Source organism: Aulonocara sp. 'chitande type north' Nkhata Bay, linkage group LG3 (genome assembly GCF_057382095.1).
Source record: "Aulonocara sp. 'chitande type north' Nkhata Bay isolate Kocher_YH1m ecotype deep benthic linkage group LG3, A_spYH_male_GT1.1, whole genome shotgun sequence".
Taxonomy (NCBI): domain Eukaryota; kingdom Metazoa; phylum Chordata; class Actinopteri; order Cichliformes; family Cichlidae; genus Aulonocara; species Aulonocara sp. 'chitande type north' Nkhata Bay.
Window position 1 is genome coordinate 15879730 of NC_141346.1, and position 60948 is coordinate 15940677.

At 42.5% G+C, this 60948-nt stretch overlaps 4 protein-coding genes across 6 annotated transcripts; 1 reads left to right on the forward strand and 3 right to left on the reverse strand.

Annotated features, from left to right (window-relative positions):
• Positions 1 to 11968: 11968 nt before the first annotated feature.
• Positions 11969 to 14176, reverse strand: LOC147334166 (high affinity immunoglobulin gamma Fc receptor I-like). The gene is made up of 5 exons (XM_086285886.1): positions 14101 to 14176; positions 13572 to 13844; positions 13247 to 13492; positions 12993 to 13160; positions 11969 to 12030 (listed from the first exon to the last, which is right to left on the reverse strand). The coding sequence occupies exons 1-5, from the start codon at positions 14174 to 14176 to the stop codon at positions 11969 to 11971; spliced, it is 825 nt and encodes a 274-aa protein (XP_086142012.1).
• A 3462-nt stretch (positions 14177 to 17638) lies between these two features.
• On the forward strand, positions 17639 to 18768 carry LOC147334167 (uncharacterized). Its single transcript, XM_086285888.1, is given in 3 exon segments — positions 17639 to 18098; positions 18168 to 18695; positions 18698 to 18768. Coding segments are annotated over 3 exon segments (1059 nt in total).
• A 15872-nt stretch (positions 18769 to 34640) lies between these two features.
• LOC147334168 (butyrophilin-like protein 2) lies at positions 34641 to 47331 on the reverse strand. Of its 3 annotated transcripts, none has more exons than XM_086286735.1 (4): positions 47258 to 47331; positions 40023 to 40113; positions 35632 to 35991; positions 34641 to 35393 (listed from the first exon to the last, which is right to left on the reverse strand). In XM_086286735.1, exons 2-4 carry the CDS (start codon positions 40033 to 40035, stop codon positions 35209 to 35211), a joined length of 558 nt encoding a protein of 185 aa, XP_086142861.1. In that variant the 5' UTR covers positions 40036 to 40113; positions 47258 to 47331; the 3' UTR covers positions 34641 to 35208. The 3 variants fall into 3 exon arrangements, with proteins under 3 accessions (XP_086142861.1, XP_086142860.1, XP_086142859.1); XM_086286734.1 differs by lacking the exon at positions 47258 to 47331 and adding an exon at positions 42580 to 42732; XM_086286733.1 differs by lacking the exons at positions 40023 to 40113; positions 47258 to 47331 and adding an exon at positions 39170 to 39470.
• A 3329-nt stretch (positions 47332 to 50660) lies between these two features.
• LOC147334169 (uncharacterized) lies at positions 50661 to 57978 on the reverse strand. The gene is made up of 5 exons (XM_086286779.1): positions 57738 to 57978; positions 57448 to 57651; positions 57205 to 57295; positions 51235 to 51319; positions 50661 to 50904 (listed from the first exon to the last, which is right to left on the reverse strand). Exons 1-4 carry the CDS (start codon positions 57943 to 57945, stop codon positions 51280 to 51282), a joined length of 543 nt encoding a protein of 180 aa, XP_086142905.1. The 5' UTR covers positions 57946 to 57978; the 3' UTR covers positions 50661 to 50904; positions 51235 to 51279.
• Between the last annotated feature and the right edge of the window lie 2970 nt (positions 57979 to 60948).

The following is a 60948-nucleotide window of genomic DNA, read 5'->3' on the forward strand; positions in this document are numbered from 1 at the left end:
AACGGACTCTTTTATTTTTTTATTTTCAATGTTTAGCTGGGTCACGTTATCGGTGAGAGATTTGACCGACTCCCGTAGTGTGGCATTTTCAGCGGCAAGCGTTTCCACCTGCTGCTGGCTGAATTCCAGGGATTCTCTCAGAGATTTAAATTCCCGGTGTAAAATCTCCACCAGGGCCAGCCTCGCATCGAAACTGGACAATCGCTTGTCGATTGACTCCAGGATGTCTGCGATGTCTTTGCCGGCAGGCGATGTTGTACCGGGGGAGTCTGCCGTGCGACCTCTCTTCGATGACGGCGTCTCAATTTTGGTCGGGGAGGATGTACTCTGGGCCTTCTTCATTACTAAATCTTGAAAACAGCGGTCGATGTAATCTTGGAGAGCGTCTAAACTCTCCCCGTTGTCCTCCAGGGTGTTAGAGATGATAGAACAGATGTTGTTAGTTATATGACATTGTCCTCCAGGGTGTTAGAGATGATAGAACAGATGTTGTTAGTTATATGACAATCGATTAGTATATTTGGTAATACTGAAGCTTGAAAAACCTTTGTTAAACTCTATGCTACCATTTGCTCTTTTTTTTTTTAAATTCCGCCAAATCTCCGGCGTCTGACGTCACCTACAACATGGGTCGCTTACCTTACTCATCACTTCCGTCACTTACCGTCGTCCTTCTCACTTGAATTTGCTCGATTTTGAGGACTATATGAACTGCTGTACACAGACGGTTAGCCAGGATGTGGTTGCAGCCTCACAGCAGGGCATATTCTTACACTACATTATTATTATTATTATTATTATTATTATTATTATTATTATTATTATTATTATTATTATTATTTGTGAAGTTGCATCATGAAAAGTCTAATGGACAACTCTTTACGAAATCAGCACCTTTGTACCTTTTCTTTTTTTAACACCTCTGCTGAGAAACAGAGTGACCACAAAGAACTGAGCTTCCATGTTCTTTCAATGCAGACTGGCACATTTAACCACAGAGCACAAAGCAAACATGCTTTCACTACATGAACACTGTCATTAGCCAAGCCAGGACTCACTGCAGTGAGAAGACATTTTAGACTACAGTTAAACTAAAATCATAACTGTGATCTGGTCAGCATGGAGGATGTCATTCACTATCAAAATAATAAAACTGTAGAAGTGACAATCAGAATTTAAGGCACAGATACTGAGGTACATGAGATTTAAAATGCTGATGACATATAAAATAGTGAAAGGGTAAATTTAGGGGGGGAAGAGTAAATCTACTGTAAAAGGTTGAGTTTGGAGAAATGAGAAATGATTTTCCAAATGATGTCTTCACATTCCTTTCTGTGTTTAAAATGAACAGTCCTGTGTTGAAACACCTGCAGCTGAAGTGTTTCTTTCTATCAGAAACAGAATGCTGGACGACTGCAGAGCTGTTAGCTTCAACAACAGACCACAAACACACAGTCCATCTCACAGTGAACAACACTCAATAAGAACCAGTGTTGGGACTAACGCATTGTTAAGTAACATTAATCGTTACTGGGATTTAGATAGGCTCGTTATTCGTTACTTCGTGTGGTGGCTATCATGGAGCTTCCACAGATTCATTAACATTAGCAAGTGGTGGAGGCCAGCAGGTGGATGAGAGAAAGGTGAGGCAAGAGGAGGAGAGACCCGAAGCGGCCGCCGGTCCGAGTGTCAGGTGAACTGAACCTCAGGTAAGAAGTTATGACCTGCAGTCTGTCTGGGTCAGATATAAAGTAGGTGGAGTTTATTTTTGTTATGCTGAATTTTCCGTACTGTGTGCTAGCAAGCATGACCGAGTTTCCATACAGCTGGGCGGGTGCTATGATGTTACTGATGTTGAACTTTATTTTGTTCATAAGGTTAGTTATTAGAGTTGCCAGCCGTCCTGTAAAAAACAGAATCATCCCGTATTCAGAGAAAATATTACGGGTTTCGTATTGAGGTGAAAAGGAACATTTTGCCCGCCCTCTTCCTCTGAGCACCAGCTTTCTATTGGTTTAAAGAGAGCTGGGGCTGTTTTTTTCTCTTTCTTTAAAGATATGAATGATAGAATAATAGGTCCCTTTTTTAAACACTTTGATGTTACGCAAAACTGCCACAAAAACAGAATAACTATAACATGAGTGCATCTATTGTGTTTGTGTATTGTGAATAATAAGCAAAATAAAAGTAACCACTATTTGAATATAGTCTACTACGCACTCCTCCATTCAAAAAGATCATAAGAAAAATCTAATCTCCTCTGCTCTGTGATCTGTAGTTTGGTTGATAAACGAATTCATGTCCATGTAGTTACGTCCCCCTCAGTGAGAGAGGCAGATATGAGCTGAAACACAGGGATCAAACCAGGGACGCTGCTGTTATGGAGCTGAACTGGAACCATTCAGACACTGAGGCCCTCTGAACACATTTTAATTACAGCTGTGCAGAGACACACTGATGACTGACTGGAACACTATGATTCACATTTTACATTAACACCATCCTCACACATGGTTTATATATGGACACTAGAGGGAGATGTTGGACTTCAATCAACAATACTTCCTGGGTTTGTTGTAGAAAAAGAGAAAAGACAAAGCTGTATATGTGCAATTCCTGATACGCTGTTTTATATCTAACTTAATAAAGATTAATTTCATGTAAATACGTGGTCAGGATGGTGATGAAACAGACTGTGCAAACTGAGTTTTAGGGACTTTCTGATTAGGCTGTACTTCTTCTAATATAAACAAGAAATGCATCTGATCATTTGAATGTGGCTTGTTTTTCAATGCCCCATGTTTCTGCTTTTGGTTCCAATTAAATAATAAATAGAATAGAATCATCACAGCAACAAGAAAGACACATATACAAACAAACAGTACACATGACATAGAACAGAAACATTCAATTTTTTACATATTTACATCAAGAACAATGGTTACCAAAAACAGAGTACTGTACAGTTATTAAAATTAAATACAATAAAATACAGATAAGAGGCAACTCAGGTTATAGTGTGAATCGGTTGATGAAATAGTGCAAGTTACAGCGCAGATGTAAACATCTGTGTTTTTTGGGAGCAGTTCTGATTGTACAGTCTGACAGCTGCAGGGAGGAAGGACCTGCGGAAACGCTCCTTCATGCCTCGAAGATGCAGCAGTCTGTCACTGAAGGAGCTCTGCAGTTCAGCAACATTTACATGCATGGGGTGGGAGATTCTGTCCATAAGAGATGTTATTTTGGCCAGAGTCCTTCTGTCTCCCACCACCTGCACTGGGTCTAGGGTGCATCCCAGAACAGAGCTGGCCTTCCTGATGAGTTTATCCAACCTTTCTCTCAGCTGCTGATAAACTGCTGCTCCAACATACAACATTGTAAAAAATGACGGATACCAGCACAGAGTCATAGAAGGTCTTTAAAAGTGCTCCCTGGACTATAAAATATCATCACAACTGTGTCCTACACAAAACTTGTCCCTCATTCAGTGTTTGGGAGAAAACAAACTGAAAACAAGTTACTTTTTTATGAATTGAATTAAAATAAACAAAACCACTGTAAAAGGAGATATTGCGTATATCATTAAAAAAAACACCAGGTCTTCCTGGTTGTTTCTTTCATAAAACCACATACCTTTAAAGGGGAATTTCTTTCACCTTTGAAATACTGCTGGGTACAGCTAAAAGAGTGCCCCCCATGCTCTTGTTTACCTTTTGCATATCACAAATATATAATATCAGGACCACGGAGAGTTGACCTCAATGATACACTTAGATGCAATCCACAACATTATGAGATATTCTTTGGACATCTCATGTCCTCGCTCCCAAGTTCATGCAAACCTTTGCTATTTGTCTCGCCCCATGGCAAAAAGCGTTATTTGGATAGGCTTCTCAGTCTAATAACCAAAGGCAATACAGACTTAAGATGACTGACAATGGGTAAATTTAATCAAACGTATTGTATTTACATGGTTTTGCTCTTCACTATATAAATAAAATGGAATGCAATGATTCATGTTTAAGAAGCTGTGTTTCTTTTGTTCTGCCTAAAATTAAGAAAGAAAAAAAAGAAAGATATTATCTGCATTCAGAGTTTTTCCGTTATCATTTAGTTCCAGGTGACCAAAGAAAAAAAGGCATCAAACCTCTTCACACACACTCAGTACTGACACTCTTCTTGGCAGGTTACATTTACTGCTGTAGTTCTGGTTTAATGCCTATTCTTTGTTTTCTGCAGTGAAATGAGGCGTGTATCGGTTAGCCACAACCAAACCGAAAGAAGCTTCATTTTCCATCTTACAACGTGGTGAAACCCACAGAACCACACAAGGAAAACAAATGAGAACAAAAATTTATTCAGCTGATAGAAACCAGACACTACAAATAATGGCATCGTTACTATAGATTAAGATTAAGGCAATAGATTAAGTGCATTAATGTATTTTATCATTGTTTATTTTAAGTCAAAATTATAAACTCCTCTTAAAATAAGATATGTTTTTTTAAACACATGCCAATAGGGGAATTGGAAATAAATACTATATGTATACCATACTATTTACTACATATGTATATATATATATATATATATATATATATATATATATATATACACATGCCTCGCCTTCTGCGGCCGGTCTATCCTTCAAGCTCCTTCTCTGTGGCATATGGATGTCCTCTGGTCTGAGGTGCTAGGGGACGTCAGTGGTTGGACTGGTGGACTACTTCAGTGAAGAGTAGACGACGTCTGGCTCTGGTTTAAAGTCTGAACACAAACACACACAGTTCAAACAACAGGAAACATGATTACAAGCTTTGTAGTTCAATCAAGACCTTCTGTCTCCACCTCTGCATCACACAGTCCCAAATCAGACCAGAGTTTAGAGAGAACCACCTCATAGTTATATAGCTTGCATAGTTTCCACGGTTTAACTGCTTCATAACACACTGAAACAAATCAGAAAACCTAAATCTGAGACCCACTGATCTGTAGCAATTAGCTGATCATGTGCATTAAATTACATTAAAAGGCCACATTATTGCTGCTTTCAGTCTCTCTCTCTTTCTCGCTGCAGTATTCCCTGGGTGAGATAGAGGTGAGAGCTTCAGACAGTAATGGTCAGTAGTGGTGTAACAATGAAAGGAGACGTGGGTGTTTAAAGTTTGACCAAGTCACTTGTAAACAGAAAATCACAGAGGGCCTAAAATTGAACCCTGTGGTACACCACAGGTAACGTGAGCTAAAGATGGTAAGATATTATTTATGATGACCACAATAGTTCTTTGTAAGAGATGTGAATCGCAACAACCAACTGCAATGTTCCTGATTTCAACTAATTTTTTTTTTTAACAAATCAATAATCACACGACTAAAACAACATTGACAACATCTGCACAGACAGCATGTTGCCACGAAGCTGGTGAAGAACCAGAGAATCATGTTAAAGTGATGTTGAGTCTGGACAGACCCCAGCCCAGCAGCCAGAGCCTGATCTTTAACAGGTAATCAAGGCAGTAATGAGCTGGCAGGCTTGTAGGTTTATAGCCTCCATTTATATCTGTCACTTTGAAGTCTCTTTGTTGATTCTCAACTTGTGTTGTCAGTCTTGTGTTGATATGTATACACAAACAGAAAGATTACTTGTGTGTTCTGTAGGCTCAGATTTATGTAGGTAGATAGTAGTATTAGCTGACAAAGATGTGACAGTACAACTCATACTTATGTTACGGAGGAAGACTACAGTAATTTAAGAATTTTTGGTGTGATGGCTATTTCTCCATAACTGATGGTTTCTGTTCTCACTGCAACAGCTGGATCACTCCCTGCACAATTAAACACATAGAAATAATTGCATGTACAATGTTTAGAGTACTGTTTTATTTGTCTTAATGCATGCTCAATCATCCACGTAAGTAAATCCGAAAAGGTTGATTCTGTTCTGATATTTTGTATATTAATACACACGGGGTGATCGTGGCTCAAGAGTTGGGAGTTTGCCTTTTAATCAGAAGGTTGCCGGTTTGAGCCCCGGCTTGGTCGTTGTGTCCTTGGGCAAGACACTTCACTCGTTGCCTACTGGTGGTGGTGGTGGTCAGAGGGCCTGGTGGTGCCAGTGTTCTGTCAGTGGGCCCCAGGATGGCTGTGGCTACAATGTAGCTTGCCGTCACCAGTGTGTGAATGGGTGGATGACTGGATGTGTAAAGCGCTTTGGGCTCCTTAGGGACTAGTAAAGCGCTATAAAAATACAGGCCATTTAATTATCAAAGAACTGACCTCCCAGCTCATTGTTCATTCATTTGGCAAGCTTCAATCATTTTGCAAATGTACTGTTTATACGATTGAAACCTGCTGCTACGGCCCTTAGCCTAGGAGAAAGTGAGAAAGCCTTTTTCTCTTCGAGCAAATCTAAGAGTGCCAGGACTCACTGACAATTGGCTAGCTGGAGACCCGTGCCAGCCCTCCTGTATGCAGATTGAAATTTGTCAACCCACATAGATGGTTGGCTGCCTGGGGATCCTGTGGTCCTACGTGTAGCAATGAGTGGCTTATTGTGCTCACCTGTGGCTACAGAAGGCTGGAGATCCTTCACTCTGGGGGCTGCTGCTTAGGACTGAACATGCAGTTTGTCCCTTTTGCCTCTCTCTCTTTGAACTTTGCTCACCAAACTCTGTTCATAGTTTTCAAGTTTGCTTGTTAATCTCTGTCTATGGTTGAACTTAACTGGAGTAGAGTTACAGCATGTGAGGTTAGCTTTAGTTTTTCACTCACATGTGTGTTAGTTAATTGTGTGCTGATTATTTGCCAAGTGGTCGGCAGAACGTGGCCGTGTCGGTTTTCTGTTTGAATTTTTCAATAAAAGCTTTATTTCACTTAGTTTTATGTGTGAGGGCTTATGTATGTTATCCCTCCCTGTCCCCTAACAGAGGGGGTCATAACACCTCTGAGACAGAAGCTGAGACTGAAGAAGTCACTTGGATGAGGGAAGAAATGTTTCTCCCACTGAAAGCACTAAATCCAGAAAAAGAAAAAAACGTTTTGGTAGTATATTTTTTTATTGTTACACTATAGCTCTTGCAGGGCATTTTTATTTTGGTTTAATCAGATATTAAGCAGTAACCTTTATACACAGATGTGGGTTTTCAGTCTTTTTCCACTTCTTACCACCTCTGCTGAAAAACGTTTGACCTGAAAGAGCTGGTGGGTGTTTCTGTGAACATGGGAGGCAGACGACCACAAAGCTGCCATCTTCTTCTAATGCAGACTGAGACGCTTCACCACAGAGCACAACACATGTTGTTCTCACAACATGAACACTTCTGTTAGCCAAACCAGGACACACTGTGGTAAGAGGTCTCATCACCCTCAGTCTACAGTTAACTGGTATCAACAACAGGAAGTTGCTTTGGGGGTTTCATGTGCAGAAAGAAGTCAAAAAATTCATTGTATTAAAGTAGGTTAAGTTTGATTATTTTGTTTGCTTAGACATCTCCTAATCCCAACTAATTATTTCTGTTTACAACTTGTTTGCTAAATCCCAATAAACAATGCTGTGAGATTTAACACTCAGTTATGGCAATCATCAAAAATTACAACACATTTGGCAAGGCAAGGTGGACCTGAGGCTGAGACTACACAATTAGTTATGGCCAAATGTGGTCCACAGACCTGTAGATCTGCCAAATTTAAACCAGTCTGAGATATGCTGTTCCTCATAGAACATCACTGAAGGTTGAATTGATGGTAAATGGCCTGCATTTGTATAGCGCTTTTCTAGTCCATAGGACCCCAAAGCGCTTTACTCTACATTCAGTCATTCACCCATTCACACACACACACACATCGGCGATGGCAAGCTACATTGTAGCCACAGCTGCCCTGGGGCGCACTGACAGAGGCGAGGCTGCCGGACACTGGCGCCACCGGGCCCTCTGACCACCTCCAGTAGGCAAACATGGGGTTAGTATCTTGCCCAAGGATATTTGGCATGCAGCCAGGAGGCAGCCTGGGATCGAACCACTGACCTTCTGATTAGTGGCTGACCTGCTCTGCCACCTGAGCTACAGCCACCCAATTGGTGAACATGATCCTTCATGATCATTATGACATGCTGTAATCAGTTTGATCAATCGGCATCATTCTGGCACAAGCACTCAATACAGAATTTTGAAAAAGTAGAATCAATCAAACAAATCACTCACACACACACACACACACATGTGGACAGAGATCTCCGCTGTTGTTCCCGGGATCTGCTGGAGCCACTCGCCTAGCTTGGGAGTCACTGTACCTGGTGCTCTGATTACCACGGGGACCACCGTCACCTTCACCCTCCACATCCTCTCGAGCTCTTCTCTGAGCCCTTGGTATTTCTCCAGCTTCTCGTGTTCCTTCTTCCTGATATTGCTGTCATTCGGAACCGCTACATCGATCACTACGGCCGTCTTCTTCTGTTTGTCTACCACCACTATGTCCGGTTGGTTAGCCACCACCATTTTGTCCGTCTGTATCTGGAATCTGTATCACAGGATCTTAGCTCGGTCATTCTCCACCACCCTTGGGGGCATCTCCCATTTTGACCTCGGGACTTCCAGGTTATACTCGGCACAGATGTTCCTGTACACTATGCCGGCCACTTGGTTATGGCGTTCCATGTATGCCTTGCCTGCTAGCATCTTGCACCCCTGCTGTTATATGCTGGATTGTTCCAGTGGTGTCTTTACACAGCCTGCACCTGGGGTCTTGCCTGGTGTGATAGACCCCAGCCTCTATGGATCTTGTGCTACCATGATTAGTGCCTCTGTGCTGTCTTTCAGTCCAGTCACTGGTAGGATTTCTGGATATCAGCCACCTCCTCTATCTGCCGGTGGTACATAGCGTGCAGGGGCCTGTCCTTCCATGATGGTTCCTCGTCTCCCTCCTCTTTCTTGGGTTTCTGCTGCCTGAGGTATTCACTGAGCACGTGGTCAGTTGGGGCCATCTTCCTTTTCTGTTGTGCACCTTTCTCTTGTTTTGGTATATTTTTCTCTTAATTGTGTATATTTGTCCTGTTTATTATTTATTCCTGCTGTCTTAATTCTTATATTTTATTCCTGCACAGTTTTTGTGGCACACCAATAATTTTACTGTACATGTACAATAACCATCAAGGGATAATATTCTTCTTCTGTTTTAGTCTATAATTTCTCAAATTCTGATGACTTTTTAAAAGCAACCAGTGAACTCTAATTACCAATAGATATCATAGTATTCCCATCAGCCTCATGCTTATTGGGAAATGTCAGCATGCTACATACATAGTAAATATAATTAATAGACCTACTAACCCAGATGTTAGTACAATGAAAAGAATGTAGGAATTGTGAAAGGCGATGAAAATGACAAGCTGCACATCTCTGCAGAAGATGGTAGTAAAGACTGATAAGAACAGTTTTTTGTTTTGTTTATCTTGGCCCTCCATCCACACTGAGACAGCGTTTTCGGTCAAGGCATTTTGAAAATGCTCTCCAAGTGGATACATTTGAAAACACTATTTTCACGTCACAGTGTGGACAGTGTAACCACAGGCTTTCGTAAAAAAATGGCTCATTTTAGTCATATCATGCAGTCATGTGACCGATTAAACTGAGATATAGGAGGGCATTATACAGCAGTTGTTTTGTTTGCTCTCAATTTTGACAGCCCTGTTAAAGCTTAATATCAGTTTTAATATCCATTTCCAAATGTATCAGGATTAGTGTAGATGTAGCCTAAATGGGGTGGTGAAATCTTCATTCTGTCACCTCAGACGTCTGTCAAAGGTTAAACCTTTCCAGTCGGGACACTATCATCCATGCTTTGATAACCTCATGCTTGAATTAATGCAACTCTCTTTTAATAGGGCCTGGCCTCACTCTAGTCAGCTGAGCAGCTGTCACTGTCAGTGCCTAAATCTAAATGAAGAGTGAGCATTTTAAACTATAGCCGTGAAGCTTTGGAATGATCTTCCTCTTCACTTCAGGCAATCTACTTCAGTGGTGGTCGTTAAATCTAGGTTAAAAACATTTTTATTCACTGGCTTTTGAACCAATGGGTAACTGATACTGTTACTTTGTTGTTATTTTTTATTGTGTTTATTGTTCCTATTGTACTTCTTATATGTCTGCTGTACAGCAGTTTTGTTGACCTTGTATTGTTTTTAAAGTGCTATATAAATAAATTATGGTATGGCAGTTGTAAACAAAGGATCATGTCTGTAAAGAAAGGGCATTTTGGAAGAAAAGCAGCTTTACCTCTCATATTTGAACTTTTTTGCTTCGTTTTGATGATGATTTGTCCATAAGTGACATCTTCTGTTCTGACTGCTGAGTGGATTACAGCACTCTCTACAGAATAAAACAAATAAGGAAGACATCACTGTAGGTCATACAGTTGATAGCAGAGCTGATTGTAAAGACAGCTCTGTTGTTACAGAAATGTCTACACAAAAAGCATTTTGATCATTAGTAGCGGACAATAGCATTTACATAGAAAACATGACTACTTTTCACAATGATGCTTGCATTGGATCAACATATCAGAAACTCACAAACTATATAAAAGTTAAGTTTTTAAAAGTTGCATTTGGAATTTAAATAGAGACACTTAGATAAATAGAATTGAGTTTAACTGTGGTTTCACACCTGCAACTTTTTCAAAAATCTGAGACAGGATGTTGGACGACTGCAGAGCTGTTAGCTTCTGTTAACCACAGACCACAAACACAGTCGAACACACAATGAGCAACATTAAACACATGACAAAAAACTACACTGGATTAAGATGATAACGTTTACACATTCTGGACAAAAGAAGTAAAACAAAAAAAGTCTATTAAAAGTGAGAAGCATAAAGTTTAACCCTGAAAAATAAATAAATAGTACTGGCAGGAGGTGATAGTTTCCGATCTTATCCATGACCTTGTTTCAGTCTTTTCCTGTTCATGAGTATTTCTTCGCACTAACATGAGGGTTTATACTCATGTTAGTGCATGTTTGACCATTCTGATAGGTCAAAGAAGATGTACATTCTTCCATGTCGGTGGCCTATCTGTCTGGAAAACCTCATCTTACCTGCCAACTTCCTCAGAAGTTACCTTATAGCTTCACTGTCTGGCTCAAGAGTATTGAGCATCACAACGAGAGGCCTGATTCATAAAGCAAATACTCCAGTATCTCCCCATCAAATGTCTGATAAATCTATCTCATCATCAATCGTCATGAAAGCTAGCTCATGCAGCTGGCAATATCTCTGTGATGAGTTTGGTCCAGGGTCCAGCATGACACACGTTAGTTTGTCATGACAAAATACATCATATTTTGGCATGACAAGTGAGAAGTGAGTGTCTTGCTAAACTATAAAGACAGGAACTTGCAACAGGTCGTATCTCAAATGACCACTTAAAGATGCAAAGTCTTACTCTTTAATAGAACAGGACAATCTGGTTTCTAAAGCTGTAATGGAAATTATAACGTCGAGGCTGCTTCCTCCCATCTCATGGTACACAAGTGCACACAGAATCGTATCAGACCTAATAAGGATAAGATATTTTATCCACATACAAATGATTACATATTTCTAAGCATAAACAACAATATAAAAAAAAATATCAATCCTGACAGGCACGTGGGTGTATTTGGCTGAGTGCTTCTGCCTGAGAGAAGATCGCCTGCATATTGAAAAGCTTCTTCGGATTCTAGGAAAAGATACGACCTCCAGCTTGAAGGACTAATAATGTATAGTGGTAGCAGGAAGCACTGCATACAGGCTCACTCTTGTAAAATGAGTCTTCCTGGCAAGAATGTGATTGAACTCGGTAGTGATTGTCAATGGAACCCTCTGTTGATAAACTCCCCTTTTCATTAGCCAGTCATGCCTAATGTGATGCTTCTAAGCAGGCCTATGAGTCAGTTGTATCCCTAAAAACTGTCTATGGCCAAAATAAAGTCATCTATCCCTTGCCTGGAGCTTTGCACTGCTGTGACAGGGGCACAGCTAGATGAAGATCAAGACCTGACAGACCCATATGCATGGAGGTATGTTAATTCAGCCAGAAACAACAATGATGAAAGAACATTTATTGCTCACAAAGGAAAAGGGAGCTACAGAAAGCAATTACTGAGTGATCTGCCAGTTTGCAACAGATCCTTACCAAACAGAAGATTTACTTTAAATTTAACACACCTAGTGCCCCACACTTTGGTAGTTTGTGGGAAGGGAAAGTTACTCTATTAAGACAATGCTCTATGTAACTGTTGGTATCCAACCTGTGGCTGAAGATGTTCTTAGGAATCTGTTGATTGAACTGGAGGGCATGCTAAATTCAAAGCCATCAAGCTATGTATCCTCCAGCGTTTCTTATCTTGATCCAGGGACCCCCAGCCATTTGCTAATGGGGTAGCCAGGTGGATTACTGCCACAGGTTGTTAACCAGAGACTGAACTCAAACCTGAGAGCATTTCAAATATTCAAATGTACTTTATACATTTGAGGGCAGCTGTTAGAAAGTTTTCAAATTTTTATTTTGTTGTGTTTGGAATTTCATAGGATTCCTTATATGTGCTTTCAGTGATGAACCACCTGCTGGACTGGAAAGCAAATTAATACGCCTCACTGGCAGAATGGGTGGGGTAGTTGGAGTGTGGCAACCAAGCAAAAAGTCCAGTGCATCTGGTATTGTGCATTGTTTTACTACCAGTGAATAATTCCCAGTAGGGCCACGTATACACCTACATCTACCTGCTTACAAGCTTACAAGATGACCGACACTGAGGCAAGCATCAACCAGCAATCAGTGCAAAACACAGTTTATAAAACTACAAAAATATTTCCTCTGTTTGAAAGGCTGTTTTTCACTGTTAAATGTTGCTGTACATTTTTAACTCTACCATCAAAGACATGTAATCAAAATTAAAAGTGTAGATTACTCAGCAAACAAAAACCCCAATTGTAAATTTCAGAATTCCGAGTCTCACCTTCAGGTTTCCTGTGAACACATCGTTTCACCAGAAGAACCAGTAACACCAGTAGAACCACAACACAGACTGATCCAACACATGACAACACAGGGACAAGATAAGAACCAGGGTTAGAGGTTAGAGGTGGAGGTGTGGATGTAGGTGGAGGTGTGGTGGTGTGTTTGTCTAAAATAAAGCAAACACAGTCATTAAGTTGTCGTCACATTGTGAATGTTGAAAGCTGCAGAAACACAGACAGGTGAGTGTGTCACCTGTGACAGTGATCCAGCTGGATGGAGACTCTCCATGACCGCTGATGTCACACTTGTAGAGGCCTTCATCAGACCTGGAAACATGCTGGATGGTCATGTGACCTGTAGGCTGCTTCCTGATGAGGGAGCCATCTTTATAGAAAGCAGCTGGGAGGTTGGAGGGAGTGGTCTCTGTTTTACAGAGCAGAGTGACGTCATCTCCCTCCATCACAGGGAGGACAGGACTCTGCAGGATCACTGATCCACCTCAACACAGAGACAAACTACAGCATTTCATCCATTTACACACAGCTTCATCAACACTAACTCCACACACTCAGCTTACCAGTGACTGTCAGGTTAACCATGTTACTGATGGGACCCTCTCTGGACTCACACCAGTAAACTCCACTGTCAGATGTGAGAATGTAGCTGATACTACAAGAAGAATTAGCTGAATTTGTCGGTTTTCCCCATTCTGCTCCACACTGGGTCCTCTGCAGGTTGGTTGCATTTCTCCTCAGAGTCCATCCAGCAGAGCTGTCGTCCTCCTCACAGCTCAGAGACACAAAGTCTCCTTTAAAGAACTGAGAGCTGCTGGGACTCACAGTCAGACGAGCTGTGAGGGTTAAAATGAAAAATGATGATCTGTTAGACTTTTGTCCAACCAGTGATGTGATTTTTTTTTTTTTTTTTTTTTTTATTTCATCAGCTTTACATCTGATATTGATTCTGTAAACATGAAAGTGTTGAATCTGATTAAAACATTAGCAGGATGCACTTTTACATCTGAGATTCATTGTGAAACATGAACCCAATCAGGTCATATCAGTGAGCATTAATCATTTAAACTGTGACCGAAGAAGGTTACTGACCTTGGTTTGTTGAGCAGCTCAGCAGTGAGATCAGAACTAAAGAGAAATGACACTCAGGTTGATTTGAGGTGAACATAAAGAACAACTCCACACAAACAGCTGACAAACACACAAACTCATCTCTCTGATTTATCTGCTGATTCTCAATTTGATGCAACATGCTTCAATAAAAAATGGAAAAACAGTCTATATATTCTCCTAATCATTGAGCCATTAGGGAAAGAAGGGACCAGCTGGTGACTTGAAGTCTGAAGCATTTGAGTGGCCGGTAATATTACAAAAACACTAATCAGAAGTTAACCTAACCTAAGTCTTTGGACTGTGGGAGGAAACCTACACATACACTAACCACCACCTCTGTGTGTCAGGATGAGGTCGTGGACGAAAGAAGGAGGACCCAAACGCTGGACTCACAGGTAGGTGAAGATTGGCGTTTTATTGTCAACGGAGTGAACAAACAGAACAGAAGTAGGAAACGGCTGGCCGGCTGGACGACTGACTGAATGGATGAATGAAAGACTGACTGACAACTGACCGGCTGACCTGACGGAACTGAACAGAGGACAACCTAACGGCGGCGAGAACCACATCACAATAACATCAATGACAAGACATTGGACTGGTTGAACTGAGGGACATAAATACACAGGCTGAGTGATGAGAGATTAGAACCTGGTGAGTACACAGCTGAACATAATGACCTAATGATAAACGGGAAGAGGACGGAACATAATGCACATGGACCAAGGCTAACACAATAAAACAGGAGGTGAAGCAGACAGAATATAAACAGTGAACATGAACTAAGAATACTGGGTCAAAGACCCAGAAACCCTGACACTGTGACATTTCTGCTGTAGATATAAATTGTAAATGACTCTATTTTATATTTTTTAACACTTCTCACCACATCAACACTTTTCTGCAAAGACTGTACTGACGTTAAAGTGGCCACAAACTTTAGACTCTTCTTCACAAGTTTTATTTGAAATTGAGCTTCTAGAGTTATTTTAATGATTTACATCTATTTGCACTGACTACACTGTGATTATATAGAAATTTCCCACTGCATTCAATTAACCCAGTGAAGTCATGTGTCCACTGTGCAGCTGTGTTGATATAATGAGTGAATGATTTGATCTTTTCACTGCCTGCTGTGTTTCCTCGACTCCTGAGCAAAGATAAAGAGTCAGTTCAGACCTGCAGTTGGTCCTCGTGGTGTTTTGAACTTGAATTCAGCCTGATTTGTTTTTCATGTCTTCTCCTCCATCATCAGTTATCAGGAGAGCAGACAGTCAAAGTACAAGAATTCAAACAAACACAGAGATTCTACTTACAGAGCAGACACAGCACAGATGTTTCCTTCATCGTCCTTCTCACTCATTTGAGCTTTTTTTCATTTCTCTCACTGACACCAAGCAAAGCCCGCCCTCTTCCTCTGAGCACCAGCTTTCTATTGGTTCAAACACAGTGGGTAACTAAATTCTTATAAAAATGCAAGATATAAACACAAAGATGGAAAGAAATTTCAGAAACAAGTTCTATGTCCTCTCCTCTCAGTGATCTGTAGTTTGGTTGATGAACAAATCCATGTCCATGTAGTGGACGTCCCCCTCAGTGAGAGAGGCAGATATGAGCTGAAACACAGGAATCGAACCAGGGACGCTGCTGTTATGGAGCTGAACTGGAACCATTCAGACACTGAGGCCCTCTGAACACATTTTAATTACAGCTGTGCAGAGACACACTGATGACTGACTGGAACACTATGATTCACATTTTACATGAACACCATCCTCACACATGTTTATATGTGGCCACTAGAGGGAGATGTTGGACTTTAAACACTAACATGGATACAAGCAGATCATCAAATTGAGGTTTCAACACAACTGAGTTTGATGCTCTTTGATGTTTGCACAAGTACACGAGCCTTAATATACAAGGAAAAATGTCTTCTGAAACATCTGTTGGGTTTTCTTTGTCAAACTCTTCTAAACTCATATTAAAAACAAATATGTTGGACAGAATCAACCTTTTGGGATTTACTTATCTGGATGATTGAGCATGCACACACACTGCCATGTCTATGTTATGTTGTGTACTGGTAAAGGTAGCCTGACTCAATTTAGATCCAGTTGAACTTTGAAGTCATATTGTGAGCTGCAAACCTCCAGGTTTAACTTTAAAAGGCAACTTTTGGGGTATAAATATAGAAGAGTCTGAAAGAGGTGTGGCCACAGCTGAAAAGCCCAAACCATGGAGAAAGGAGGACTCTGTAAACTACTTGGTTTTTTGTATCATTTCTGATGACAATGTTAAAAAGGAGTTAAAAACGTTTTTGTTTTATGTTTTATGTTTTTGTTTTGGCTTTACATTATGATTTTTTGATTTGATTTATTTTTACTCAATCCTCACTGCGCACCATGACAGAACAGTTACCTGTTCTGTCATGGTGCGCAGTCCTCGCCAGTTGACTGACATGTCTATCCCTAAATGTTTTCTTTTGCATTTGATTTTTGTTGCATTTGATATTTGTTAAGCTGTATGTCTGGATTTTGTTCCTTTGCGCCTTCTGGTGGTGAACTGTGTAGGGTACAGCATTGCTGTTTGGGTCTCCACCCAGCCACTTTTCTTTTGCTAGCGCACATGGTGTCTGCATGCTGCAGCTCACAGGTAGCTCCACACATGGAGAAAATATCGTTTAAAGAGTGGAAATAATTGACAAAGAAGATGGAAGATAAGGCAATAAGGCAATAAAGGACTATTTAGCACCTCCTGGATGTCAGCTCATGAGGTTTGTGTATTTTAAATGTTTATTTTCTGTAATTAAGGATTTTTGATTGATTGACACTACGTACAAGAGCGCATTTTGATGTGATGTTTTTGTTTTATTGTTTTGTCCGTGAGCAGTTCTCACGGGTTGCCAAGACCAGAATAAACCCCGTTTTATAACTACATCGTGCGTACATCAATCCTTGAGGGTGCTACAGTGAGAACTCCGCTCTGCACGGGTAGATGAAGGACGCAGCCCCGCAGGAAAGTCAGGTGCCCCAAAAATAAGTGTTGCCTCAGTTAAAGGACTCAATATAAGTAACCATAAGAAAGAGAAATAAAAAGGAAAAGGACTGTAAAAATAATTAAGATAAGTTTCCTTTTATAAATGAACAAAGGACTGGAATATTTCTTCTTTTTTCTTTCTTTCTCATTGTTTACATTTCTGCTGTTTAAGTGACTGATATTCATACAGTGTTAAGTTAATGTTGTGATGAGTAACCTGTGCATTGTGCATATGGTGGGCTTCAGCAGTTGCTGTAAGAAACAGTATTACTGGCTTGGACAAGATATGTAATGTGACTTAAGTATACACGTTAAGTGATGTTTAAGGAGTAATAGTAATTACTGTGCTTTAAAGTTGTAACACTAAACGTAGATTAATATTAATTTGCTCCTCAACTACCAAATCAAATTTAAACTGCTGCTGCACCTTTACATTAAGGCTAAGTAAGATACACAAAAAACCCAAACCCCTCCAACAATGGCAGAGTTTGAGGCTAATCCAGAAGTCAGTGAAAAGGGTGATGTGGAACAACTTTCTGCAGATGAGCAACTACAAGCAGTTGAAGGCACAGCTGATGATGTTTCTACTACCTCACAAAGAGCACGACAGAGCCAACGAGTCCGTACATTGACGAAAAAGGGCAAAGAACTGTACGGTGAGCACATAAAGAGGGCTGCACATCGTTTCAGTGTGCGCTATGAGAAGTGGAAGGTTGTCATTAAGGATGCCAAAGGAGCTATAGATGGTCAGTGCTCAACGGATCTGCTACAAGAACATGTTTCCAAGGTTTTGAGTGATTCTAAGGATGTGAATGCAGCCTATGATGACTTGAGACGTATTGAATCTCCAGATAGTGACACAAGACGAAGGATGGATACGTGTGAAGCCATAGCAAAGGCAATTATCGAATCTGTAAGAAAGTGTCCAAGCCCAAGTAGTGCGGAGGTTCAAAGAGATGAAGAACTTTGGAAGGACACTGAGTCTTCATCTAAATCCGTGGCCTCAGATGTGAAAAGTCAAAGGGATGAAAAATGGAAGGAGACTGAGTCTATGCCTAAGTTAGAAGCCTCAGACAGGATGAGTGTTAAGTCACACCACACTAAGCTCTCTTCTCATGCGAGGGTTTCCTCTAGACACTCCAGCCGGCTCTCGGCTAAAAGACAAGATGCAGCTGCTGAAGTTGCAGCAAATGAGGCTGCTCTCCAAGTTCTGCTTGAACAAGAAATCCATATGAAGGAAATTGAAAGGCAAGAAGCAGAAATAGCACAAAGACAAAAGGCTCTAGAAGCTAAGCGCAGAGAAGTAGAGCGACTTGAGACTGTAAAAAAGCTGAATGCAGCAAAGGCTCGACAGCGGGTGTATGAACAAAGTGAATGTTCAGATGAAGAAATATACAACCTACTTCACCACATATCTGATAAGAAAAATGAAGTCAAGTCTGAAAACAATGACCAGCATATGAAACGGTGTTTCTCGCCACGAAATGTGACACCGCACCGAGAGGTGAACACAGAAGATCTGGTCAAAGCATTTGCAGTGTCTCTTAATGCAAGTCGTCTTCCGGTACCAGAGCCAACAATATTCAGTGGCGACCCTATCAGATATAATGATTGGAAAATTTCCTTTCAGACTCTGATTGACAGGAAAAATATACCAACTGAAGAGAAGACTTATTATCTGAGGAAATATGTAAGTGGACCTGCAAGGAAGGCAATAGAAGGCTACTTCCCGCTTGGCATAGAGTCTGCATACTATGCAGCATGGACAGTTCTCGAAGAGAGGTATGGCAATCCCTTCCTCGTAGCAAAGGCCTTCAGAGACAAACTTGACGCATGGCCTAAGATAAGCTCTAAAGGCAGTATGGAACTTCTTTTTTTTTTTTTTTTTCTTTTTTTTTGGAATGTATGGAACTTCAAGCATTTGCGGACTTCCTTTGCTGCTGTAAGACAGCCATGTCACAAATGAAGTGAAGTGCTTGAAGTGCTCAATGACTGCAATGAAAACCAAAAAATGCTCGCAAAACTTCTAGATTGGCTTACTTCAAGGTGGAACAGAAAGGTTACAGAAGTGCAAGAAGAGACTCACACCTTTCCAAGCTTCAGCCAATTTGTAGATTTCATCTCACGGGAAGCCAAAATTGCCTGTAATACCATACCATCTCTCTTTGCTCTGAAGCCAAGAGAAACTGAAGGGGCAAAAACAACAAGGAACAGAGGCAATGGAGCAAAGGTGCTAGCAACTAACTCAAATGAAAGGACTGTTAGTGCTAGTTGTGTGTACTGTGAAAGGTCGGGTCACAGCCTATGTTGCGGCTACTCCAACCAATGGCCGCGGCAGGCTAAACATGAGGACACCTGATGACGCGCAACAATTCTATAAATCAGCACATGGGATCAACTGTCAAACACACGCACAGAATATTAAATCATTCAAATTGCGGTATGTTGCGATATGTTGCGATAGGTTGCGATATGTTGCGATATGTTGCGATATGTTGCGATATGTTGCGATATGTTGCGGTCAACAGAAAGTTTTTGCCTCGTGCTCACCCTACCTTCTGCTCATCACATCAGGTGCTGTGTACAAGTGAGTGCAACCACATTTACCTTATACCACACCCATGAGACACGCCCCACACCCATGCACCAATACAGTGAGTCTATTTAAACTAACCCACTTAGTCAGACGGAAACAACTCATATGGCTCCTACATACCGGCCCCTAATTATTTTAGAGCAATAATTACATCATACTTACCATGTAGGAGACATACTGATAAACATAATCAATCTTTTATCAAACATTCCAAGATACAATTTCAATTCCAAATAAATAAATATACATTAATGCAAATAGATATTTGAAAAAAGTCAATTTTCATGACTCTTCTGTTTCCTGTAGAAGACACACTTTAGTGATTGGCCTGTCCAAACAACCAGTCTTTGTCTTAACACGAACCCGACGTACAAGTCCTTTACTGTCAGAAATTGCTTCCACAATCCTTCCAGTCATCCAAGAGTTACGAGGCGCAGAATCATCGACAACGATAACCACATCCCCCGGAATGAAGTTCCGTCCGATTCTCTGCCACTTCTGACGCTCTTGAAGCTGGGGCAGGTACTCCTTGACCCAGCGCTTCCAGAACAGGTCAGACATGTACTGTACTTGCCTCCATCGACGTCGTCCATACACGTCCCCCTTCTGAAACACTCCTGGTGGTATCAATGGCTTGGTCTTAAGCAACAACAGATGGTTAGGAGTCAAGGCCTCCAAATCATTAGGATCAGTAGAGGCTTTAGTTATTGGTCTACTGTTCACAATAGCCTCTGCCTCACAAAGAACTGTACAAAGGCCTTCTTCGTCCAAATTATGCACTTTCAAAATGGAATTTAACACCTTCCTAACAGACCTTATGAGACGTTCCCAAACACCGCCATGATGGGAACCAGCAGGAGGATTAAAAATCTATTTTATGCCCTTTTGCAGCAGCATCTCCTGAATCTGTGCCTGATTCCATCCTTCCACTGCCTCTTTCAACGTCACCCGGTTTGCTACAAACACTTTAAACCTTGAGGTTTCATTGCTGATATACCTTAACACCGAGGTACTATCAGTCCAGAATACTGACTCCTGCAAATGCATTTGCAGCTCTTTTTTCCACATCTTATCCATTCTACTCGCAACTAAGGCAGCTGTCAATTCCATGCGAGGAATGGAAGTTTGTTTCAATGGAGCCACTCTTGCTTTACCCATTATAAACGCACAATGCACTTGATTCTGGGTACTGCGCAACAGCAGATAAGTGACTGTGCCATAACCCTCCTCGCTTGCATCTGCGAAGTGATGTAACTGAGCAGAAGCAACGTCTGCAAAATCAGAAGGTTTAAGGCACCGGTCGACCTTAAAATCTGCAAGAAGGCAAAGATCATTTAGCCATACTGTCCATTCTTGTTCAACAGTAACTGGCAACACATTATCCCAACCCCAATGACTTCTGCACAGTTTCTGAAAGATCAACTTAGCAGGCAGCACCACAGGTGCCAAAAACCCTAATGGATCGTAGATCGAGCTCACAAGGGACAATATCCCTCTCCTTGTGGGAGGTTTGGTTTTCAGTGTGATCTTAAACTTAAATGCATCTGATTGGATACACCACTGTACACCCAGTACTCTCTCTACCGGTAACACATCACTATCCAAATCCAGATCCTTCATCTCCTTGGATCGCTCCTGCTGAGGTATGGCAGCAAGCACTGCTCTTCTGTTGCTAACCCACTTTGTGAGCTTAAAGCCTCCTTTAGCACAAAGAGCAACAAGTTCCTGATAGAGCCTCACTGCCTCCTCTTCAGAACCAACAGAGATAAGGCAATCATCCACATAGAAGCTATGTAAAACATTGTTGACAACCTCTAGTCTGAAATGATCTCTGTTGTCCTCTGCACATTTCCTCAAGGCAAAATTCGCACAACTTGGGGATGAAGTAGCTCCGAAGAGATGTACTTTCATTCTATATTCCACCAGATCCTGACTATGATCTCCGTCTGGCCACCACAGAAACCTTAACAGATCTAAGTCATCTCTTTGTACTCTGACCTAATAAAACATGGATTCAATATCTGCCATGAGCACCACATGTTCTTTTCGGAATCTGGTTATGACCCCAACTAGCAAGCTAGTGAGAACTGGGCCTTCCAGAAGTTGTCCATTCAGAGACACTCCCTGAAACGAAGCACCACAATCAAAGACAACTCGCAACTTCTTCTTCTGTGGGTGATACACCCCATGATGTGGAATATACCATAATCCTCCATCACAGCGATCGAACTCTTCAACAGGCACCTTCTCTGCATACCCTTTAGAAATGATTTCAGTCATAAAACTGGTGTATTCGTCATGAAATGAACCATTCCTAATAAACTTTCGTTTAAGGCTCAGAGCTCGCTGTTCTACAGCCTTCCTATTATTTGGCATGTTTACCTGATTGCATCTAAAAAGCAAACCAATGGTGTAATGACCATCAACCAACTTAGCAGAATCCATCACTGACTTCATAAACTGCTGGTCTTCTCTAGACAAAGCCAACTGCTCATCTTGAATACATTCTGGAAAGTCAGTCTTCATTTGACGTTCCCACAGTTCATCCAATCTTGCCACGGAAATCCTGTTAACACTCACATCAAAAATGTCAGTATTACAATCCTCTCTGAGAGGACCATTCACCGTCCAACCCAGCATAGTTTTTACTGCATAGGGACCTTCATCCTGACTTCTAACAACCTCCCATGGCTCTAAAGCCTTGGGCACATTGGTCCCGATCAACAGGTCTACCCCGGAATTTATCTCCAGTACATTAATATGGCGCAAATGTGGCCATTTGTCGAGATCTTCCTGTCGGGGAATATTACGTTGATGAACAGGCATGCTTTTCTGAGTAAATAAGTCAGGCAAGTCACAGTAGGGATCTAAATCCAAACCAGCTACTTCCAAATCTGAAACCACATAACTACTGACCATTTTCTCCTGACCCATTGTCCGCAAAAGAATGCCAGTTTTCCTTCCTGAAAGATTCAGCCTATTCATGAGTGCTTCCGTACAAAATGAAGCTGAACTCCAAGGATCTAGAAAGGCATAGGTTACCAATGACTGAGTACCTTTCTTAGACTTCACTCTAACTGGTATTACGGACAGAGCACTATTTTGCTCACCGGCCCCAGTAACACCACTGCTTTGCACAGCACAAGAAGGACCTTCATCTGATGGTTCTCTCCCTCCTATAGTTTGCACTGCGACACTTTCCCTCCGCTTGGAGTGAATATGTAAGAGTGTGGGGTGTTTCTGATTACAAACTTTACACAAGAGACGTTTCCTACAGTCTCTGCTTCTGTGCCCAATGCGCAGACAACCATAACACACGCCATTCTCTTTCAAAAAAGATAATCTTTCACAGTGTAACTTTCTTTCAAATGAAGGACACAACTCCAACATATGCCCTGCTCCACAAAACAAGCAGGCCTTGGTCACAACTGAACCATTTTCTCGCCTCAATGCTGGCTCAATCTTCCCTTCCACCTTGGCCACTGTAGTAGCAAAACGACTCCGCTTAGCCTTAGGGTAAAACTGAGGCTTACTATTCCTCGCATCTTTTCTGGTGGCTGTCGGAGGATCCTGTATATCTCCAAACAATGGATCACTTGCAATCTTAACTTGCCTTTCAACAAACTCAACAACATCGCAAAAAGACACTTTACGTTGAAATCTCTCCTGCAGATCGCAGGCAACATTTCTCCATTTATCCCTGAGCTTGTAAGGCAACTTTTTTATAACTGCTTGCGTATTAGCAGAGACATCCAACTCGTGCAAGGACTCAACGTCTCCCATTGCATTGCAACATTGCCTTAATAAAAACCCATATTCCTGCAAAGCCTTCACATCATCAGATTTTATAGATGGCCATTTACTGACCCTTTCAATGTAGGCAGCAGCAATTTTCAGCGAATTGCCAAAGTTCTCTTGGAGCAAAGATTTAGCTTTAGCATATCCATACTCAGCAGGCGTATACTGACAGCTTCTGACCATTTCTCTTGGATGGCCTCTAGTGTATTGCTCGAGAAAATATAAACAATCCTTAGCACTGTGAGCTTGACTCTCCACCATGTGCTCAAAAGCTCTCATAAATGTTTGATATTGCAAAGGATCGCCATCAAATAACTGTCTTGGTAACAAAAACAGAGACTGCTGCTCAGCTAATAAAGTTGTAATTTCATTTTGTTTCTTCAAAACTGTGACTAAATGATCATGACCCTCACCACCTTGCACTGTATGTGTGAGAGGTTTTGATTGTGCGTGAGACTGCGACATCATCTGAGTAGTTGAAACTGCACCTGGAAGTACTTGATGTAACTTCGTCTCTGACTTTTCCAATGAAACGACCTTGGGTTGAAAAGTATTTTTAACCTTGGGCCTTACATCCAATACCTGTGCTTGATGATCACTAGCATCCACACCCTGATATGGTTGTTCTGGTAACACAGGTTTGAACGTCGGAGCATTAGGATTTAAAACGGCTAAACGCCCCTGCTCTCGTTCTAAATACGAATTCATTCCATCAGATTTAACCTTAACAGCACTTGAGACTCGGGACATTTCAGAAGTTTTTAAAACATTCACCTTTGCTGTTGAGGCTGCTATTTCAGTTTCCAAGTCAAGCAGCTCCTTTCTTTTCTTAAGCTGTATTTCTTGTTCTTCCAAAGCATGCTTTTCTTTCAACAACCTCTGACGAACAAGAAGGGCAGCCATGTCAGCCTCTGCTGTTATGCGTGCTGACAAGGCAGATGAAACCATTGAGCCACTGAGTGATGATCTGCTTTTCCTACTTTTGTTTCCAACATTAGAGACGCTATCACTTGGATTAACATCATCTATCGCAGCACCTTTACTAACATTCCCGGCGATCTTAGAAGCACCAGAACCATTTCCAGCAGGTAATACATCAGAGGAATCAACACCAGGTGGATTTAAATGTGGCAAATCAAGCTCAGACACCTGATTTTTGCTCTGAGGGTTTCCCTTTGCATCATGAAGCCATTTCTTTATTTCTTCCATAAACTCAGTATTATGTGCTCGCACACTTATGAACCAAGCAGTTTGTTTTTCTTGCTCTTCTTGAGGAAGCAAAGGAAGCAAGGTTTCATGCAGATGAGTCACCTCATTAAGCAACACAGACAAATTCTCTAACTGAGCCTGAACAGTTGAAACATTATCCTCAGATTGCTTTAACTCTAATAATTTTTATGACCTTTTTAATTTTATTAATCTTAGTGTGACGTTCTGTTTGCAGCCTTTCAATCTGATTCTCCAAAGCCTTAGCAGTCGATTTCGGCTGTCTTTTCTTTCCATCCACATCACCACATTGTGTTAATTGGTGTGTCTCCATTTTTCTTTAAAATATTACAAAAAATCCAAACGCTGAACTGCACCTATGCCACCCAGCTTCATTCCAAAGCATCAACTTGATGACATTCACTTCATAAACCCTGGCCATACACAATTGACAGGAGCAATATCCCCCACTAACTGCCTATTAACCTAACTAACTTAACCTAGTCTTCCGTACATACTAGCGGTGGGTATTTATGTACCTCCATACCGTCAGCTGTGAGGAAGACAAACTGTCTTAAACACAAACTGCGGCGGTACTCCCAAGCCAATGGCTTCAGCCGCCTGATGCCCAAAAACTAGAAAGAAAATCAGTACAACGCCTTGTGCAGCTGTATTGCTAAAACCTAACAGGGGAACAAAACTCCTGAACAAAATGCGCTCGTGTAGCCAAAGGCTTAATCTAAAAGCGGGTGGTAAAAGGCAACAGCAAACTACAAAACTATCATCAATAAAACTCATCTATTTATAAATAATCCAATAAAACCTAAAAAGAGCCACTTTCTGTTGACAAGTTGTTGCGGCTACTCCAACCAATGGCCACGGCAGGCTAAACATGAGGACACCTGATGACGCGCAACAATTAACGCACAAAACACTTCTGTATCATTTGCTTCTTTATTTCCACATGCAAGTGTCCAAACTATAAATCAGCACATGGGATCAACTGTCAAACACATGCACAGAATATTAAATCATTCAAATTGCGGTATGTTGCGATATGTTGCGATATGTTGCGGTCAACAGAAAGTTTTTGCCTCGCGCTCACCCTACCTTCTGCTCATCACATCAGGTGCTGTGTACAAGTGAGTGCAACCACATTTACCTTATACCACACCCATGAGACACGCCCCACACCCATGCACCAATACAGTGAGTCTATTTAAACTAACCCACTTAGTCAGACGGAAACAACTCATGTGGCTCCTACAGCCTACTTAAGTGTAGAAGGTTCATAAATGAGAGACTAAAGTTTGTTCAAGACAAGAAGTTATGTTTTGGCTGTCTGAACTCTGGTCATCGCTCCAAGGATTGTGAAGGGAGAGAAACCTGTGACACATGTAATAAAAGACATCCAACATGTCTTCATGACAATCGCACGAAGGAAGACAGAACAAGGAGAAATCCACACAAGAACAGTGACAGGACGAGACAAACGAACTCAGATGTCTCACAAGACAACAGTGTCACACCAACAACAAGTGAAGCAACTTCTAACAGAGTCACGCAGAATGTTGACGACACTCACACATCTTCCATTATTCCAGTATGGGTGTCATCCAAAGGTGAGCCAGAGCATGAAATTCTTGTCTACGCGCTCCTTGATACACAGAGCGATACGACCTTTAATCTTGAAGAAACGGCACAAGCTCTGCATATCAAAGGTGAATCAACTCAGCTAAAGCTCACTACCATGTCTTCAAGAAACACAGTTGTGTCCTGTCGCAAGCTCTCAGGTCTACAAGTCAGAGGGTTCTACTCAAATAAGACCATTTCCCTACCAGTGACGTATGCCAGAGACTTTATTCCCGCAAACCGAGATCACATTCCATCGCCTGCAACAGCTAAGGCATGGTCTCATCTTGAATGCATTGCAAGTGAGATCGCTCCACTACAAAGCTGTGATGTTGGTCTGCTGATTGGGTACAACTGCCCCCAAGCACTTGTTCCTCGTGAGGTTGTGTCTGGAAAGGAAAATCAGCCGTTTGCGCAAAGAACTGATCTGGAATGGAGTATTCTGGGTTATGGCAATCCATGTCTCGATTATGGAGACGCCTTCGGAATAAGTCACCAAGTCATTGTGAAGGAAGTGGTGCCTGACATTAATCCCTCTTCAAATCTCACCAACAAGGTTCACTATGTCTACAGAACTCAAAAAAAGGAAATGATCTCTCCCACAGAGGTCCTAAAGATGTTGGAGTCTGACTTTGTTGAGAAAGCACCAGAAGACACAAAGGTCTCTCAAGAAGATCTCAAGTTTTTAACAAAGATGAAGGCCGGCATTAGGAACAAGGAGGATGGTCATTTTGAAATGCCACTCCCATTTAAGAGTGAAAGGCCGAACCTGCCAAACAACAAGGCATGTGCTATTCATCGCCTCAAATGTTTAGACGAAAGGCTCAAGAGTAACAAGCAGTACTACATGGACTATAAGAAATTCATGGATGAGATCCTAGCCCATGGAGATGCTGAAAAGGTCACAGAGCAAGACATTGAGAAGACACCAGTTTGGTACATCCCACACCATGGTGTGTATCATCCACAAAAACCCAGAAAGATTTGTGTTGTCTTTGATGCCTCTGCCAAGTTCCAAGGCGCTTCCTTAAATGGCCATCTCCTCACTGGTCCAGAGCTAACAAACACCTTGCTCGGAGTCTTGTGTCACTTCCGAAGAGGCCCAGTGGCTTTCATGTGTGACATCGAACTCATGTTCCACCAATTCCATGTGCATGCTTGTGACCAAGATTACCTACGGTTCTTATGGTGGGAGATCGGTGACCTTGAAACTCCATTCACTGTCTACCGGATGAAGGTACACCTATTTGGAGCAGCATCTTCTCCAGGTTGCGCCAACTATGCAACAGGGACATTGATGAGTACACAGACTCAGTCTGTGGATTTATCAGGAAATGCGTGGAAGATGTCGTCCCATCCAGAACAGTTAAATCCTTCCCAAATCAAAAACCCTGGATTAACGGAGATGTTCGCGCGGCACTGGCGGCACGGAACACCGCCTTTGCCTCCGCGAACACATCGGACTACAAACACGCACATTACCAACTCCGGAAGACGATCAAAGCAGCCAAACCTGAGTACAGGGACAGGGTGGAGCAACAGTTTGACAACCCTCGGAGTATGTGGCAGGGACTAAACACGATCGCAGACTTTAGAGGGAAACCCAGCACACCGCAGACCACGGCCTCTCTGTGTGAGGATCTAAACGTATTCTACGCTAGATTCGACACAGCGAACACCATGAGACCGGACAGTGTGCGCACCGCGGATGACGTCAGTGCACACACTGTGTCTGAGGAGGATGTGCGGAAGTGCTTCAGGAAGGTGAACGCGCGCAAAGCTACTGGTCCGGACGGGATTCCCGGCCGCGTCCTCAAGTCATGCGCGGCTCAGCTGGCTGGAGTGTTCACACACATCTTCAACCTTTCCCTCTCTCTGTCTGTAGTCCCAGCCTGCTTCAAAATGGCCACCATCGTCCCTGTACCCAAATCCTCCACCATCTCCTCATTGAACGACTGGCGACCTTGACCCCCATCCTGAGCAAATGCTTCGAGAAGCTGGTCAGGGACTTCATCCGCTCTGCACTACCAGACTCACTGGACCCTCTACAGTTCGCATACCGCCACAACAGGTCCACTGATGATGCCATAGCCCTGACATTACATACTGCCCTGTCACACCTGGAGAAGAGAGACACGTATGTGAGAATGCTGTTTGTAGATTACAGCTCAGCATTCAATACCATCGTTCCCTCGAAGCTGGACAGGAAACTGCAGGATCTAGGACTGAGCAGCTCCCTCTGCAGCTGGATCCTTAGCTTCCTGTCCGACAGACGCCAGGTGGTCAGACTGGGCAGCATCACCTCATCCCCCATCACACTGAACACTGGTGCTCCACAGGGGTGTGTACTGAGCCCTCTCCTGTACTCACTCTACACCTACGACTGCACAGCCACTAACAACTCCAACATCATTGTGAAGTTTGCGGATGACACTACAGTGGTGGGTCTTATCACCAACGGTGATGAGACGGCTTACAGGGAGGAGGTCAGCGCCCTGACCCACTGGTGTCAAGACAACCATCTCACCCTCAACGTCGCAAAGACAAAGGAGTTGATAGTGGACTTCCGGAGGTGCAGAGAAGTACACACCCCCATCACCATCAACGGCGCTGCTGTGGAGAGAGTGAGCAGCTTCCGTTTCCTTGGAGTACATCTGGCTGAGGATCTTACGTGGTCAGTACACATAAACAAAACAGTGAAGAAGGCGCAGCAGCGCCTCTTCTTTCTCAGGAGACTGAAAAGATTCGGCATGAGCCCCCGCATCCTCAGGACCTTCTATCACTGTGCCATTGAGAGCATCCTCACTGGATGCATCACCACCTGGTATGGCAACAGCACCGCCTACAACTGCAAAGCTCTCCAGCGAGTAGTGCGGTGCTCTGAACGGATAATTGGAGGTGAGCTTCCCTCCCTCCAAGACATCTACAGGAAGCGCTGCCTGAGGAAAGCGGGGAGGATCATCAAGTACTCCAGTCACCCCAGCCATAAACTGTTCAGACTGCTTCCATCAGGAAGGAGGTTCTGCAGCATCCGGTCCCGTACCAGCAGACTGAGAGACAGCTTCTTCCATCAGGCCATCAGACTGCTGAACATTTCATAGACACCTCAGCTTCACTACTAGAACTTCAACATTATGCACTACACACTGTATATAAATGCCACTTGTTTTGCACATATTCAACTCTGTATATTTTATATATTTTATTATTATTTTTTTTACTATTTAATTTGTAAAAATGTGTATACACACACACACACACACACACACACACACACACACACACACACACACACACACACGTAGGAAAATATTTAGTATACACATCCAGAAATGCATACACTATTATATATTGTACATATATTTATTAGTTTCAGATTAGCCATTCTTGTATTTTGCTCGTTTGTGTTGTTGTGTTTGCACATCTCTGTTGCTTGTGGGGCTCGCACACAAGAATTTCACTCGCATGTGCTGTGCCAGTGTGCCTGCACATGTGATGTGACAATAAAAAGTGATTTGATTTGATTTGATTTAATGTTTCTCCTAAGCTTTCAGACTTAACTAAATTAAATCACATCCCACTTCTAAAGAAAGTAGAAGGCGATCTGACTAGATGGAAATCTTTACCCATATCACTCATGGGAAGGGTCGCCACTATAAAAATGATGATCTTGCCAAAAATAAATTACTTATTTTTGATGATCCCTAACAAACCATCACAAGATTGGTTCAGATCTCTGGATTCATATATTTCCAAATTCCTTTGGAAAGATAAACCCCCGCGTATCAGCTTAAAAACGCTACAAAGAACCAAGGATAGAGGAGGATTAGATCTGCCTAATTTTCACCAATACTTCTTAGCCAACAGGCTTCAGTTCATCTCAGAATGGTCAAAACATACCTTCCTAGATGAGCCCTGGCTAGATGTTGAACAGGCACTATGCAAGGATCTAGAGATTTCAGACCTACCATTTATTAGCTCAAACATCAAAAGACATGAATGCTTTAAAAGTATCAACATCAGCTCCTCTCTGACAGCATGGTGGGAGTTTCTAAAAATAACGGAGTCTTCACTAATCCCATGCAAACATACTCCTATCTGGAATAACCCTGACATATTACAAAACAATAATATGATTAACTTCCCAGAATGGAGTTGTAAAGGAATCAAATATTTAGAACATATATTAGAGGGAACAGAATTTATCCCATTTGACAGACTAGTTGCACAATATGGGATCAACAAGAAAAATTTTTTAGAATATCAACAAATTAAATCCATTATAAAAAAGAAATTTAAGCTCAGTCAAGTTGAATTACAAACACCACCAAGTGCGGCACATTTCCTTACTCTTAAATCCCCCAAATTATTATCTAAAATATACAGAACACTTTCTAAATTAGATGAATCAATATCCCTTCCTATTGCAAAGTGGGAAGCAGATTTATCAGTCAGTTTAGACCAAAACTTCTGGTCTCAGGTATGCTTAAAAACTTTTAAATTGATTAAAAATCCCAGTCTGCAATTAATACAATACAAAATACTACATAGAGTGCACTATACAGGTCATCGGATGTTCAAGATGGGCTTTACATCTTCCAACAACTGCTCACACTGTCAAAACAATACACCAGACAATTACATTCACGCTCTTTGGTTCTGTCCACCAGTGCAGAAGTTTTGGCACGAGATATGTGAAGACTTATCAAAGTGTCTGAAATGTAACATTCCAACTTCCCCCTTAGTGTGTTTGTTGGGCAGCTTAGATAATGTCACTTCAGAAAACAATATAGCCCATATGGTTTTCACTGCCCTATGCATAGCCAAGAAAACAGTCCTCATGAACTGGAAAAATAAAAACAATCTTAATTCTAACCAATATAGAAATTATCTATTAGATTACATTAGTTTTGATACAGCCTCTGCCACCACATCAGATCAATTGCTCTGGGCTCCTTTGATCGGCTCCATCACCTAGTGGGGGTGGGGGGTCATAGTTTGGTCCCGCCTTCAATGTTGTGATTGGTGTGGGGGCAGGGACAGGCTTAGGGCGTCGGGGGGTTCCCCGGAGGCATCTTCCTTGGGGGGCTCAACCCGGGGTAGCGGTCATGTCCGGTTGGGGGCTCTTTTCTGACTATTTCCTCGTGGCTGCGTGCAGCGGGGCTAGGGGAGGGTCTGTGATGATGGACGTGGGTTACTGGCCTGGTAGCCTGTCTGCCCCTGGGTGGGTCCGGGATGGGCGTGAGGGTCTGGGGGCGCTCCATCTCTGGGCCGGGGCCCTGGCTGGGCCTCGGGGCCTTGGGTCCTGGTTTGTGTGTTGCCGGGGTTGTGGGCGGGTGGGTGCATGGGAGCCCATCCCTGGCGCAGGGTGCCGCGGGTGTGTCGAGTCGCCTGTGGGGCTCTTCAACCGGTGGGGGAGATTGTTACACCTTGCAGGAGCTTTCCTCCCCTCAGGAACTCTCTGCAGGAGGGGGAGATACAGGAGAGGTCGAGGAAGATCTCAGCCTGCGCTGGGCCCCGGTCTGGATGGGCCTGGGCCCCCTTTTCCCTGGCGGGTCGCGGAATGTGGGAGTGCCTACTGGGGTCAGCGGGGGAGCTGGCCCCAGGGAGGGGTCACTGCCCCTCCCTTCCTTCCCTCCCCATCTCCAGCTGCCTCCCTCCTCCCGCTCCACCACAACCACCCACACATGCAGGGCCTTGGAGTAGGGGTATGTCACCAGGATGCAGAGGAGGCTACCCCCCCCCTCTGTCCCCTTCTGGCTGCCTCTGCCTCAATTTTATCCCACAACTTAGACATTCACATTACTCACACCCTCATTACACATACATATAGGATCTTGGGGGTGGGCACAATACACGGAGTCCAAGTTACCATCAGGGTGTACACCTCACCCCTGGCATCGTTGCTCACCTCTCAATTTTAAATACATGTAGACATTGAGGGCTAACAGGAGGGACTATGTGCTTACCTGCTGCTCTCTGGCAGGTAGCTCCATGCCCTCCTGGGTTTTAATTGCACCTTAGAACACACATGCGTCAACACTACTATGAGCGGGTGGAGGGAGGTTTGGAGTCTTCTCTCACCCCCGTTCTCTGCGGCCTGCTGGATTGGGGGGCTAGGAGGTGTTGGCCGTCCGGCTGCGGTCTGGGGTGTGGGGCCTCCCTGCTGCTGCGGAGTCGGGGCGGTCTGCCTCTCCCCACCGCAGGGAAAAGGGTAACACCACCTGGGTCTGGGTGCAGTTCCCCCCTCCAGGGGCAGGGGTACCTAGACCCGGTTTGTAGAGTACGCTTGGGGAGTGTGATTGCGTATACAGCGTCTCTTTATATTTCTCTCCACGTCGGTTGAGTGTGAAGTGCACATGAGAGCATGAGGGTGGGAATGGATGTTTGTGTCTGTATGTTTGTATCTATATGTCAGGTTGGGTATCAGACGCCACCTCTCTGGGGACATCTCGGGCCTTCCAAGGTTTGGAGGCCTATCTCCACCCACCACCACTTCCCCTGCCGGTGGCAGACTCCCTCAGGTGTTGGAGCGTTGGTGGTTCTTTGTATCTGGGGGTGGGCGTCCGGGTACACACCGGCTCACTCCTTGGCGGCCGCTTATTGGGGCTCGCTCGGGCCATTTCGGAGGTGGGGTGCCCCCGGCCTCTCGGCCTGGGGCTCGGTCACTCAGGCACAGCTGGCTGCCGGCGGAGCACACGGGCGCATCGCTGCAACTCCCCCTGGCTTCTGCTCCGCGGCTGCTGAATGAGCCCTCATCTGGGACTCTCCTTAGCTCTTACTGGGACAGTGGCGCAGCTGCCCCTCTGTGGGTCTTCCTTGGTCTCTTGTGTTCTGGGGGCCTCTGGATGTCTGGAGTTTTGATCTCCTCCATACCCTTGATACCATAAAGGACAGGGCCGTGGCTCCCCACACTCCCTAGCAGATCATTACATGGAGAAACCTTTGGAATGCAAGCATGCTGATCCACACAGGTATGCACACAGGTGTACACATGGGTATTCACAGACGCGGACTAAAGCTTTCTTGGCTGCTGCCTCAAAGCACACTGTGCGCTGTCTATCTTGCGTGCTGAACAATATCGTCTATTATTTAGTAACTATTGATATCTATGACTAGCTAGTTTATTGTGATGGTGCTTTTTTTTTTTCTATTATTATGTTGCTCTTTGTTGTTTGCTGTCTCCTCTGTTTGTTTGTTGTTGTTTTTTCTCCATACAGGTGACCCAGGAGTTTTTTTTTGTTGTTTGTTTGTTTTTCCTCTCTTCCCCCCCTTCTCACCGTCTCTTCTCCCCTTTGGTTTTCTTTCTTTCTCTCCCCCTCTTTCTTTCATTCTTTCCCCCTGTCCTATTAAAAAAAAAAAAAAAAAAAAAGATGACAAAGGATGAACTGAAGCTCCGCCATCACGTGATGTCACATGCTGCTGTTTCTGATGTCACTTAAAAAAAACAAAAAAAAAAACAAAAAAAAAACCAGAATGTGTGTGTGTGTGTGTGTGTCAGACCTCCTGCTGACCAAAGGGTCGTAAACCCAGGAAGCTTACGTCAAAAGAAACAGATCTTTCAGATGTATCTACAATAAAACCTCCCCCAGCACAGAGTGGTTGGAGAGGTGGTCAGGATCAAAGGGATGGCTTTGATCCTACTGCTTAAACTAAGACTGTACAAATTTAAAAAACACAATGGCAACATTCAACAATTAGACTTAACATGGCCATTGATCAGTGGTTCTTGATTACTGGTCATAACAATTTGCATATTAATGATATGCAGTGATGCTGGTTTCAGTCATTGTGCAAAAGTACTGTTTATAAGGTTGGGAAAACCTGCAGTCAGCTGGACACAGAATGCTTGATTTGCTCCCTTCAGGCAGGAGGCTCCGGTCCATCTGTACCAGAACCTTCCTGATTTCTGACTCAGCTGAGACTGAAGTTGGATGAGTGACAAAACGTTTCTCCCACTGAAAATGTCCAGATGAACAGAATCACTCTTGATTGAGCATCAGGACTACTGTGTCTATGTTGTGTTCTGGTGAAGTAGCCGGACTATGAAATGTGAGGTCATATTGTGAGCTGCTAACCTCCAGGTTAGCCTGCACTGTATAGGTAGTTGATCAAAAAATAGGCAGTTTTATCAATGTAACAGGGAGGAAGAATACAGAGTAATGTAATTGACCAGTTGTCCAATGATTACGTTATAATATCCACTACCTCTGAGAGGCAGGTCTGTAATTATGAGAAGCAGAAACAGTTTACACATGGTTATATTTATTTTGGATCCATTCAAGGTGACAAAATCTGCATCAACAGTTTCAGGAAGTCAGAGCTTCTGATTAAAAACAAAGTACAGCCACAGGAAATGTTGGAATAAAACAAACAAACAAAACACACATTAAGTACTAACACATGTGGATCTTTGTCAGGAAAATATATAAAGGAAAGTAACAGACTGAAGTGTCTCCTTCATGGAAGGTAATGTTCAATAAAGCTGAATCGTTCCAGGTCAAAGGGAGGAAATGTTGGACCTGCAGCTACATAGAAATGTTTTTTTCTTTGGTTTCATTTGAATGAAATTACATTTAAAACGAGTCAAACACCAGCAACATGTGGTCAAAGGATCCTGAGTAATATCAGACAAATACTGTTTATATTCCAATCAACTTTCTCCTCTTTTCTGATGAAAAATGTAAATTAAATGCAAAATCTGGACGTGTCTGACAGGTACCTGCTAAATGTTTAATATTACTGATTTCTGTCTTTCCACATTTTCAGTGACACAACTGAAAGCAAAGCAAAAACATCACAGTTAAGCTGACATTTCAAACAGGCTGAAATTCAACAGGAGGCTGGTGTGAATCCTGACTCTGTTGTTGTTTATGTTTTCTGTAGATCAAAAAACCAACAACAGCAGCAACAAGAAGCACAGCAGAAACTGACAGACCAACTATCAGTCCAACAGGTCCATCCTCCTTCCCTCCATCCTCTGTGTGTCCTCCTGTCTGACCTGCAGGTGAGAAACAGGTGTGAGGTGTCAGCTGTCAGGTAGGTGATGAGTGAAGAACAGAACAGAATCCATTTCCTCTTCAAACTGCTGTCAGACATTATCTACTGCACTCTGATCACATCACTCAGACCAGCTGCTTTCTACAAAGTCTCATCAACAACATCTTTAGAAACAAACATCAACAACCAGGAAGCAGCTTCACCTCTGATCACACACACACTCAACTCTACTCACTCACCTGGAGGAACGACTCTCAGTGTGATGATGCTGATGGGATCAACATCTAAAACAGCTCTCTTCCTGCGCTTTGCTCCTCTCTGGACGACACGACACTCGTATGTTCCAGTGTCATTACTCGTCACATCCTTCAGAATCAAAGACACGTCTCCATCCTTCATCTGTCTGTCCTGCAGATCCACCCGGTTCTTAAAAGATGGATGCTGTTGTTCTGGATAGAAACGCTCATCCCGGAACACAAGCACATATTTCTCTCCCAGGTCAGCTCTGCTCCACTCTAGAACAATAATGTTGTTCTTGTTTGGAGCTCGACATGTCAAAGTGATGTCCTGTCCAGACTCAGCTGTGATGTTTTTCTGATCTGAAAGAGGGAACAACACAGAGTTGAGAGGTTAAAGGTCAAAATACAACCACTCACCTCTAAAGCAGCCAATCAGAGTGAAGGTCACTTGTGTCAAACCTCATTTTTCACTGACGCTGCTTTAAAAGTATGTTCTAATGGAAGAGTGTTTTACTTTGTTACCTACCTACAATAAATAAAGAGCTAATTTTAAACTGAGACTGCTGTTATAAGTGTTTGGTGCACTGGAGTTCTCAGAAATGCTTTAAGCATGAAATCTTTCTGGAAAGACTCCACATTTCCTGCAGCTTCACAAAACAAAAACATGTGGTGATAATAAGTGAACATAATGTGTGAGAGAAAGCAGCCTCTCATTATAAGACACTGAGTCTCTGCATGCTGCCTTTATGTAGCTACAGCTGTTTGTATACACTGAACAAGAAGCTTTGTAGCTGCATACTGACTCCTGAAACTACAACACATCACACTGACACACACATTACACTTCTGTCTCTGTCACAGCTGGATTACAGAAACAGATGTTAAGTTTATACAGACTCCGCTCACCCATGTGCCACCTTCACAGCAGCATAAAAAACAGGAGCTTGTCTTAATTGCATTATAATTTTGATTTAATGACTCGATGGAAACAGCAATTAGTTAGAGTTATGGCTACATTACTTTTGCATTTCTCCACAATGTGGTCTGAGATCTGATGTTACTGGTGAAGCAGAAACTTTAAGCCACTAATCTCCTGTCTGTTGCTGTTTGGAAAGCAAATGCAGAAGAGTACCAAACATGTTTCCTGTTTGGTTCTCTAAAATGCCAAATGCACATCAATGGACGAGGATGAGCTATGAGTTGGCTCAATGCTGATTGGGTGAAGAGAGGGATATAAAAGAGATATAAAAACAAAGCATGAAAAGCACAGAGTGGCTGCAGTGGACACTAGTTTTCACTTCAGCTCTTTGTGTGTTATAATTTGACTCTTCTCTGTGGTTGGCTGAAGGTCAACAAACAGCATAAGGAAGATTTTCCCACAGACCGGTTGTACCACATACACTGCCTCCATCAACATCAAACACTGTGCAGGTAGATGAGCCGTCCGTCTGCCTTCATATTACTGCACTGAAGCATAAAAGCAGCATTAGAGTGGCAGCTTCAGATGCCACTGCAGCAGCTGCAGCAGCTGCCTCTATTCAGAGGTGATGCCACCACCTGCTGAGCAGAGCTGTCGTGATTAAACACTGAAGGATATTAATCACAAGCACATTTGTGCAACCACACACAAGAACTTGAGTTGTGGTTCATTTGTAAGGCTCTGGAGAGATACAGACGACACTGACAAACGAGGCATGTTCAGTGCAAAAAATCTAGATATCCTCATGCTCCGGTAACTTCAGGGTTAATTTGGGGTTTTCTGTACTACAGACGTGTAGTTAAACAGCTATGAAATAACCACTTACTGACTGAGCAATCGTCCAGCATTATCATCAATATTCCTATAATCAATATAAAGTCTTAGACACAACTGTTGCTATTTTTGAGCGGATGGTGTCCTTTAGGGTCAATAGACGTCCAGCATCTTATTCTGACTCATGAATAACTTTGAACAGATAAGCATCCAGGTAGCAGACCAGCCTCAACTATAATCCATCATATTCACGTGTCTTACTGATAAAACTGTGGAATTAAAACTCACACAATAAGTGTTTGTGAGCTTTTCTTCCTTCCTTTAAATAGGATACATTTTATTAACAGCTCTTCTCCAGTCTCACTGACCAAAACGTGCACACATTTATACAGCACGTTTTACACTGAACTACAGTACAGAGCCTTTCCTCTACATCTGATTATCTACAGCAGATTTTATGTATAACCTCTACATATGTTTAATGACCTTGTATAGTTTATCCTTCCTTTGCACAATCAGCTGCTGTTACACTAATCACTGTGACTTTTTGATGTTGCCAACACATCTGTTTCATGTGAACATGTAAGTGCATCCTGGAGTAGTTTAGGGCGACTGTTTCATGACCACACAAGGAAAATGCTACTTGTCTATCTGATCAACAGTATTTGGGTACATGAATCTAGATAACTTAAAGACACCCTCTATCAGTGTTGCCAACTTATAACTAATGAACACACACACACACACACACACACACACACACACACACACACGCACACACACACACAAAGTAACTCCCCCAGAGTGCCAATTTCGGGTCACTGTTGCCAGTGTGGAGCAGGGTTGGAATTGTGACATTAAAAAAACAATAATTGCTAAAAGAAATGTAATTTGTAGTTAAATAATTCTAACTGCCTTTTGGATGTTTTTTACTCACTTTATGTCTCTTCCATTATTTCTGTCTCCAACAACGTAGGTTACAATTACATTAGCATGACCAAATATGCACATTAGGTGATGATGTCATTAAGCGACTTCTAGCGACTTTTAGGACAACCAATAGCGAATTTGATTACTGAGGAGTTGGGAACACTGCCCTCTATATGTTGAACTCTGCAGTACAAGACCAAGTTCTCAGAGTGAAGCGTATTTAACAATTCACAAACAGTAGCAGTGCAGATCAGTAGCGTCTTCCATCCGAAATGGGAAGTCAGCAAATTCTGCTTCTTAGTCAGAATTACTTTCAAATAGAAGTACAAAATGAGGCAGTGCACACAAACAGTATCAAACCCAAAACGTGTAATCTGTACTTTCACTTTTGTGCTATTGTGTTAGCATTGTGCTGTACAGCTAGCTACAGATAGAAAACCGAATAACAGAATAACAAATCAGTGAGATCTCCAGCATGTAACAGGTCGTTGGTGTCCATCCACATCCATGGACTCCAGTTAGCTAGAAGCAACATAAATAGTGTTTAATTTTCTTTTCTGACTCGTACTGGAAGGTAGTTAGCTCAGGAGTGACGTCACAGTACAACCTCCATCAGACCTCTCAGATTAAATAAGCGTAACAGGATTTTAAATTTTAAGCTTTTACTAATGTTTACAGGCACTGCTGCCATCTTGGATGGTGAATTCAGGATTATTGGGGATTTTCACAGGTGGTATTTGAAAGCTGAATTTCGTACTGTAACTCGTTACTGGGTTACATAAAAATAATTCATAATCCATCTTAGTTTTTATGTCAGAGCGAAAGTGATTTTGGGTTCTCATAGTTAAATCTCACCTGCAGAGACAAACACGAAGAGACCGACAAACAGCAAAGTGGAGAAAAACAAAAAAGACGTTCGGCGAGACATTTCCGCAGCCTAGCTAGCTAACACTTCCACCCAAACATTAGCGGACGTCACATCCGTGGCTTGGAGACAGAGTGTACGATCATTTCTTTTTTTTTTGATAGTTTTCAATTATATCTATATTTTATAATATATTATAATCACGGAGAGGCCGCAACAGCTCGAGACGAGAAAGAAATTAAAAGAAACGAAGGCAAAAACAAAAAACAGTTCTCTACTTCCTGTCTTCACTTTTTCTACTGGAATAAAAGAGCTGATGCAGAGTTTTTATCTAAGTGGTGACGCCTGCCGTTCAGGAGAAAACTGCAGAAAAATTGCTATTTGACGCAGTCATGTCAGGTTGATTTGGGTTCCAGAGATTCGTATTATTGGGTTTTTATTTACTGATCTGATGATGGGGAACTGGGGTTTAACTTCTGAAAGTCACAGAGAAACTTTGATTTCAGTGAACTGCAGATAAAATTCGATAAAATCCAAACACTCAGATATGAAAGCTGAGCAAAGAGTAGGCTAGCTTTCGCTGAGAGTTTGGTTATCTGATAGCTTGGTCCATTTTTTAAAATTTGAAAATATTGAAAAAGTAATGAAAAGTAACATAGCACTAGTTTATTAAACAGCAATGCCTAAGCAGTCCTTAGTTTTGAGAAGAATAATCGTTAATCTCTCCTGTTCTCTTTCTTACATCTTTTCTCACTGAGTTTCGCTCCATGAGAAACAGTCCATCCCTGAAACAGTGTTTTCTGATATTTGTTGAGATGTTTGAAACATTTACTTTGAAATTACCTGTCACTTCCATGCATCCATTCTCTTCAGCCTGTCCTTATCAGGGTCGCAGGCGGGGCCTATCCCAGTTGTCATAGGATCAGACCCATCACTGAAAAAAACAAAACTAAAGTTACTCTACATTAGAGCTAGATAGATGCCGAATTACTGCAACTTAAACTTGATTGACTTTTGCAGCACGAACACATGACAGGAATGACAGAAATGCAGACACGTCTATAAATGTTTTGGCAGCATCAGCTGAGAGGAAAGCAACAAATTGCAGCCCAAAGATGATCTGGCTGGACATTAGCTAGAAATTCACATGATAGCCTCATGTGACAAATCAACATCAGTCACATGGGTGTATCAAACATGGGCTGCAGAAAGAAAATAGACACATATGAGAAAAGTGACCCACTGAACCCAAATCAGCTTCAAATTTTGAAAACTATCCTGGGAAAACATTCTTAACTATGATCAAAACCTGGAGAGTGGAGTAAGCTCTGCAGTGTGGTGGCAGATTTCCTTTCTTGTGTATTAATCACATATTTAATCATATCACATTAGTTCTAGTAATTTCACTTTCTCACTTAGTTGTATGCATGTTCACTACAGAGGGGCCTTGTGCTCTGCACACACAGTGAGACCATTGTAAGGGAGACATTAAATAGATAGTGAGACTCCTTTTGCTTATCGAGGGATGCGGATGTTTAGGTAGGGGCCCTGTTATGAAGTTGAAGGTCTACAGGGATCCTGCTTGTAGGGAGGTGACGGGTGGTCATAACTTTCCTTGGATTGGGGGGGAGTCAAGGATGAGTTGGACTGAAGGTATAGAGATAAATGATGTGCTGTGGAACGTTCTTTATTTGACAGTGTTTGGGAAGGTATAAAATTGTTCATGGGCGGTGTCTTTCCTCAGAAAACTGTTTGGTGTTTGACCTGAACGTTTTCTCCACATTGCAATGTGTTTATTAAACCCACTTCAAATCAAGCTCACTGGGTGTGTTGCAGGTTATTGTTAAAATTTCCACAACAGCAGCAAAGGAAGCCCAGCAGAGGATGTACTTCCTGAGGCAGCTGAAGAAATTCAACCTGCCAACACGGACGATGATGCAATTCTACACTGCAATCATCGAGTCCATCCTCACCTCCTCCATCACCGTGTGGTACGCTGGAGCCCCTATCAGGGACAAACAGAGACTGCAGCGTGTTGTGCGCTCTGCTGAGAAGGTGATTGGCTGCAGACTCCCATCTCTGCAGGACCTGTACACCTCCAGGACACTGGGGCGTGCAGCTCGGATCTCAGCTGACCCTTCTCACCCTGGACACAGTCTGTTTGACCTGCTCCCCTCAGGCAGGAGGCTCCGGTCCATTCGCACCAGAACCTCTCGCCATAAGAACAGTTTCTTCCCCTCTGCTGTTGGACTCATGAACAATAACCGTATGACTGTTCCCACCACTAACACATGACCCTACGCTGTGTTCACTGCATCATTCCATGTTTGGCACTGATCACCACCTGCACTCATGTATATATCCATCTACTTAGCACTTTTAATTCGTATTTTTATGTTCATTTAAGTGTTGTCTGACAGTATGTTTGCACTAAGTGCCGCAGCAATTTCCTAATGTTGTAAACCTGCTCAACATTTGGCAATAAAACCCATTCTGATTCTGATTCTGAAATGAGCATTCCTTTAAATGGTGAGCAGTAGCTTTCCATATAGTCTGTTTTACACCTCGACCAAACAACAAATACAAAATGAAAACATTTCAAAACAAATCTCAGACATAATGTTGAGTCTTTTGTATGATTTGGTGTATCTCAAATTTTAAAAAAAAGGAATAATCCAAAAAGTAGTTATATTAACACTAAAACACACAAGAAAACAAAGTAAATTATTCCTCCCAAACAAATCGTATAAATTCCAAAAGCCCAAATAAAATCCTAAAAGATACAAAAGACAAACAAAACAGAAAGCAGAAAGTCACCATAAAAACAGCAACAATGAAGCCAAACTGGAAGCCAAACATGGAGTAGAAAGCCTGAAACTCAGTCCTATGAAAACTACAAAGGAACAAACACTCAGTATTGTCAGAAATACACCCCACTATTAGAACAATAAAGCAATTAAAATTGAGCCAAATAAAAATCAAAAACAGAAACCAAACAGAAAAGACTGAAAGAGAAATCTTCAAGACAACTCAAAATCCCAGGAGCTGAATCAGGGATCATGTCAGAATCTCCAACATAAATAGTGCCCTCACTACATTTCCTGTTTGTCATTGAGTTGATTTTCTTCTTTATATTGTGTCAGATAAAGTCTGACAGCTTTGAATTAAAACACATTGAAATAATTTCATATGATGTGTTTTCACAGATGAAACCAGCCAACAGTAAATCAGATGCTTCACACTAACTCCACATGACATTCATCTGTAACCAGGAAAGTGAAGCTTTAATCCTGGTTCAGATGGATTAACATGAACAATCTGTTAATCCACTGAAGCTCACAGACTTCATCAACCTGTCAGATTACCTAAAAGACTGAAAGACGTCGTTTTAAACACTTACTGTTGTTCTGAAGGATCTCTGAAACCCTCAAACACTCTTCTGATCATCAGGATGGAAAAATTATCCACTGAGAGCAAATAGAAAAAAGAAAGGAAACAAACTTTGACGATTTGGTCTCTGGCTGCACTAAACAGCCCCAGTGAACAATCTAACCTGTATTTCCTTGTCAGCTGTTTAATACGACACACCTTAGACCAGTTTGACTTCATAGCATTCCCGGACTGACTCAGCTGACTGGATCTGAGCCGTGTATTTGACAAACAAATACCACAAACACACCTAAAGTAGCAGAGAGGTAACAGCAACAGGAAGTTAATTCTCTGGCACAGGTGGATGTGTAGACTTTGTAGACTGTCTGTGTGTTTAGAGTTGAGATAAATGATGAATGAAGGGTCTCATGACAAAATGATAATAATAAAAGTCAAAGGAGTTTTTGTATCCAATAAATATAGACACTAATAAGAGAACATAAATAAAAGAAGAACAGTTAATATTAAACACACACATTACAGAAAATGTCAAAGGAATTATTCTAAAATATACTGTTGTACCTCCAGAGTGTACTGATTAACGTAAAGGTTGCTGGTTTGATTCCAGCTGGAGACACAAATCACTGTTGGACTGTCAGGAAGGGCACCGGGTGTAAAACTCTGTAAATCAAAATAAGGGGCACTAACTGCTGTGGGGTCGTCATGTGACCAGGAGCAGTCAAATGTAACTACTTTCTCTTTTACTCAACAGTGTTGAATGTAACAGTGTTGTTACTTTCATCTGTACAAAGTTTGTGTAAATAAGTTCTCACAGACAGAAAATCTGTGACAGCACCTCCCACCTGACCACTTCAGAATCAGCTGAGGATATTTGTACAATCATTTATTAAAGGTTTTTAAATACTACATATATATTGGGAATTACATACCCTTGCACTAAACAGCAGTGTTGGTTAAATATGTTTATCATTTTGTGCCCTCATACATATAGTTCAGGATATACATACTCAGGGCTAAAAATCTTTGTTAAACTCTGTTTCCAAGTATTCTGAATGTTGACATTTCCTCTATAAAGATCTGAAGGAATCTCTAAACACAGTTTTGTGGTTGTGGTGAAGTGAGTCACATAAAGAGTGTCACATTTCAGGAAAGCCACAGTTTTGTATATCCTGGTCAGACTGGTTCAGTGTTTGTTTGTTGTTGGTACAGCTGGACTCTGGGTGTGTCAGTGCATATCATCATATGAGCTTCAGTAAAAGTAAATTCATCAAGGACTAAATGATTAATTGGATATTAACCAGATACTGATAATGAAAATTTTCCTTCTTTTCCAGTTTATTATTCCTCCACCGAAACACGTCAGCATGATTAGTTAAAAGACAGCAGGACAGGAGAGAAGAGATGAGGAGCAAAGTGTGACCAAGAAGCAACGTCACAAGGTCACATTGTTTCTTTATGCTTGCAGTAAAACAACAACAGAAAATAAACTGTTTAGTCCGTAAACACTTTGAATCATCTCTGGACATAAAGGCCAAACACTGTTGATTTCATAGTAAAGTGCTGAGGATGCTGAGGGAGCTGCAGCGCCCCCTGATGGATGATAGAAAACCACAACCAACAAACTGACATGACTCAGTTGCACAAATAAATTAAAAGTTTTAAAACACATCTGTCTTTGCTATCAGCAGAGCAGAGCTACTGAATTATTACTTCACATTTCGTTGTTATTAGACCAACTTTTATTTGCTATGTAAATCAAGCTTTTTTGTGGGTGGTGACCAGTGTTGGTCAAGTTACTTGAAAAAAGTAATCAGTAACTAATTACTGATTACTTCCCCAAAAAGTAATCCCGTTACGTTACTGATTACTTATTTTTTAAAAGTAATTAATTACTTAGTTACTTTTTAAAAACACGATTTACAACCTGAAGAAGTGATAAAGCGATAGATCTTTCAGCCCAATTCTACTTTTTCTACATAATCCATCATACAAAATGTAATCAAATGGAAAAGTCTCTTTTTAAAACTTGTTTTATCAGTTTTAATCTTTTAACTTTATGCATCAAGCAAAAATTTAATTATATGCAACATTCTCTGACTTGAATAAATTAGTTTAACATTTAAACCTATTTTCTGCACATTCCAGCACATAAAATAAAATATTTTTTGTGTTTTCACTCACTCTTTCAAATAGATGGAAGTAAAACACAGCAGAAAATAAATAAAATCAAAGACTCAGCGGTCCTGTTGCTCTATTTTCACCTGTATAGCAGATGGATGTTTACCCTGGTGCAGGTGTGCCGCGGTCAATGGAAGAATCCGCGAGTTTCTCTGTGAATTTCCCATTACGTCGTTGCGCACTCGGTGCTTGCTTGGAAGTTTAGGGGTTTTTTTCGCTGTAAAAAGAAGTTTTCTTCCCACGCACGATGGACGCTAATGTTTTTGTCACTTTTTATGGAATCAAACTCAAAGTAAGGTCAGTACTTCCACGCTTTAAACGCTGCATGCTCATACTCTCTCCCACAATCGATATGTGATCCATTGTTGATCTGCACACAGCTGTTGTCACTAACGGCGCACTCGCTTATGTCACTGTCGTGAGACATTCTCACATAAAAATCACGGTTTTAGTAACGCAGTAACGTAGCGTTCCTACGGGAAAGTAACGGTAATCTAATTACCGTTTTTGCAATAGTAATCCCTTACTTTACTGGTTACTTGAAAAAAGTAATCAGATTACAGTAACGCGTTACAAGTAACGCGTTACTGCCCATCTCTGCTGATGACACTCAGATCTATATTCAACTGAAGAGAAGCTGTCCTGCTCCACTAGACCCCTTACTTCAGTGTCTGAGTGAAGTTAAATCCTGGATAGCCTGTAACTTTCTATATTTTAATGAAAACGAAACAAAAGTGACAATTTTTGGACCAAGTAGCAATCCTAGCACCTCCTCATGTTAACCTGCACAGTCTTAAGCCTTTAGCACCGCTCCCAAAAACGGAGGCAAGGGGGAGGAGATCCCGTTTAATTGGTTATGAAAGGGGTCAGAAATTTAAGTTCCAACATGTGTGTTGTCCACGGAAACCTCTGAATATCAGCTAACATTCCATATAAACCATTTCTACAACCACCAAACACAAAGAAAACAAACTATGATTAAAAGAGCAGTCATGCAAATGCACAAAAGTCCGCAAAACAAACAAATCGAACCAGAAATTCTCCAGACTTCATAGACTTCAAAGAAAGGCTTTTTATCCTCCAGAGCTATCACCGATTCTGAAGTGTCACTACACTCGGACCAAAATTCACTGAAAAAGCCCCAAAGAAGACCACAAAAACACATGGCAGTAGTGATGGGACGTTCTGTATCGAGGCTTCGGAGCGTGTGTCGAGTAATGGAGGGGGCGTTTCCGCGAAGCGCGTATCGAGGCTTGCTTCATTTATGGGAGGAGCTGAAAATGATGACGTCCGAAGCCTCGCTGCCCGGCTGTACCACGTGACTGGTTCATGAAGTGGTTCGAACTTTGCCGCGAGCTATGACAGCGATATAAACCCCTCAGACTTCATTCAAAAATGTGGGTGTTTGATGGAGAGTTGCGGTTAGTGAGAGTTTGGAGACCGTTTGGAGGTTTATGAGAGTGAGGAGAGAAAGTCAGGAGAGAATGGAGCCAGCTAAGAAGAGGAGGATGTCCTCCCCTGTGTGGGAACATTTTGATCTTATTCCTCCCAACAAGGTATGTAAATTTCTACAGAAGATGTATTTTCATGATACTGATGGTGCAATACAATTTATGTTGAGCTGTCTTGACTTTTGTACAAGGTGAAGTGTTTGCTATGTGCCAGGGAGCTGGGATATAACAACAACACCTCATCCATGCTTAGGCACTACAGAGCTTTGCATGAGAATAAGGGGGACACCGATCGTGGAGCAAGACCAGGTGAGCCATCAAATGCAATGATAATATAGGATGCAGTAATGTTACTAAATGATATAACAATATTATACAACTGTTATAAGTTACCTATGTGATATTTATATTTGTGCTTTATCTTTATTGTCTTTCCTCAGGAGAACAATCTCAAATAGATGAAGACCTGGTTAGCATGGTGATTGAGGACTCCCAGCCATTTAGCATTGTGGAGGACAAAGGATTCAAAAGATTTGTTAAATCATTAAATCCTAGCTATGTTCTCCCCACTAAAAAGGTCATAAAAGCAGTGAAAATTTAGTTTTTACAGAATAAAATGTGAACAGGCAGGACTGAGGCTCAAAGCCTCAGTGTGTAGCTGTCCATACCTCAACGTTACAAAAGCACAACCACTGTCCACACCCCAACCACACCTCACCTCACAGTAAATGATCATTTCCATTTCAAGCATTTCCAAATAATCATTTCCCATACTGCCAGTATAAATATACACAGTATACTGCCATCACTACAATATACATGTTTTACACACTCCTTTTGTTGTTGACATTTACAGGCTGTGTGCAAAATGCCACACTCTTCAAATTCATGCCAGCTATTATTTTTACGTCCAGTAGGTGTCCTGCTAGAGCAAATGAAGCTTCATGAAGCTTCGCGTTGGGGTGAACCAATTGGATGAAAAGCTTCAGTGCTTCATGGGGCTTCATCTGCCCATCACTACATGGCAGCACAAATGCGCTAAGATAGAAATTGGCTTACCATCCCGATTTCCTCCATTATTATCAGAGGCAGCCAGTAGCTCCATGACTATCAGCAGTTACCACGGCTAACTAACTAGCCGCATCATAGCCGCTTCTTCTTCTTCTTTCAGTTTTAATGACGGCTTCGAGCCAAACATGTTACACTACTGCCATCTCCTGGTTTTTACTGTTACATCACTTCCAAATCTTAGATCCTCAAAATGCTGCAGCTCATCCTTTGACACAAACTAAAAGACACCGACATATTTCCCAGGAGCTTGCCTCTCTTCACTGGCTCCCTGTTCACTTCAGAATTGATTTTACAATGTTATTGTTGATTACAAAGGCCTGAATGGACAGGCTTCCGGTATTTGTCTGACCTTTTGCTGTCTTATGCACCCTCTAGATGATCTTTTGGTTTTGGCCATGCCAAGGTCTAGGCTGGTTCACAGAGGCGATTAAGTGTTCGGGATCATAGCGCCTAAATGGTGTAATAATCTGCCACTACACATCAGACAGGCTCCTACTGTCAATCTTTTTAAATCTCATCTTAAAACAAATTTGTATACACTGGCTTTTAATGCAATATAAGAGTTATTTGGTATTATTGTTATGTACTAATATTATAAGTTATTTGGTACTAGTTATTTTGTATTTTTGTACATTTTTGGACTTTAGTCAAAGTTGCTGTTGTACGGAGCCCCGCAAGGGACATGGGAGAAAAAAGAATTACGATGAACTTTTGCGAGATCTCGCAAAACTAACTCGGGATCTCGCAAAAGTTGAATTCCAACAATGGCGGCAGCTACTTGTAATATTACTCTTTCTTGGTCACAAAATAAACTTTTAAGATATTTTGAGGCGTGAACGTAGCTGTGTAAACTTCAAATATCTGCTCGGTTTACAAGACATCACATATTTGCAAAAGTGCTCCGACATTTTCGGAGATGTCTGACAGCCACCATCTCGAAGCTAACGGGAGGTCGAGACCTACTACAGCCGGGAGGAACACCGCTCTCCCGGCACATCGTGCCTCGACCTCCCGGTCAGCTTCGAGCTGGCGGCCTCCGAAGAATGCGGCTAAAACTTTTGCGAGATCCCGAGTTTGTTTTGCGAGACCTTGCAAAAGTCCGTCTTAATTTTTTTTTCCCCATGTCCCTTGCGGGGCTCCGTACTGTTGTAATTAAATGTGCTTTATAAATAAATAAATAAACTATAAACAAATTTAGTTTAGGAGATGGTGACCACAGACTATTGCTCCCTCCTGACTCTGTCCTGAAGTGGTTCAATAATCCACCAGAGGGTGCTGCAAAACCTCATGAGTGGACTACATCTGGTGAAACTGATCTGGGCCGCCAAAGGGCCGTCAGTCTTTGCGGTATGTGGGCCATATGTAAGTTGTGTGCAGCCATGGGCCAGTTATATGCGCACTGCTGGCCCTGTGCAGGCCCAGAAAGGTTTCAGCTCTGGCCCCGGATTTCGGCCTAATGTGTACCTTAATCAAACCATGTAATAACAACATGTGCCACAACATGCCGAGACTCTAGTCAGACAGCGAATGGACTGATTCTTATATAGAATCTTATACATACACTTTCTCTAAAGTGAGTGCTTTCTAAATACAATAACATTCTTAACATGCAGACTGGAGGAAACAGGGATTAAACTACTAACCTTCCAATCAGTAGGTGACCTGCGCTTCCTCCTGAGTTACAGCCACCCACTGGCAAAGATGAGTAAACCCTCACTAGGTTTTGGATTAAGTGGAGGTAAATAGGAACATAAACAGTGCCATCATTGCCAGACCTGGCCCACATCTGGTCGACATACACTCTGTCATGACACCAGTTAGTCAGAAGTGCCAGCTTGATACCAGATCTGGGCCAGACCTGCTTGCTATGTGGGACTAACATTTAAACGTCCTGATCTGGGGGATCCTAAGATGCCAAGAAAAATGAGATCCTCCCGTTTGTATCAGTAGCCTCTTAACACCCACCCGTCAAATCCAGTGAACTCTTTAGATTTAGATTCCCATCTATACCTTTATATAGTATTTTCAGCCACACAGAGATCTTTTAACAGAACTGAATTGAAACATGGCATTTTTAAAGTTTCTGAAATTGTTAAGAGACTGAGTAAAATGCAAACTGGTTTAATGGTCAACTGTTTAAACTGTACTGCCCTCCAAGGTGCTCAGGAACTTTTACTCGTGCACCATAGAGAGCATCCTGACGGGAAACATCTTAACCTGGTTCAGGAACAGCACCATGCAGGACAGACGAGCTCTACAGAGGGTTGTGCGATCAGCTGAGCGCACCATCCGTTCCGAGCTCCCTGACTTGCACTCAATCTACAGCAGGACCAAGGCCAGGAAGATTGTGAAGGACCTCAGCCATCCCAACAACAGACTGTTCTCTCTGTTGAGGTCAGGAAAGCGATTCCGCTCCCTGAAGACCAACACAGAGAGACTGAGGAGGAGCTTCTTCCTGCAGGCGATACGGTCTCTCAATCACAATCACACCACCACACAGTACTGACCCACACATATAGTTCTTACACACACACTGTACATTCTGGACGTTGTTTTCACCTCTTCACTTAAATCACTTTAAGCATATTTGCACTGCACAAGACACTTACAAATGTGGATATATTTCTTCATACATTCTTATATATTTCTATATTGTGTATTGTGTATTTTGTTGTACAGTTATTTTATTTTCAACTTTAATTTATATATTTATCTTATTCTTTCCCAGTTAAATTTACCCTTCATTCTAATTTGTGTTGTACAGTTATTTCATTTTTAACTTTAATTTTTATATTTTATTTTATTTTTTCCTTCCTAGTTAAATTTACCCTTTTTAATTTTCATATTTATTTCCTATCTTATTCATAGCCTCTTCTTTTTTCTTTAGGTCACGAGCAGTTGTGTAAGCATTTCACTGCATATCATACTGTGTATGACTGTGTATGTGACAAATAAAATTTGAATTTGATTTGTTTTGATTTGGTTTCACCAGTAGATGGCGGAAAACTTTAAAAGTCATTCACCACTATTTCAAGCTTCACTGAGAGGTTTCACAAGAGGAGCTCTGATTCAGGCAGTGTGATCCAGATGGAAGCCCAGACTGAGTCTCATGTTTATCAATTTATACTTTATCACACACTAAAACACTTCATTTCTTTACTTTAGGTCAGACCACTGAGTGTGAGACTATAAATATTGACAGGGTAATGAACACTAGTCAAACATTCACCATGTTAAACCTTCTCTATACTTATATCTTCCTGATAAAGTGCAACTGAAAATGCACAATACATACTGTACTGTTCGGTACTGGTGTTTTACTGTGTTTTGCACCCGCTGAATGATGTCCCTGCTGTTTATAGTGTGCCAGTTGAAGCTTAATTTTTATTCCTTATTTCATGGTAAATAAAAATAAGATTGAACAAAGAGGGAATCCCAGAGTTTATTGATCCTGCAGAACTTATATGGAACGCTTTTACAGGTTATAGAGGAAATTAAAAAATATAAATAACATGTGGATGTCCTCTGGTCTGAGGTGCTGGGGGAGTAGTTAGAGACCAGCAGCTGGACGTCAGTGGTTGGACTGGTGGACTACTTCAGTGAAGAGTAGACGATGTCTGGCTCTGGTTTAAAGTCTGAACACAAACGCACACAGTTCAAACAACAGCAAATATTATTACAAGCTTTGTAGTTCAATCAAGACCTCCAATCTCCACCTCTCTGCATCACACACAGTCCCAGTTCAGACTTTACTGGGACTAGTTCAGAAATCAATGAGCTGTCGACACTCTAATTAAAGTTCACAGAAGTCAAACCTTGAGCTCAAAAACAATTTGCTCTTTAACTGCATTAAATGACGTTAAAAAGTCAAACATTTGGTTACGTGGTTAGCTTAGCTTAGCACGATGGTTGGAAACATGGTGAGCAGCTAGCTTGACTCGGTTAAAGATAAAGAGCAGCTGTACCTGGGCCTCCTTGTTCTGATGTTTGTTTGTTCATAACTGACATCTTCAGTTCTCACTGCTGAGTCGACTGCAGCTGAATTTCTGTCTGTGTAATAAATAATAGAACACATTTGCATTTCTGTAGGTGCACAACTATAAAACTACATCATCACACTACAGCAAAATGTTTTAATTAATAAGCGGATTAAATATATATTTTTTGAAAGCTCAGCACCATTTGTACAGTTTTTTTTTCTCTCGTCTTCACACCTTTGCTCTGAAACACAAAGTGACCACAAAGAACTGGGGGGTGTTTCTGTGTACGGGGCAGGTGGACGACCACAAAGCTGCCAGTGAAGACTGACACTCCTCACCACAGAGTACAAATCAAACACTTTTCACAACATGAGCACTAATATTAGACACACTGGTATGCTGTGATGACTACTGTTATACTAGAATTACTACTTTATTTAAAATAAAATTATATATAAATACTGAGATAGATCAAGTTTAAAATGTCGGAGTCAAAAAGTCAATTTAAATTAAAACTGAATAAAATGGAAACAGTCCTTAATGTAATTAATATTGACCTTGAATGGATGGTGATCTGTGTGGAAATTTTATTAAAATGCTTTTCCAAATTATGTCTCCGTGTTCCCTCCTGTTAAAATAAACAGCTCTGTGTTGAAACACCTGCAGCTGAAGTGTTTCTTTCTATCAGAAACAGGATGCTGGACGACTGCAGAGCTGTTAGCTTCAGTTAACCACAGACCACAAACACACAGTCCAGCTCACAGTGAACAACACTCAGTAAGTGTGAAACATGCAGACGGTTGCACTTGACTAAGTTTTACTTAGTACCATCAGTTCTCGATGGAACTGACTAAGCATTTCTAATTTTAAATGAAGCAATAAATGTATCACAAAAGTATGAAATTAAATATTGTGATTTCAATGTTTGATTCTTAAAATCTCACATGGTAAGAGTAGGAAACAGTCTTCATATTGACCTTGAACTTCAACAGCATTCCGAGGGAGACTGGGGACATTGAGTCCGAATGGACCATGTTCAGCGTCTCCATTGCCGAAGCTGCTGGATTGAGCTGCGGCCGCAAGGTGGTTGGTGCCTGCCGCGGTGGTAATCCCAGAACCAAATGGTGGACACCAGAGGTGAAGGGAGCCACCAGGCTGAAGAAGGAGTCCTATCGGGCTTGGTTGGCCTGTGGGACTCCGGAGGCAGCCGACAGGTATCGACAGGCCAAGCGGAATGCGGCTCGGGCAGTGGCTGAAGCAAAAACTCGGGTGTGGGAGGAGTTCGGAGAGGCCATGGAAAAAGACTTTCGGACTGCCTCGAAGAGATTCTGGCAAACCATCAGGCGTCTCAGGAGGGGAAAGCGGTGCTCTACCTGCACTGTGTATAGTGCTGGCGGAGCGCTACTGACGTCGACTGAGGAAATTGTCAGGCGGTGGAAGGAATACTTCGAGGACCTCCTTAATCCCACTGACACGTCTTCCGAGGAGGAAGCAGAGTCTGGGGATGAGGGGAATGACCCGCCAATTTCCGGGGGCGAGGTCACTGAGGCAGTTAAACAACTCCTTGGTGGCAGAGCCCCTGGTGTTGATGAGGTCCGCCCCGAGTTCCTGAAGGCTCTGGACGTTGTAGGGCTGTCCTGGTTGACACGCCTCTGCAATGTTGCGTGGAGATCAGGGGCAGTACCTGTGGACTGGCAGACCGGGGTGGTGGTCCCCATCTTTAAGAAGGGGGACCGGAGGGTGTGTTCCAACTACAGGGGGATCACACTCCTCAGCCTCCCTGGGAAAGTCTATGCCAGGGTGCTGGAAAGGAGAGTTCGTCCGCTAGTCGAACCTCGGATACAGGAGGAACAATGCGGTTTTCGTCCTGGTCGCGGAACACTGGACCAGCTCTTTATCCTCTCCAGGATACTTGAGGGTGCATGGGAGTTTGCTCAACCAGTCTACATGTGTTTTGTGGACTTGGAGAAGGCATTCGACCGTGTCCCTCGGGGTGTCCTGTGGGAGGTGTTGCGGGAGTATGGGGTGTCTGGCCCATTGCTACGGGCCATTCGATCCCTATACAACCGTTGCAAGAGCTTGGTTCGCATTGCCGGCAACAAGTCGGACTCGTTCCCGGTGGGTGATGGGCTCCGCCAGGGCTGCCCTTTGTCTCCGGTTCTGTTCATAATTTTTATGGACAGGATTTCTAGGCGCAGCCAAGTGGCGGAGGGCTTTCGCTTTGGTGGCCTCAGAATCTCATCTCTGATTTTTGCAGATGATGTGGTTCTGTTGGCTTCATCGGGTGAGGGCCTCCAGCTCGCACTGGAACGGTTCGCAGCCGAGTGTGAAGCAGCGGGAATGAGGATCAGCACCTCCAAATCTGAGGCCATGGTTCTCAGCCGGAAAAGGGTGGAGTGCCCACTCCGGGTCGGGGATGAGTTCCTGCCCCAAGTGGAGGAGTTCAAGTATCTCGGGGTCTTGTTCGCGAGTGATGGGAGAAGGGAGCCGGAGATCGACAGACGGATTGGGGCTGCGGCTGCAGTAATGCGGACGCTGCACCGGTCCGTCGTGGTGAAGAGGGAGCTGAGTGTAAAAGCGAAGCTCTCAATTTACCGGTCGATCTACGTCCCTACCCTCACCTATGGCCACGAGCTGTGGGTAGTGACCGAAAGAACGAGATCGCGGATACAAGCGGCAGAAATGAGCTTCCTCCGAAGGGTGGCTGGCCTCTCCCTTAGAGATAGGGTGAGAAGTTCGGCCATCCGGAAAGGGCTCAGAGTAGAGCAGCTGCTGCTCCACATCGAAAGGAGCCAGCTGAGGTGGTTCGGGCATCTGACAAGGATGCCCCCTGGGCGCCTCCTGGGTGAGGTGTTCCAGGCATGTCCCACCGGGAGGAGGCCCCGGGGCAGACCCAGGACACGCTGGAGAGATTATATCTCTCGGCTGGCCTGGGAACGCCTTGGTGTTCCCCCGGATAAGCTGGAGGAGGTGGCTGGGGAGAGGGAGGTCTGGGCCTCTTTGCTTAGGCTGCTGCCCCCGCGACCCGGCTCCGGATAAAGCGGATGAAGATGGATGGATGGATGGATGGATGGATGGATTTCAATGTTTGATTCTTAAAATCTCACATGGTAAGAGTAGGAAACAGTCTTCATATTGACCTTGAACTCAAATACTTGGCAGCCATCTTGGTCATGCATCTGGGCAGATATTTGTGCAGTTATTTTAAAGCCCCGACCTAAATGACAGGCAGGTTCATAGCTTTTAATTGGCAGAAAAAAAAATGCATGTATAGAATCATCAGTGAAGTCTGATAAAACTTGTGTAAATAGATTGGTTATTTTGCCCTGACTCAAGATTTACCCCACAGTTATCCTTCAGCTACATCTGTGTGAAGTTATGTGTTATATGTCTTCATTAGAACATTAAACAAAAGGGAAGCTTTTCAGAGCTGAAAACCTGCAGTTCCTTCAGTGTTCACTTGAGGCTCCATGTGAACATGTCCAGTACACATTAAATTCCCCACGCGAGGGAGCAACATTTTAGACAATGTTTTCACCAGCCAGAGAGAAGATTACAAAGCCCTCCCCCACCTTGGTGCCTCTGATCACATCACTGTTATGCTAATGTCGATATTTGTGTGGCCAGAAAGATCCTCAGAGGCACTGCAAGACTGCTTTTCCTCCAAAGAATGGGAGATCTTTAAGTAGGCTGCCACACACAACAACACCACAGGAATATAGAGAAAATGTCATTGCCTACATCTCAAAATGCATCGATGATGTCACAGAGACCAGGACTATCACTGTCCGGGCCAATCAGAGACCATGGCTCAGAGGTGAGGTCTACAGGCTCCTGAGGGGGAGAAATGCAGCCTCAAGAGCTGGGGATGAGGTGAACCTAAGAACCCCAAGGGCAAACCTGTCACGTGGCATCAGAGAGGCGAAAAAGGCAGTACTCCAGGAGGATTTCACAGAGCTTTTGTGGCAGCAGAGATACTCTGAGGATGGGCAGAGTATCGTCAGCGTGCCGGTCCCACCTCTTTATGGGATGAGCTAAAGAAATTCTTCTTGAGGTGCAGAACCTCACCCCCACACAGAGGATCCCTTGCCAGGATCAACACATGCAAAGCCCCAGGTCCTGATAACATCCCAGGACGAGCACTGAGGGACTGTGCTGTGAAACTCACAGATGTCTTCACAGACATCTTTAATACATCACTGAGCCAGGCTGTCGTTCCCGATGACCGATAATGCAATTTCAGCTTCACTCAGCCCTCACACATCTGGACACTAGAGACTCATATGTTAGAATGCTGCTCATAGATTTCAGTTCAGCGTTCAACACCATCATTCCCCAACAACTCATTCCCTGGATCTGCTGGGGATCAGCACCTTGCTGTGTAACTAGCTGCTGGATTTCCTGACAGGAAGACAGCAGACAGTACGGGTTGGCAGAAACACCTCCGGCACAAGAACAATGAATACGGGGGCTCCCCAAGGATGTGTTGAGCCCTCTTCTGTTCACGCTGCTGACCCACAACTGCACACCATCACACAGCTCCAACATTTTCATCAAGTTTGCAGACGACACAATTGTGGTAGGTCACATCAGCAACAACGATGAGACCTACTACAGGAGTGAAGTTAAACATCTGGCCGAGTGATGCAGCAACAACAACCTTTCCCTGAATGTAGAGAAGACTAAGGAGATCATCATAGACTCCTGGAGAACTCACACCCTGCACACCCCACTAACCATCAATGGTGCTGCCGTGGAGGGTAAGCAGCACCAAGTTCCTGTGTGTGCACATCTCAGAGGATCGCCACTCATCCGTCCACCAGCTTCTTCAGTATGTTGCCATGAGGAAGGAGACTGAAGAGCCTCCGGGCCAGAACCAGCAGACTGAGAAACAGCTTCATCCATCAGAGTGTCTCACACACGAACTCCACACCTGCACTCACCTTGTTAGAGTTGCTGTTTTGAGATTGTCATTTGTGCTAAGATATATATAATCATTGTGTGTATGTGTGTTACTAGGTTTTATAAGCTTCTGTGCAGACATGAGATGAAGGAAGCAGCCTCAACGCTATAATTTTCTGTTATACATTTAGAATCCAGAAGATTCTATTCTTCTAAGGTGCAAGACTGTTTATTTCTGCTCTACACACACGTACACATGTCAGCTCTTTGAAAGGTCACATCCTGTACAGGGCATCTGGAAAGGTTTATAAGAAACTATGCCTATGTATGTGATGGCGAAGAACACACACCTAGACAGGCGTATACTTGCTAACACACACATGCCCGCTTAAGACTGTCACGTGTTCCATTGAACTATGTGTAACTACATATTCATGTAATCACTGTTGTCAATTAAAGAGGCAGGGAAGGGGAAGTCAGCCCAGGTTGGCTAAGTTCAAGTGAAGACTAAAGAGCTCTTGACCTTGGCCGGCTTCCCTCGCGAGAGAAAAGACAAAGAGCGCCGTCTTGTCCTGTTTTGCCGTGCAGTTGGTTGTCTCTGTTCCAGCTGGGTTTGTGCCTTAATAAACCCAACACTGCTCTTCCCTCTGAACTCCTCGAACATACAAACTCTGACCCACCACCATTGCCCTTTCACTGACTGCCCCACCCCCACTTGCACACGACATAGCCACAGTCACTATGATTGTGTTGGACACTGCTGTTTATATAATTGTATGTTATTGTGTGATGTTGTAAATAAGACGTTTATTTTATTTGTATCTTTTTTTCTTCATATTAGTTTAGTGCACACTGAGGGCCATGAGGTATTGTCAATTCAAATTCTTGTGTGTGACTGTACATATGGTCTTTGACAACAAAGCTGACTTTGACTTCACTTTTGACCAATGCAGAGAAGAAAGAAAAGAGATGAGACTGATCAACATGTTTACTACGTTAACAAAGAGCTGAAATCTCAACATGAACTCTTCTATGAAGAAAACACAGTACTACCTCTGCGTCGTCTGATTGGCTGTTTTTGAAGTTTTGACATCACAGTACATGACATAAGTGATGATGTCATCTTCTTCAGCTTCTTTTCCATCTGTTAAAATTTTCCAAAATGAACAATTATGTAAATTAAATATCTAAACAAAGATTACATTTAGGTTAAGTTGTTACTGTGATCATAGTGAATGTGAACTTTATTCTAGTAAACAAACTCAAACATGAAAGATCAGGAAGTCTGAGTCTCACCTTCAGGTTTCCTGTGAACACATCGTCTCACCAGCAGAACCAGTAACACCAGTAGAACCACAACACAGACTGATCCAACACATGACAACACAGAGAGAACAGGAGGAGAGAGTGATGGAGGAAGAATGATGGAGATGGAACCAGGGTTAGAGGTGGATGTAGGTGGAGGTGTGGATGTAGGTGGAGGTGTGGTGGTGTGTTTCTCTAAAATAAAGCAAACACAGTCATTAAGTTGTCGTCACATTGTGAATGTTGAAAGCTGCAGAAACACAGACAGGTGAGTGTGTCACCTGTGACAGTGATCCAGCTGGATGGAGACTCTCCATGACCGCTGATGTCACACTTGTAGAGGCCTTCATCAGACCTGGAAACATGCTGGATGGTCATGTGACCTGTAGGCTGCTTCCTGATGAGGGAGCCATCTTTATAGAAAGCAGCTGGGAGGTTGGAGGGAGTGGTCTTTGTTTTACAGAGCAGAGTGACGTCATCTCCCTCCATCACAGGGAGGACAGGACTCTGCAGGATCACTGATCCACCTCAACACAGAGACAAACTACAGCATTTCATCCATTTACACACAGCTTCATCAACACTAACTCCACACACTCAGCTTACCAGTGACTGTCAGCTTAACCATGTTACTGATGGGACCCTCTCTGGACTCACACCAGTAAACTCCACTGTCAGATGTGAGAATGTAGCTGATACTACAAGAAGAATTAGCTGAATTTGTCGGTTTTCCCCATTCTGCTCCACACTGGGTCCTCTGCAGGTTGGTTGCATTTCTCCTCAGAGTCCATCCAGCAGAGCTGTCGTCCTCCTCACAGCTCAGAGACACAAAGTCTCCTTTAAAGAACTGAGAGCTGCTGGGACTCACAGTCAGACGAGCTGTGAGGATTAAAATGAAAAATGATGATCTGTTAGACTTTTGTCCAACCAGTGGTGTGATATTTTTTTTTATTTCATCAGCTTTACATCTGATATTGATTCTGTAAACATGAAAGTGTTGAATCTGATTAAAACATTAGCAGGATGCACTTTTACATCTGAGATTCATTGTGAAACATGAACCCAATCAGGTCATATCAGTGAGCATTTCTCAGGTTTAAACTGTGACAGAAGAAGGTTACTGACCTTGGTTTGTTGTGCAGCTCAGCAGTGAGATCAGAACTAAAGAGAAATGACACTCAGGTTGATTTCAGGTGAACATAAAGAACAACTCCACACAAATAGCAAAGCTATATGTGGAAGGAAATGATGACTTAGGACAAGCTGATGGCATAAGATGTAAGTACAACTCCTCCGGTTTCATATGCAAAAAAAAATTACTGCGCTAGCTTACGTGGTTGCAGTTCTACAGGGATTTAAAAATAGTTACGCAAAATGGAGTGTGCATGCTCCCACTGGTTTTAAAGGGTCAAACACAATTTATAAATCATTTCATTTTATTTTTATTAACATAACTCACCACATCCAAACTTTTCTGGCACACGCCATACCACATTTGCATCGGAATATCATGCGGTGGACAGCAGGAAAAAAGCATGTCAAGAGCTACTTTGCAAAGTGCAAGCTAATCAGCAGCAACTCCATGTTTGATGCAACATGCTTCAATAAAAAATGGAAAAACAGTCTATATATTCTCCTAATCATTGAGCCATTAGGGAAAGAAGGGACCAGCTGGTGACTTGAAGTCTGAAGCCATTGCGTGGCCGGTAATATTACAAAAACACTAATCAGAAGTTAACCTAACCTAAGTCTTTGGACTGTGGGAGGAAACCTACACATACACTAACCACCACCTCTGTGACATTTCTGCTGTAGATATAAATTGTAAATGACTCTATTTTATATTTTTTAACACTTCTCACCACATCCACACTTTTCTGCAAAGCCTGTACTGACGTGAAAGTGGCCACAAACTTTAGACTCTTCTTCACAAGTTTTATGTGAAATTGAGCTTCTAGAGTTATTTTAATGATTTACATCTATTTGCACTGACTACACTGTGATTATATAGAAATTTCCCACTGCATTCAATTAACCCAGTAAAGTCATGTCTCCACTGTGCAGCTGTGTTGATATAATGAGTGAAAGATTTGATCTTTTCACTGCCTGCTGTGTTTCCTCGACTCCTGAGCAAAGATAAAGAGTCAGTTCAGACCTGCAGTTGGTCCTCGTGGTGTTTTGAACTTGAATTCAGCCTGATTTGTTTTTCATGTCTTCTCCTCCATCATCAGTTATCAGGAGAGCAGACAGTCAAAGTACAAGAATTCAAACAAACACAGAGATTCTACTTACAGAGCAGACACAGCACAGATGTTTCCTTCATCGTCCTTCTCACTCATTTGAGCTTTTTTTCATTTCTGTCACTGACACCAAGTAAAGCCCGCCCTCTTCCTCTGAGCACCAGCTTTCTATTGGTTCAAACACAGTGGGTAACTAAATTCTTATAAAAAATGCAAGATATAAACACACAGATGGAAAGAAATTTCAGAAACAAGTTCTATGTCCTCTGCTCTTAGTGATCTGTAGTTTGGTTGATGAACAAATCCATGTCCATGTAGTGGACGTCCCCCTCAGTGAGAGGCAGATACGAGCTGAAACACAGGAATCAAACCAGGGACGCTGCTGTTATGGAGCTGAACTGGAACCATTCAGACACTGAGGCCCTCTGAGCACATTTTAATTACAGCTGTGCAGAGACACACTGATGACTGACTGGAACACTGTGATTTACATTTTACATGAACACCATCCTCACACATGGTTTATATGTGGCCACTAGAGGGAGATGTTGGACTTTAAACACTAACATGGATACAAGCAGATCATCAAATTGAGGTTTCAACACAACTGAGTTTGATGCTCTTTGATGTTTGCACAAGTACACGAGCCTTAATATACAAGGAAAAATGTCTTCTGAAACATCTGTTGGGTTTTCTTTGTCAAACTCTTCTAAACTCATATTAAAAACAAATATGTTGGACAGAATCAACCTTTTGGGATTTACTTATCTGGATGATTGAGCATGCACACACACTGCCATGTCTATGTTATGTTGTGTACTGGTAAAGGTAGCCTGACTCAATTTAGATCCAGTTGAACTTTGAAGTCATATTGTGAGCTGCAAACCTCCAGGTTTAACTTTAAAAGGCAACTTTTGGGGTATAAATATAGAAGAGTCTGAAAGAGGTGTGGCCACAGCTGAAAAGCCCAAGCCATGGAGAAAGGAGGACTCTGTAAACTACTTGGTTTTTTGTATCATTTCTGATGACTATGTTAAAAAGGAGTTAAAAACGTTTTATGTTTTTGTTTTGGCTTTCCATTATGATTTTTTGATTTGATTTATTTTTACTCAATCCTGACTGCGCACCATAACAGAACAGGTGTTCTGTTATGGTGCGCAGTCCTCGCCAGTTGACCGACATGTCTATCCCTAAATGTAACGGTCTTTTGCATTAGATTTTTGTTGCATTTGATGTTTGTTGCATTTGATAT

What these genes read in the sequence shown, in the direction of transcription:
- LOC147334166 (XM_086285886.1), bottom strand. Translation starts at nt 14,176, where the DNA reads ATGTTCACCTCAAATCAACCTGAGTGTCATTTCTCTTTAGTTCTGATC. An exon ending in CAGCTGGATCACTGTCACAG is followed by an intron (nt 13,161 to 13,246) that starts GTGACACACTCA and finishes GCTTTATTTTAG; the next exon opens with ACAAACACACCACCACACCT. An exon ending in TGTTCACAGGAAACCTGAAG is followed by an intron (nt 12,031 to 12,992) that starts GTGAGACTCGGA and finishes TGGGTCTGTCAG; the next exon opens with GTCTTGATCTTCATCTAGCT.
- LOC147334168 (XM_086286733.1), bottom strand. Translation starts at nt 39,242, where the DNA reads ATGTCTCGCCGAACGTCTTTTTTGTTTTTCTCCACTTTGCTGTTTGTC. An exon ending in CTTCGTGTTTGTCTCTGCAG is followed by an intron (nt 35,992 to 39,169) that starts GTGAGATTTAAC and finishes TCCCTCTTTCAG; the next exon opens with ATCAGAAAAACATCACAGCT. An exon ending in ACTGAGAGTCGTTCCTCCAG is followed by an intron (nt 35,394 to 35,631) that starts GTGAGTGAGTAG and finishes TCTCACCTGCAG; the next exon opens with GTCAGACAGGAGGACACACA.
- LOC147334169 (XM_086286779.1), bottom strand. Translation starts at nt 57,945, where the DNA reads ATGGAGGGAGATGACGTCACTCTGCTCTGTAAAACAAAGACCACTCCC. An exon ending in CAGCTGGATCACTGTCACAG is followed by an intron (nt 57,652 to 57,737) that starts GTGACACACTCA and finishes GCTTTATTTTAG; the next exon opens with AGAAACACACCACCACACCT. An exon ending in GCCAATCAGACGACGCAGAG is followed by an intron (nt 51,320 to 57,204) that starts GTAGTACTGTGT and finishes TTTATTACACAG; the next exon opens with ACAGAAATTCAGCTGCAGTC.